The 72,089-nt window shown below is 42.9% G+C and overlaps 1 protein-coding gene across 1 annotated transcript; it reads left to right on the top strand.

Moving 5' to 3' along the window:
- Positions 1-26,110: 26,110 nt before the first annotated feature.
- SMC3 (structural maintenance of chromosomes 3) lies at positions 26,111-71,846 on the top strand. The gene is made up of 29 exons (XM_002718739.6): positions 26,111-26,249; positions 27,134-27,209; positions 33,803-33,841; positions 40,071-40,138; positions 41,549-41,620; positions 42,304-42,383; positions 42,623-42,701; positions 44,454-44,571; positions 47,123-47,298; positions 48,123-48,203; positions 48,415-48,579; positions 48,877-48,998; positions 50,648-50,861; positions 53,613-53,716; positions 53,880-53,979; positions 54,414-54,574; positions 55,905-56,046; positions 58,207-58,357; positions 61,380-61,532; positions 63,537-63,688; positions 64,886-65,044; positions 65,959-66,066; positions 66,552-66,660; positions 67,226-67,473; positions 67,561-67,773; positions 68,019-68,210; positions 68,364-68,541; positions 70,134-70,240; positions 71,438-71,846. Exons 1-29 carry the CDS (start codon positions 26,235-26,237, stop codon positions 71,507-71,509), a joined length of 3,654 nt encoding a protein of 1,217 aa, XP_002718785.1. The 5' UTR covers positions 26,111-26,234; the 3' UTR covers positions 71,510-71,846.
- The last annotated feature ends 243 nt before the right edge of the window (positions 71,847-72,089 follow it).

The following is a 72,089-nucleotide window of genomic DNA, read 5'->3' as shown; positions in this document are numbered from 1 at the left end:
GAGGCTCTGGCTGTGGCCAAACAACCAGTTAGTTGACTCAGCAGGAACCACATGGCTCCAAAAATACAACTGCTTCTGCCCGGTTCCAGCTCGTGCTCCCCTCACCCTTTGTACATAGTCACCTGCTTCTCTCCCACCCCCACCCCAGGGGAGCTACTGGAAATAATTTTTGCCTTTAATGCAATTGTAGTACAAACGATAAACTCAATGCTTAGAAAACTTATATAGAAAAAACATAAAATGTGGAAAAATAAAGAGAATTATTTTCATAATTCCCTAACTCCACTACTCCTAATATAATAAGCAACTGCTGACACCTTGTTCTGTTCCCTTTTTATTTTTATATGCTGTTATTTCGTATATTAACATGAAACACTCGGGCAACAATCAAGCATCTGCATATTCAAATAGAACGGCAGGTTATAAAGGGAAAAGTCAAAACCCACCCCCAACCTTCTATTCCCGCCCTGGAGGCAGCACTGTGAGAGAGCTTTGCTTGTACAAGCATGCTTGTTTCACATGGCTGCGGTCACACTGTATGAATAATTGAGTCTTTCCCCCACTTCGCATGAATGCAGGAGCATTTTCCATTCCATTAAAAATAGTTGGTTAGACGATTTTCATTGGCCGCCTAACATTGTGTCTCTTGGACATACTGCTGTTTATTTGCATTTTTTCCTGTTGTTGGCTGTCGACGCTGGTGAAGAGCAGGAAGGAGTGGAGTCAGGTGAAGGGCTGGGAGGAGGAAGCGAGCTAGGATGTAGCAAGGGCCTTCTGTGTGTCCAACTCATCATGACATTCAGGTACTGCCCCATTCTGCAGGTAAGGAAAACGGGGTTCATAGAAGGTAGCGAGAAATTTGCCAGGTTTGAAGCAAGACTTATGAGCTCCAAAGCTATGGTGTGTCTTTTTTTTTTTTTTGGACAGGTAGAGTGGACAGTGAGAGAGAGAGAGAGACAGAGAGAAAGGTCTTCCTTTGCCGTTGGTTCACCCCAATGGCCGCAGTGGCCAGCGCACAGCACTGATCCGAAGCCAGGAGCCAGGAGCCAGGTGCTTTTCCTGGTCTCCCATGGGGTGCAGGGCCCAAGGACTTGGGCCATCCTCCACTGCACTCCCGGGCCACAGCAGAGAGCTGGACTGGAAGAGGAGCAACCGGGACAGAATCCGGCGCCCTGACCAGGACTAGAACCCAAGGTGCTTGCGGGTGCCGTGGCTCACTAAACTAATCCTCCGCCTTGCGGCGCTGGCACACCGGGTTCTAGTCCTGGTCGGGGCGCTGGAATCTGTCCCGGTTGCCCCTCTTCCAGGCCAGCTCTCTGCTGTGGCCCAGGAGTGCAGTGGAGGATGGCCCAAGTGCTTGGGCCCTGCACCCCATGGGAGACCAGGATAAGTACCTGGCTCCTGCCATCGGATCAGCGCAGTGCGCCGGCCGCAGCACACTGGCCGCGGTGGCCATTGGAGGGTGAACCAATGGCAAAAGGAAGACCTTTCTCTCTGTCTCTCTCTCTCACTGTCTACTCTGCCTGTCAAAAAAAAAAAAAAAAAAAAAAAAGAACCCAAGGTGCTGGCGCCGCAGGTGGAGGATTAGTCTATTGAGCTGCGGCACTGGCCGGTGTGTCATTTTTTAAAGAAAATATTTGTTTGTTTGTTTATTTATTTATTCAAAAGGCAGAGTTACAGAGAGAGAATGAGAGAGAGATATTTCATCTACTGGTTCACTCCTTAAATGGCCTCAATGGCTGGAGCTGAGCTGATTCAAAGCCAGGAGCCAGGAGCTTCTTCCGGGTCTCCCATGAGGGTGCAGGGGCCCAGGCACTTGGGTCATCTTCTGTTGCTTTCCTAGGCACATTAGCAGAGAACTGGATCAAGCTGAGACTTGAACAAGTGCCCATATGGGATGCCAACACTGTAGGCGGTGGCTCTACCTGCTATGCCACAGCACCAACTCCTATGGCTGTGCCATTTTGTCAAGATGTCTTGGACAAGTCCCAGGGTTTGTGGTTGCACTGCTTGGCATGCCAGGGATTCAGGGTGGGAAAGACCTAGTCCTTGTCCTCCAGAAGTCCACGGTCACCTGGGAGTGGACATGTAAACAAGCTATTCCCAGCCAGCTTGGGAGAGGGACGTGCAGTGCGCTGTGGGGGTCTGACCAGCGGCTCCTCTCTGACTCCAAAGGTCCAGGAAGGCTTCCTGGGGGAGGAGACCTGTGCTGAGTCAGTCCTCTGGCACCTGCCGGGAAGTACCAGTAAGGCCTGAAACGCCTCTGCCTCCTCTCCTCCCTGATCAGATCTCGCCCCCTCACTGGAGGCCCGGGGCTGGCTGCTCCCTGACCTGGGCTCCTGCCCCTGGCTTCCTGCCCTTCACACAAAGACTTTCCACGTTCCCACAGCAGGAGGTGGGGTGCTGCCGATTTCTGAGAAGATTGTCTAAAGGACATTTCTGGTGTGTTTTCTAGAAGTTCGGGAAGTGTTCACGCTATTTTGGGGGAAAAGTGGACAGCACAAGAGCAGTGCTGAATCCTTGGGCTGGGCTGGACAGATCTGCACTGGAGTCCTGCTTCCACCCTTTGCGAAGTCACTGGCCGTGGACAAACCACAGAAATGGACCTTGGCTGTCTCAAAGAAGGGAATCCCCGATGCTAACATTAGGGGTTCAGGAGGGGAAAGCTCTGAAAAAGGGCCAGAAAGGAAGGCAGCCCTCATGGCCCAGGAGCAGCCGGAGACACAAAGCTGCCCTTTGACCCGGAAGGCTCCAGCTGGGACCCTTCTACCACTGCAGCCACATTTCCCAGCCAGTGGGGATCATGTCCTCCAGTGCATGAGGGTTCAAGAGCACAGGCCTCACGCAGGTGCATCTGACCAACTCAGCCTTGACAAGGTAGCCACTGCCTTTGCGGGAAGCTGGAAGGGGCAGAATCTGCCCTTGGGCCTCAGTGGCGTCCACGGGGGTGCTCCTTTCCTCCAAGCCCATGGACACACGAGGGAGGTCCCACCCACAGACAGGGGCTGTGGGTCCTGGACAGCCAAAACCTCCTTGTACAGGCCATGTCCTGAAATCCCAGAGCCTTTCTAAAATAACGACAGTAATAATAATGGCCAAGCCCGCAGGGTTTCCGTGACGATTTTAAAAAGGAAGGTAGCCAGGAAAGTGCTTAGCATAGTTCCAGTCTCAGTCCACATTAACCTGTTACTGTTGCTGTTATTAGTTCTATTGTTTTCTGTTGTCTCTCTTGTAAAATAAAACACTTTTTTTCTTGTAAAATAAAATACTGACTGTAAAAGTAACACATGCCATAGCCAGAAAAGTTGAAAAAATACAGAAAAGTAGAAAGAAAAAAATAAATCAGCCACCACCCACAGAAAACCACCATCAGCATTTTGGTGTTTCCTGCCAGTCTCTTTTCTATGTATTGGTTGTGGTTGTATCATTCTTTCTTCCTCTTACTCCCCCCCCCCTTTTTTTTTTTTGAAAGGCAGAATGGACAGTGAGAGAGAGAGAGACAGAGAGAAAGGTCTTCCTTTTTTGCCGTTGGTTCACCCTCCAATGGCCGGCGCACCGCGCTGATCCAAAGCCAGGAGCCAGGTGCTTCTCCTGGTCTCCCATGCGGGTGCAGGGCCCAAGTACCTGGGCCATCCTCCACTGCACTCCCTGGCCACAGCAGAGAGCTGGCCTGGAAGAGGGGCAACTGGGACAGAATCCGGCGCCCCAACCGGGACTAGAACCTGGTGTGCCGGTGCCGCAAGGCAGAGGATTAGCCTAGTGAGCCACGGCGCCGGCCCCCTCTTACTCCCTTTTAATCAACTGTGATCCTCCTGCAGGTCCAGCTGTGTGCCCTCCATTGGAGAGGTGCATTTCCTTGTGCCGTTGATGCCTTTGGTCATCATCCTACAAAACACCCTGTGGGTTTTGGGGTGGGTGGTGGGGAATGTATTTATAAATCATGATCATTTTTTCAAACAATTTTGCTCATTCTGGGTGCTTCTTTGGAATGCCAAGGGGTGTTCAACGGACATCAGTTATGCACTTTATTCCAAGGGTTGCTCTGGAGGCAACCCGAAGTTCTGATGTGAGGGCATGCCCCGCCTGGTGGTCTATCACCCCTTGTGTTTTGTGTGGCATTTTCTCGGCCACCAGGAGTACCAGTGAGCCTCTGTCACACTGTCATCTGACACCACCCCTCTGCCCACTGCTTTCTCACGTTCCCAATGTGCTCACCCACTGATTAGACTAGAGTGGTTTTTCCTGCTGTGAAATTACCTGACATTAGTGTCACCGAGGGGGCCCCAGCTCTGCCTCTGCCTGGCTTGGGACTTGGGGCAATTTTCTGACATTTCCCAGCCTCTTCTGTAAAATGAAGTCATGCTCCAGGGTTTAAGAGGGGTGCATAAATGTGTCTCATTGCTGTGTGCCTTCCTCCCTCCCCCTCTTTCCTCATCCCCGCCCCACCCCCTACCAGCTCCCTGCACCTGCAGGTCCCAGGCTGGGTTCCAGGAAGTGGCTCCGCCTAGGGCTGGTTCAGGGCAGCCGGGGAATCAGATGACCCGGATCTGCGGATCTGCACGGGTGTAACTAAAGCTCCCGGGATACCGAGGATTTGGGCTTCCCGGGCAGGGCCCGGCACTTGCCGTTGGCGGGGCTTTGGAAACAACAGCCCACGAGCGGGGAGCCCCTGGGAACTGTGCTGGCTGCATTCTCGGGGCGGCGATTGTGCGGCGTGGGCAGGGAGGCCCTGAGAGGCGAGCAGGGCAGGTGGGCGGAGGTGCGCCCCGACCTTGCCCGGTGCTAGAAGCACCACAGCTCACGTGCACCCCCTACCTTAGGATGGGGAGCACCCACGTGGTCGTGCATCCATGCTACACCGGGAAAGCCCTGCTCAGGAGCCCCCGCAGGCCTGGGAACAGCAGGGGCATGAAATGGTCCTTCCTTTGCCCTCTACACCTTCCAAAACCACCAGTAGAACTTGACTGATGCATAGGAAGTCGAGGCCCAGGGAAGTGAGTTCTTTGAGAAACAACTCAAGGAGGAGACTGGCTGCACCTTCTGCACTCAGGACATTTTTTTTTTTAATGTGATTCCAGGCACTCAGAAAGGGACCCCTACATTCTCCTCCTACTCCCTGCCCAAAATTCCTGCTCACTTCCCTAACTTGAAGGCTGTGATGCCAATGAGAAGTGAAGCTCCTCCACAGCCGGAAGATGTATTTCTGTCCCCATGATGGAGGGAGGTGGCAAGAGGCTGCCTGGTGCCCCCAAAGCCCCGAGACCTCCAGTCACCTTCCCAGCAGTGCTTGCAGTGGGGGACATGGAGGTTAAGTAGCTTGCCCAAGGGTGCACGGGAGGCGCCCAGGTAGAGTTGAAATCGTGGCTCCTTTGGCTCCTGAGCCCAGCCTGAGGGTGAGAGGTTAGTATTTTTGTGAGCTGGTTTATGAAAAGCATGGAAACAAGTCCTCCCTTCAAGTTCTGTGAGGACTTGGAGTAATGCAATGTTTGTCTTCTCTCATGCAAACGTCCCAACAGTCGCAGGCAAACGACACCCCGGTTTAGAGGGGAAAAACTTGGAGCCCAGAGGTTTGCTTGGTCCTCTCAGCTGTGAGCACTTCAGGGCAGGCAACCAGGGCATGTCCATGTCTCTGAGTTTGAGCCTTACCGTTATCTGTGACTGCGCGTCGAATGTGTACACCAAGGGGCCTGCCCCATAGTCTAATACAGCCTGTGCATTTTACAGATGAGAAAACTGAGGCCTGAATCACTCACTGGGGGCAGAGCCGGGACCTCAGCGCTGTCAACTCCCACTTGAGTGTCTTTTCTACATCATTCGTTCATTTGTTTATCCAACAGTGAGGATGAGCTGATGGACCTCCAGGGAGTGTGCTTGGCTCTGGGAATGCCACCACGTTAGGCCAGGCACTAGAGTGAGGAGAGTGAGGCACTTGCTTTGGGTGCAAAGGACCACTAGGGGGAGTGTGCCGAGAAAACTCAATAATCAAGTAAGATTTGTTGGGCAATATTTTACAGGCTCAAATTAACAAACTATGGCCCATGGGCCTACAGTGTTTTTTTTTTTTTTTCTTCAAAGATTTATCTATTTATTTGAAAGGCAGAGACAGAGAGAAAGAATTCTTCCATCTGCTGGTTCACTCTCCAAATGGCCACAACAGCTGGAGCTGGGCGGATCTGAAGCCAGGAGCCAGGAGCTTCTTCTGAGTCTCCCACACAGGTGCAGGGGCCTAAGGTCTTGATCCATCTTCCACTGCTTTCCCAGGCCATAGCAGAGAGCTGGATCGGAAGTGGAGCAGCCAGGACTTGAAGCAGCACCCATATGGGATGCTGGCACTGCAGGCGGCAGCTTTACCTACCACGCCACAGCACTGCCCCAATGACCATTGTTTTTTGCCACCAACCTTGTACCAGTATCTTTCCTAAGTGATGGATATGCACCATCTTCCTTGTTTTTCACAACAACCCCATTCATGGACACTTGTATGATTTCTATTATATCAATAAGGAAACAGGCTCAGAGAAGTGAAGTGAGGATAACATGTCCAAGGGGCAGCGCTAGCAAGTAGAGTCCTTGATTCAGGACGCAGAGAGATGCTGCCTCCTGGGGCCATTCTCCCTACAGAGAAGCGTTTCCTTCCTGGCCAGTGGCACAAGGCTGTGCCCCTTCCTGGTTTTACTGCCCAGTTTCTGTGGTGACATCAGCTCAGCCTTGAACATGGCCCCCACCCACCCACGCTGCTACCTCTGCACTGTGACTTTCCCAAAGGCTGTGTCACTCTTAGCAGATGACATGGGGGAAAGGCTCTGGTTGAATCACAGTGACCACTTCCTGTTCCGTTCCGAGTCCCTTGCCCCCTGGAGCCCTCACTGTCCTGTGTCCCGCTTTAGTAACAAGTACTGCCATGTTTGTGATCTCTGGGCAGCGAGGGGGCCTGGTCACCCCTTCCTGTATCTGTACCCTCCTAGGCTGAGAGGCCCCACTCCTCTCCATTGCACACCTTGCTCAGAGAGCCTGCTGGGAGACCCTGGCTGTCTCAGGGCCACGTAAGGAGGCAAAAGGACAGTCTCCATCCCTCCAGACTGGTGACGTAAGGCTGACGGGACCAGCGGGCCGATGCTGTAGCCTCCCCATGAAGCAAAGGAGGTAGTCAGTGACCCTGTGGGGGCCTCCTCACTGGGTGTTGTCTGCAAGCACGTGGAGAGCTGGGAGGGCCGTTTGCCTTGGGGAAATCCCAGTTCTTCTCCATGAGCTCAGAAAGGCCTCCCTGGAGGCTGACAAGCTGTGATGACTGACTGTGAGTCCCAGAGTCAAGGCCGTCATCTGGTGGTTGAGGGCTCTGGCAGGAGGCGGCTTCCCTGGGGGAATGCAGACTTGTGATCCAAAACCTTTTTTTTTTTTTTTTAAGATTTATTTATTAGGGCTGGTGCCATGGCTCAATAGGCTAATCCTCTGCCTTGCGGCGCCAGCACCCCGGGTTCTAGTCCCAGTCGGGGCACCGGATTCTGTCCTGGTTGCCCTTCTTCCAGGCCAGCTCTCTGCTGTGGCCCAGGAGTGCAGTGGAGGATGGCCCAAGTGCTTGGGCCCTGCACCCCATGGGAGACCAGGATAAGTACCTGGCTCCTGCCATCGGATCAGCACGGTGCGCCGGCCGCGGTGCGCCGGCTGCAGCGCGCCAGCCACGGCGGCCATTGAAGGGTGAACCAATGGAAAAGGAAGACCTTTCTCTCTGTCTCTCTCTCTCACTGTCCACTCTGCCTGTCAAAAAAAAAAAAAAAAAAAGATTTATTTATTTGCTTGAAAGGCAGAGTTACATGAAGAGAGTCTTTTACCTGCTGATTTAATCCCAAAATGCCTGTGACAGCCAAGGCTGGGCCAGTCCAAAGCCAGGAGCCAGGAGCTTCTTCCAAGTCTCCCACATGGATACAGGGGTCCAAGCACTTGGGCCATCTTCTATTGCTTTCCCAGGTGTATTAGCAGAGAGCTGGATTGGAAGTTGGAGCAGCTGGGACTTGAACCAGCCCTCATAGAGGATGCTGGCTTCACAAGTGGAGGATAAACCTGCTGTACCACACACTGGCCCCTAAAAGTCTTAAAACTCTAAGGATTCTAAGATTCTTGCTCCATTCCCATCCCTATAGGTAATACAAAATAAAATGATCTAAATCCTAAAAACAAGTATGAGGTAGTGCAGTGATGTTTGGATTTTTTTTTCCCACAACGACCACTTCTGTGCTTTTTCAATACACCATCAGTCTTCAAAGTCCTTTTGTCATGTGTTCAGGTGCCTCCACCTTGCTGAACTCAGCAGCTGCCCTAGGCCTGCCTGTTGGCTGACCCTGCAGTGGGAGCCGGGGTGCACGTCACCAAGTCGCACGTGTTGTCTGATATGGGGAAGATCTTTCTAATGGTTTGTGTTGCGCCACCACTGAGGGGGCTGCCCCAGGGAGGGAATGCCTCATCACTGGTGTGCTGTCACTGAGGACAGAAGTCCCTAGAAGGGGACGGGACGGGAGGGGTCTGGAAAGCGTGTAGCTCACCTTCCAGTCCAGTGATGGTGGAGTGGGAATTCCAAGGGCTTTGGAAGGAATGTGTTCTCGAGACCGGCTCAAGGCTGAGGGTTTCCAGCTGTGTGTGTGTGGGGGGTGGCCTTCTGGCACCTATAGGGACTGTGGGGAGAATGATTCCCCTTTCCACTGGGAAAGCAAGCATTGCTTAGCCCTGCATTGGAGGCCTTGGATCAGCCCCACAGCAACAACTGGGAAAGCAGCCACACTGCCACTGGGTGGCGCCAGAGCTGGATGGGTCGAGCCACTCTCCCTCTCTCCCTCCCCCCTCCCCCTCTCCCTCCCTTCCTCTCTAACTGTGGCCCATATGGGATGTGGGCATTGCAGAGGGTGGTTTAACCCACTATACCACAATGTTGGCCAGGCTTGCTTGCTCACTCTCTTCCTTCTTTCCTTCCTTCCTTCTTTCCTTCCTTCCTTCCTTTTTAAAGATTTATTTATTTATTTGAAAGGCAGAGTTAAACAGAGAAGGAGAGGCAGAGAGAAGGAGAAGCAGAGAAAGAGAGAAGTCTTCCATCCGATGGTTCACTCCCCAGTTGGCTACAATGGCCAGAGCTGTGCTGATCCGAAGCCGGGAGCCAGGAGCTTCTTCCAGGTCTCCCACGTAGGTGCAGGGACCCAAGGACTTGGGCCATCTTCCACTGCTTTCCCAGGCCATAGCAGAGAGCTGGATCAGAAGTGGAGCGGCTGGGACTTGAACTGGCACCCATATGGGATGCCAGCACTGCAGGCAGTGGCTTCACCAGCTACGCCACAGCACAGGCCCCCAGACTTTTTCTTATCATCATTCCTGAAACAATACAGTGTAGCAACTATTGACATTTTATTTACATTCAGGTAGGCAGCATACATCATCCAGAGATGATGTCGAGTGTGCAGGAGCGTGTGTGTAGGCCCTAGGCAGACACGACGCCACTTTCCAGAAAGGACTTGGGCGTCTGCAAACACCTCCCACAAGCTTGTTCACAGCTCTTTGCAAGCGTGAGCTCTTTCCTGAGAAGTTTTGCGCAGGTAGTTAACCAACTTCTCTCACTTTCTGTCTGCACACTTGGCTTCCGTTTCTGGAGCTGAGGCTCTCTGACTTGGTCTCCAAAGGCAGGCTGGGGAGGAGGCCATTTAATCAAAGCTAAATGCAGCAAATTTGGTTCCTAGGACAAACAGCAGGAAACGAGGGCGTAGATCAAAGGAAGGGCAGACATTGGGGAAGGATGTGGGGAGGGCGAAGCCCTGGTGTCTTGGCTCATTGGCCTGCGCCGCTCCAGCTGTTTCTGCCGTCACGTCTACATGGGGTTCTCCAAAGGTTTATGGAAATGCATATTACCTGTTAATTCCATTGCCCTGTGAACTGGGTGTACTTCGTGTTCCTCGGGTTTCCATCTTCCCTTTCCAAGGACGCTCGTGTTTACACTGGGCCCACCCAGCTAATCCAGGATCAACTCCTATCACAAAATCCTTCACTGAATCTCGTTAGCAGGGAAGTCACCATAGTTTCTAGAGATTAAATGGGGACATGTTTGGGCATCGTTATTCTTCCCTGCTCGCCTGGGCAAGCTGCCTTGTCCCTCTGGTCTGAGTGTCCTTATTTATAAACTGAGTCTTCTGCAAAAAACACTTCATGGGTCCCTCCAGGTTTTGCTGGTGGAAATATTTCCAGTGAAATCCAGGGGGGCTTAGTATAGGAACTGCATTGAATTCCTCATGGTTTTCTCTCTCCCTTCCTTTAGAACTCTGTTTTTTCCTCTAAACACTGCCAATACTATTTGTGCTAAGCTTTTTCTAACTGAACAATCCCACATAGAGCACCCAGGCTGCCAGCCTGTTGGAAGCCCTGACACTGAATTTTGGTTTATTTTTTATTTTTAAAAAATATGTATTTTATTTAAAAGGCAGAGTTACAGGAAGAGAGGGAGAGATGGAGGCAGAGAAAGATCTTCTATTCTGCTAGTTCACTCCCCAAATGACTGCAACAGCCAGGGCTGGGCCAGGCTGAAGCCAAGAGCCGCCTAGAACTCCATGCAGGTCTCCTGTGTGTGTGGCAGGGGTTCAGGTACTTGGGCCATCTGCTGCTGCTTTCCAATGTGCATTAACAGTGAGCTGGGTTGGAAGCAGAGCAGGCAGGACTTGAACCGGCACTCACGTGGGATGCAGATGTTGCAGGTGGTGGCTTAATTCGCTGTGCCACAATGCTGCTCTGAGATGTTTAGTTCTCTCATCAGTCGCATGAACGGGTACTGTGGTGATGCTTTCTGAGGACAGGTGCAAAGGGGATAGGTGACACGCTCAAGATCAGACAGCCGGGGCTGAGGTCAGATTTGGCTGTCTGGCTCCGCAGTCTGTACTCTCAGCGGCTAGCCCACCCCGCCTCTCTTCATAGTCCTTGGCCCACAGTGTGTGGCCATCACTTAAACCCCTTTTGCTACACTAAGCAACTCCAGGGCAAGCGCATGGCTCATTCTGTGGATTTCAGCTCTGAGAAAAGCCTAGCACACAAACCACCACCACCACCACCACCATTACCACCACCACCACCATTACCACTACCACCATACCACCATTACCACCACCACCGTTACCACCACCATTATCAACACCATTACCACCACCACCACCATTACCACCACCACCACCACCACTACCACCACTATCAACACCATTACCACCACCACCACTACCACCACCACCACCATTACCACCACCATTACCACCACCACCACCGCTACCACCACCACCATACCACCATTACTACCACCACCGTTACCACCACCACCACCACAATTACCACCACCACCACCACCATTACCACCACCATACCACCATTACCACCACCATACCACCATTACCACCACTACCACCACCACCATACCACCATTACCACCACCACTGTTACCACCACCACCACCACCATTACCACCAACAACACCACCATTACCACCACCATTATCAACACCATTACCACCACCACCATTACCACCACCACCACCACCATTACCACCACCATTACCCCACCATTACCACCACCACCACCATTACCACCACCACCACCACCATTACCACCACCATTACCCCACCATTACCACCACCACCACCATTACCACCACCATTATCACCACCACCACCACCATTACCACCACCATTATCACCACCACCACCACCATTATTACCACCACCACCACTACCACCACCACCACCACCACCACCACTACCACCACCACCACTACCACCACCACCACTACCACCACCACTACCACCACCACCACCACCACCACCATACCACCATTACCACCACCACCACCACTACCACCACCACCACCACTACCACCACCACCATACCACCATTACCACCACTACCACCACCATTACCACCACCACCACCACCATTAACACCACCATTATCAACACCATTACCAATACCACCACCCTTACCACCACCACTACCACCACCACCACCACCATTACCACCATCATTATCAACACCATTACCACCACCACCACCCTTACCACCACCACTACCACCACCACCACCACCACCACCATTACCACCACCACCACCACCATTACCACCACCACCATTATCAACACCATTACCACCACCACCACCACCACCACCATTACCACCACCACCACCACCACCATTATCAACACCATTACCACCACCACCACCACCACCAATGCAGGAGCAAAGAACGAGTATGAGCAGCACTGTTCACGCACTTCAGTCTCTTCTCAACCAGAGCCATGGCTGCAGGACCAGTAGTGAACACTGGGGGGACACTTCCAGAGCGCGTGACCCTCGAGCTCCACCAAGCCGTGGGTGCTATGATTATCCTCATTTTGCATACAAGCAAGCTGCAGCAGGAAGAGATCCATTGCTCAAGGTCAGGAACTGGGTTTGAGTTGAGATTTGCCTGACTTCCAAGGTTACATCATGAAGGTCGGCGTAGCCGCCCCGAGGCCTGCATTTTTAAAGTCAGGACCGAGTTTGACTCTGGACAACCAAAGAGAAGGGACAAAGAAAAGAAGGTTTTGTTCAGCAGCTCTTGTATGCCAGGTGCTGGGACCAGATGATCTCATTTAGTCCTCCGAGCCACCTTATCCTGGTTCACATTTGAGAAGACCAACGTTCACATGGATTAAGTGAGCTTCTCAGAGTCCGCTGTAGAGCCGTGAGTCACGACTAAGTCTGCTGAATTGCCCGGTTCACTAGCTTTCCACCATGATCAGGCTGCCGGGCCTCAGTTCTCTCATCATGGAATGAAGGGGTTGGGTAAGTGAGCTCTGAGTTCCAGCCCAAGCTGTGGCTTTTTGTTGTTGTTGTTGTTGGTGGTGTGTGTGTGTGTGTGTTTGACAGGCAGATTGGACAGTGAGAGAGAGAGACAGAGAGAAAGGTCTTCCTTTGCCGTTGGTTCACCCTCCAATGGCCACCGCGGCCGGCGTGCTGTGGCCGGCGCACCGTGCTGATCCGAAGGCAGGCGCCAGGTGCTTCTCCTGGTCTCCCATGGGGTGCAGGGCCCAAGGACTTGGGCCATCCTCCACTGCACTCCCTGGCCACAGCAGAGAGCTGGCCTGGAAGAGGGGCAACCAGACAGAATCCGGCGCCCCGACCAGGACTAGAACCCGGTGTGCCGGCGCCGCAAGGCGGAGGATTAGTCTAGTGAGCCGCGGTGCCAGCCTGTTGTTGTTTTAAGATTTATTTTTTATATATTTAAAAGAGTTACAGAGAGAAGAAGCATATATATAAATATACATATATATATATATATATATATAGAGAGAGAGAGAGAGAGAGCAAGAGAGAGATACATCTTCCATCTGTTGGTTCACTCTACCAATGACTACAACAGCTGTGGTGGGCCAGACTGAATGTAAGGCCACCACAAAACACAGCAAACACCGGAGTAAGGGAAATAGTTTACCGGGGGAAACCTGACAGACCAGAGGGAAGGGCAAAGAGGGAAAAGAGGCAGAAGGAGAGTGTAAGAGAGACAGAGACAGAGGTCAGGAGATGGAGAGAAAGAACAGGAACAGATCCTTTTAAAATTTTGCCAAGGGGGTGGGCAGGGAAGTAGGAGCAGCAAATCCCATTAGGATAGGGGAGGGGCTGACACCGCTGGTTGAGCCATGTGGCCACCTCGCTTCCAGCAATGGTGGCGGGGGCTACAGCCTAGGATGGTGTCAGGACTGTGCCATTTTACTAACACTGAAGCAAGGAGCCTGGAGCTTCCTCTGGGTCTCCCACGTGGGTGTGGGGCCCTGAACACTTGGGCCATCCTCTGCTGCTTTCCCAGGCATATCTGCAGGGAGCTGGATAGGAAGTGGAGCAGCTGTGACTTGAACCAGCGCCCATGTGGGATGTCAGGGACACAGGCTTAACCTGCTACGCCACAGTGCTGGCCCCAACTTGTGGTTTTTTAAAACAACATTCCATTCGGGGCCAGCGCTGTGACACAGCGGGTTAAAACCCTGGCCTGAAATGCCGGCATCCCATATGGGCACCGGTTCTAGTCCCAGCTGCTCCTCTTCCAATCCAGCTCTCTGCTATGACCTGGGAAAGCAGTAGAAGATGGCCCAAGTCCTTGGGCCCCTGCACCTGCATGGGGGACTCAGAAGAAGCTCCTGGCTCCTGGCTTTGGATCAGCGCAGCTCTGGCTGTTGTGGCCATCTGGGGAGTGAACCATCGGATGGAAGACCTCTCTCTCTTTCTCTCTCTCTCTGCCTCTCAGCAACTCTTTCAAATAAATAAAAATGAAATAAAAGAAAAGAAAACAGTATTGAAACATTAAAAAAAATTCACTCTGCTTATTGCATGACATGCTAAGACGGTCAAATACTGTGTTTCATTTCAGTCCTGTGACACTCTCTGAGATGCCACTGTTATTCCCACAGACTAGGACACACGCTTATCGTCCAAGGTCCCACAGCTACTCTGAGGCTTAGCCGGTTTTAACCGAGGCTTGTTGATTCTTAAGCCAGACTCTTGCCCGTTTCCCTCTACAGCCCCCAGCAGGCTCCACAGCCCTGTGAGCGAGGACATCCTGCGTTCCTGCAGAACCAGAACGAGGCCAGGAGATGTCGGATGAGTTCCCCAGTGCGTGGGCCCCTCTTCCTTTAGATTTCAAAGACTCACTCCAGTGAAATTCTGTTGGCATCAAAAGGTGACGCCGAATGGACAGTTGGCCGTGGCACAGAATCCAGCCCCGGCACCTCGAGGGCCTGACTCGTTCCCGCATCTTGTTGTCAAGGCAACCCCGATCCCTCTGTGGTTCCCAGTTATGCTCCCTCTTGCATCCTTGGCTTCCTGCTGTTTCAAGAGAACTCTTCAGAGATGGCAGCTCCAATGGCCTACTTGTCCGTGACTGAGGCAGATGCTGACGACGTCAGAACAGTTCCCAGGACCTTCAGGGCCCCAGCCACAAAGGGCTCTGTTCTCTCAACACCTTGAGGGCAAGATCTGTCTGTCTCCTGCACAGCTGCACCCTGATGCCTTCCGAGGGGCCTGCTGCAGAGGGGTGCACAGTAATTGTCAGATGAATGAATGAATGAACTAATTATGGAAAAGCATTCCCTAAGCCTTTAAGGGGCTGAAGACTTTGGGTAAAATAATAGGCTGAGATTTGCAATGGCAACCCAGGATAAAAGTGCATACATGTGTGGGTGTGTGTGTATGGGAGTGGTGTGTGTGCGCATGAGTGTGTGTGTGTGTGTGTGTGTGTGTGTGTGAGTATATGTGCACAACCCCCAGAGCAAAGGCTCCACAGTCTCATGACATATGCTGGTCTGTGTTCACATGTTGTAAACTGGAGCTGTCAGTGTAGACAGTTCTTCCTACTCTGGGCTTTTGGCCTCAAGAGTATCTCCTTCTCCGTGTCTCTGTCTCTCTCCCTTTAACTGTGGTAAAATAGACATAAAATTTACCATCTTCTTCATTTTAATTTTTTATGGATTTATTTTTTAATCCTCTCTCTTTCTTCCTAGGGCAGAATGACACAGAGAGGGAGAAGCAGAAGGGGGTGGGGGGAGAGTGAAGGCAAGAGAGAGAGAGATTTGCTATCCACTGAAAATTTGCTATCCACTCCACAAATGCCCACAACAGCCAGTTTGGGCCAGGCCTAAGCCAAGATTCCACCAGGGTCTCCCACATGGGTGGCAGGAATGTAGGCAGCTAAGCCATCATCCGCATTAGCAGGAAGCTGGTTCAGAAAAGGAGGCAAGATTTGATCTTGGGTTTTCTAATATGGGATGTGTGCATCCCAAGCAGTGCCTTAACTCTGTACCACATGACTTGCCCCTTAACCTTTTTTTTTTAAATATTTATTTGAAAGGCAGAGAGAGAGAGAGAGAGAGAGAGAATTCCATCCACTGGTTTACTCCCCAAATGTCCCACAACAGCCAGGGCTGGGCCAGGCCAAGGCTAGTAGCCTAGGACTCCATCTTGTCTCCCACATGGATGGCAGAGACCCTTGGGTCTCTTGGACCATCATCTGCTGACTCCCAGGTCTTTAGCATGAAGCTGAATGGGATGCATGGAGTAGCCAGGACTGGACTCAGTATTAAATACTGGGTGTGGGTGTCCTATGCGGCATCTTAACCCACTGAGCCACCAATTCACCTCTTAACCATTCTTCCATGTACAGTTCAACAGTGTTAAGTATAAAGGCATTTTAATTCATGGAAAAATGGAATTAAAGTTTATTTTGGTATAAAAAATTTTAAATCCACGCATAATTCAGATCCTTCATAAGCATGGATTTCAAAACATTTTGTGTCAGAATTGACTTATTCTTTCATTTCACTTTCTACTAATTGTTTGAAGTCCCCTGGTCACTGCGCAATCTCCAGGACTCCTCATCATGCCATGTTGTTTCTTTCACTTTGTGTCTGTCCTACTACCTTGGATTTTAGATACAAATATATAGACAAGGGGCTTTGTCCTCTGCATTGAACCTTGGTGTGGTAGAACAGTTTAGCTTATGACTATTTCCTGCATGCTTCAGTCTCTTGGTTTAAGAGCCATTTGATTTTATGCTGCGTCCCACGTTATAAGTGCTTCTTGACTGCCCTCTAGTGGGAGTGTGAAGAAGTGAGAATGCCCCATTAGACTTCCCTGCTAAATTAAAAGTGGCCCTTTTTTCCCGTTAACTCACTGGATTCCACACAATCCAAAATTCTGATCGTTCCAAAGCTGGCAGCCATCCCACTTTACAGATAAAGTTGACATTAGAATGATGCTTCTGAAAATGACTGGTGAAAGACCAGCTTTAAAAAAATTTTTAATCAGTTGCAAACCTGCCCATTTGGACCACAGAAGTGAATTACCAAATTATATTTAAAACAAAGATATGCAAAATGAAAGCCAAATTTTTATAATCATATTCAACAGACAAAAATTACGATTTAAGAAACCAATTAGGATACACAGAACAGAGAAAAAAGAATCATTGCAAAATCTGTACATGCTGTTCATTGAATGTGCTTATTACGTGATTAATATAAAGAATTGCTGTTGCATTAGAAACTTCTTTTCTAAAATCATAAATAAACAAAAAATCATGAGTAAAGAGACATTGGCCCACTTTGAACAGCACATATGTCAGAATTGTGGGGTTTCAATGGACAGATGTGCATATACATTCAACAGCTTACAATGAAAAACGCTTCACTGGCTGTATTTGTTTGCGAGTTAATCTGCCCTGTCATTAGCTGGTTGCTGAATTGTTCATCCATGAACAATGATACTTGAGCTCTCTTCCTTGCCAAAGATTTATCTATAATTTCCAAGATCTTTGACACACAGTCTTGTGCTAATGTCTTTTTTTAAATCATAGAATCCCAAAGTATTGCCTTATAAGATGCTTACAAATTCTTACAAATTACTAAATAAGTATTGAACATGAGTTTCTATCAGTTTTTTCAAATTCAATATTCTTTCTTTCAAAGTGTTCTTTAGGTTTTGAATATATTTCATTTTACTATGTAAATATTGCCTAAGTTCAGTGGCTTAATAGCTGTCTTAGCTAGTACAAATCTAAACATCACAAGCTATTGTTTTAGTGCCACAGGATCAACTCTGGCTACAAAACTGAACTATGTGAGGAATCATACTTCCAAGCAAAACCAACACAGTCTTTTGGTTTTAATTTCTTTTGAAATCACTTCCATAGCTACCCCATGTCTGCCTACTGCTGCTGCTGTGTATTGGAGGTGGGGTGAGGGGGTAGGAATCTATCCTTTCTTGATTAAAAGAAGTCTGGTGAATTTTCTTTTCATAACTAAACTGTAGTTAAAAGCTTAAAAAATTTGCTTTCCTAATTAAGCTCATATTTCCCCCTGTTTATTTATTTGAAAGGCAGAGTTACAGAGAGACAGGGAGAAACAGAGAGATCTTCCATCCACTGTTTCATGCTGGTTCACTCCCCAGATGGGCCAGGCCAAAGCCAGAAAGCAGGTGCTTCTTCCAGGTCGCCCATGTGGGTGCAGGGACCCAAGTACCTGGGCCATCTTCCACTGCTTTCCTAGGCACATTAGCAGGGAGCTGGATCAGAAGTGGAGCAGCTGGGACTCCAACCAGTGCTGCAATGCTGATCTCTCTACATTTTAAAAAGAGGGTTTTTTGAAATTTTTTTTTTTTACAAAATAAGTTGCTTTTAGTAAGTAAAAGCAAATCAAAGAAAGAAACAAATGCTTTTATTTTCTCAGATATTTATGTGCCTTTGGCCAACTCACTTTAAAATCTCACACATTATGACCTGTTCCTACTGCACACACAGTGCATGGACGGCCTCTGAGCTGGTCTAGGCCTCATTCAATGAGACAAGGTTCTTGCTGGCCACAGATTCCCAGCCTTCATGTCTTCTTCAGGATGAAGTCATGGGGGCGGGTCAGCTAATTGGCACCGTTTGAGAAGCACAGACATCCCCGATCTGCTCTCCTTTCTCAGGCTTCTAATGTTGGAGAAGGAGCTCCAGTCTGAGGTCCTGACCTACAGGTCTCCATATTGCACTGCTATGGGAATGCCGCACCTAGGAACCATGCAGTCAAGTCTGCAGCCGTACCTGCTGGCATGGTCTTGATTAGCCAGGGCCAAGCTGTGGTCCTGGAGAACTGAATCACTGGCTTTTCTTCCAGGGAAGTCCTTGTGGTAACGACGAAACCAGTTTAGGTGATAACATATAATCAGTGAGTTTCCTTTATCAGCAGAACAAAGCAGTTCAGATACTTGATTTCATGACTTTCAACTCTTTAACCCAGTGAACCTTACAGCTGATGGTCACATGGATATCTGGTCCAGGGCAGATGAGATCTGCCTAGTTTCCTTTTCTGGGATGACATATACAGGGTGAAGGCAAAATTCAGTGTCTGAGAAAGAAAAGGCAATGACAGCTGGGTATCAGTTTCGAAGTGTTTAAGCATATCTTTCTTTCTTTTTGCAGAACCATGATTATCACATTTTGTGGTTAAAGACAAAAAAGAATCAGCACATGTTGAAGCCTCTATATAATTCCAACAGACTTGGAATTATATATGCCTTAGGGTGGCCGATAGGCCGGCCTTTCAGGAGTGTGAAATCCGGGTAGGAGAGACAAGACAAAGGCACAAGAAAACATTCAAAGACAACAGAAGACTAAAGGATAACCAAAATGTCTCCATCCATGCCCTCTGTTCAGCGGGCTGTATGTTCATGTTAACATGCATGCTGAGAAACTCCCTCCTTGGGCCAATGCTGTGGTTAATCCTCCATCTGCAGTGCCAGCATCTCATACGGGTGCTGGTTCGAGTCCCAGATGCTCCTCTTCTGATCCAGCTCTCCGCTATGGCCTGGGAAAGCAGTGGAAGATGGCCCAAGTCCTTGGGCCCCTGCACTCATGTGGGAGACCCTGAAGAAACTCCTGGCTTCAAATTGGCTCAGCTCCAGCCATTGTGGCCATTTGGGGAGTGAACCAGCAGATAGAAGACCTTTCTCTCTGACTCTCCCTCTCTCTGTTGGTAACTCTACCTCTCAAACAAATAAATAAAATCTTTAAAAAAATATCAAACTCTCCTCAAATGCTGGTCAATACAAGCCACCTGGTTTTCAGCATCCCTTCTTTCACTAAGGCCAAGGAAGGCTACACAACCAAGTACTGGTACAAGTCCAAGCATGAGGGAGTGAAGACCTTCAGTCAATGGGAGATGGGAATTGGTGGACGAATGCCTTGGTCTCCCTATGCTTTAGTGTCAATTCCAAGTTATGTGGCACACATTTCTTCTGAAGGTTCTCCCTGGGGTTGATTCCCAGAGCCCACACAACTAACCAGTTTGATAGAGCACAAGTTGCTGGCTTTTCTCTATTCCATGTCTCATTCTTTCCACTCCATCTCCTCTGGACCCTGGGAGCACCTTCCACATAAATCATCTGCACTGAGAAACCAGGAATTAGCAAAGCAAACAAAACATGGAGCAGAGGCCTGAATGAAGTGGGGGTGAGTCCAGGGTCTCTGATAGAAGGTGAAGTGGTCGGGTGGAGCCGTTCCTAGACACGAGTATGAATACTGGACAAGGTGCTAGGCAATGGCTTCTCAGTATGACACAAAACCCATGAGCAACCAAAGAAAAAGTAGACAAATTAGAAGACATTAAAATTCAAAATAAAAAAACCACATGGATTTGAAAGGACATTATCAAGAAAATAACATGATACTGCATAGAAATGGGAGAAAATATTGTAACTCATGTATGTCATAAGGTTATAGTATCAGAACATAAAATGAATCTTACAAGTCAACAATAAAAACATAGCCAAATAAAAAAGTGGTAAAATATTTGAATAGTTTCTCCAAAGAAACTATACAAATGGACAGTAAATGCATCAAAGATGCTCAATGTCACCAGTCATCGTGGAAATGGATATCAACACTACAGTGAGATACCATTTTACACTCACTAGGATGGCTAAAATTAAGAAAAAGAAACTACATTCATTAAGTTTTGGCAAGGACCTGGAGAATTGGAACCCTCATACACTGCTCATCTCCATTGTGTGAATATAAAATGGTACAATCCTTTTGTATAATAGCTTGACAATTCCTCAAAAAGTTAAATAAATTGGCATATGACTCAGCAATTCCACACTTAGACATCTACTCAACAAAAGTAGAAATATAAATTCACACAAAAACTTGTACCCAGACATTCACTTTATTCATGGTAGCTAAAAAAGTGGAGACGACCCAAATGGAGATCAACCAACGAATGCATCTACAAAATGTGGTAAATCACTCAGCAAGAAAAAGAACACCAATACAGGATACAATATGAGGGCACCTTGGAAACAGCCTAAGTGGAAGGAGCCAGACACAAACAGCCGTGGATTACATAATTCTATTTGTATGGATGTGAAGGTTGTGGGGACTTGGCATAAGAATATTAACTGTATAGGAAAGCCCTCCAAGGTTTATTTAGACGATTATTTTCCAATGACCAGGTTTTGCATAATGGTTGTAATTTTCCTGGTGTGACAGATTGAGTGCCTAAACTTCCTCAAAGGTTAGAGGGCTTTGTCTTCAGCTTTTAGGAAATGTTTAAGGTCCCCAAGAAGCCTTATCTCTCTTTCTTTTATTCTCAAGGTCCTTATTAAGAAAAATGATGCAAAATATGAAACTCAAAAAAAAAGATTCCATGTCTTTTTAGTATAATTAATGACTTGGTAACAATTGATTAGAGAGCTACAAACTCAGATGGTTTATAGTTCTGTAAAACCTAGAAAAAAAAAGCCAGCGCCGCAGCTCACTAGGCTAATCCTCCGCCTGCGGCGCTGGCACACGGGGTTCTAATCCCGATTGGGGCGCCAGATTCTGTCCCGGTTGCTCCTCTTCCAGTCCAGCTCTCTGCTGTGGCCTGGGAGTGCAGTGGAGGATGGCCCAAGTGCTTGGGCCCTGCACCCCATGGGAGACCAGGAGGAAGCACCTGGCTCCTGGCTTCGGATCAGCGCGGTGTACAGGCCGCAGCGGCCATTGCAGGGTGAACCAATGGAAAAAAAGGAAGACTTTTCTCTCTGTCTCTCTCTCACTGTTTACTCTGCCTGTCAAAAAAAAAAAAAAAAAAAAAAAAAAAAAAACTAGAAAAAAAAGCCTCATGAAATATAATGAATTTTTTAACTGATAGAAAAGATAAACTTAAAGGTCACAGTTTATCACTCTGTAGAATATTTACCAGTTTTGTGTCTAAGTTAGGAATAATATTTCAGTCTTTTTTCAATAACCATATACATTTTGGTTTCTTACATTCTTTTAAACCAGAGTTGTCATCTTACTGATTTCCTTCATTAACAAGTTAAACAAAATGTCAACATATACTCATGTGAGAACTGAAAATTTGAAATTTATGGAAGCATAAATGTTAAATAGAGAAGTAAAACAAAGGCATTCAAGATTTTTTTTTTGACATTTTAAAAATCAATTTTGAATGACTGGATTTTTCCAATGACGACAGTCTTCCTAGTGTTATCCGATTAGAAGATGAAGATCTTGATTCCCCAGGAGGCAGAGGGTTTGGTCTTTTTTTTTTTTTTGAGGGTTTGGTCTTTAGCTGTTGGGAATCATTACAGGTCTCTTCCACTTTTTTCCCTGAGGACCTTCAAGAAGTTTTGCAGCGTCTTGTATGTATCTGTGAAATATTTTGTCTTCTCCAAGCCTCATCTTCCTACAAACGCTATGCATCCATCTTGCTGGATGGCAATTTCCCAGGATTTCTCTTAGATAATTGGGATTTGAAGTCTGAGAAGTCACTAAGAGAAAAGTCTCATTGGGGAACTCCTCTGAGTGACAGCTCCACATCTCGGGGACCATAAGCATTGAATAGGAACTCAGCAATAGGGAGGCATCTCCTTCCTGACCAAGGATTGAGTGGCACCGTGAAAAGTCTGTGTAGCTTAAAGATGAAAATAGACAGGGACACCATGCATAGCAAGACTGGTTCCATTTTAAGAGACACAGGTCTCTTTGATAACCAGGTCTCCAAGTCTGATGATAAAATGCAAAATGTGCTTACCTATGTCCACCAGAGCATAACCAGACAACACCCAAGGGCATGACCAATGCACTTTGTGAACTAAACTAGCAGAGAGGTGGAGCAGTAGACGGGAGATAAGGAAGCCAGTGAGAAGCTATAACATCCAAGGTCATATCCCTCATGCACTTGATCCTTGTTCCTGAATCTCACCTCATTGTCCTTGGAGTCTATTGCTCCAGACACTGTAAACTACCTCCAGTTGCAGCAAGAATGGTAGTGAGAAAAACTCTACGACCTCAGAATTTTTTGAAATACAGTTGGAAGTCTGGGCACAGGAAGTAGCTCCTCTGCTTGGGTACTGTCAGACTGAAAACAAGGTGTTGGCCAGGCTGCAATTTCATCTGAGTCTCAGGGGGCCTCGTCCAAGCTTGTGAGTTTGAGCAGATTCAACTCCTTGTAGTTGCTCCTTGGCCCCCCTAGAAGCCACCTGTCATTCCCCACCAAATGGCTGTCTGCGGAATCATCTGATTAGGTCAGGTTCCCTGGAGAGTACCTCCTTTTTTTGTTTTTTAATCTGATTTTTAAAAATTATTACTTATTTACTTATTACAGAGAGGAAGAGGCAGAGAGGTCTTCCATATGCTGGTTCACTCCCCAAATGGTTGCAATGGCTGGAGCTGAGCTGATCCAAAGACAGGAGCCAGGAGCATCTTCCAGGTCTCCCATGCGGGTGCAGGGGCCCAAGAACTTGGGCCATCTTCCACTGCCTTCCCAGGCCATTAGCAGGGAACTGGATTGGAAGTGGAGCAGCCAGATCTCAAACTGGCACCCATATAGGGTGCTGGCACTGCAAGCTGCAGCTTTATCTGCTACACACAGCGCCGGGCCTCACCTTTTTCATTAACTCAAAGTCAACCAATTAGGGATCTGCATTACATCTGCAAAATCCCTCCACTTTTGCCAAATACTGTGAATAGTTACAGGAGTGGTGCCCATCATCTTCTCAGGTCCCATGCACACCTGTAGGGAAGACCTCATACAGGGTTCTACTGCAGGAGAGAAGTCTGAGGGGCCAGTTTAGAGTCTTCCTTCTGCAGAAGGTGGGAGATAAAGTCTAATGACATAGGAGGGGACAGACTTGCAGGCATTATGAAGGGCAAGTGCAAGCCCGCCCACCCTCCATCCCATCCCAGGCAGGGGATCCCTGGGGTTCTTAAACGTGGCTTTCAGGGGTTGAGGTCAGAGAGGTACAATGGCCTGGAGTGTTGAGGATCTTGTAAGACTTTTATCTCCTAACATGTTCTAAAAATTTTCAAAACACAAGAGTTAAAAGTTTTTTTTTTTTTCAGTTAATTCTGTATACTTAATACGCAATTTTCCCATTATTGTTTTAATATACTTGCTTTATCTCATCTGTCCATTTGTCTATCCATCCATTAATCCATCTAATTTTGGGCACATTTCCAAGTTTCAGACATCAGTACTGTGTAAGTCTCTCTAAATACGTCACCATTCATATCATTAAACTAAAATTTCATGTTTATTCTTTCTTTTATGTAAAATTCCCATACAATGAAGTGCAAAGCTCTTGAGTCAACACTCACTGGATTTTGATAAATGCATAAACCTAGGATCCCAAACTCCTATAAAGATATAGAATAGTATCATCACCCCCTAGGGAATTCCCTTACCTCTCTTTGAAGCAGTCAATTTTCTGATATCTTTCTGCCACACAATATTCAGCTCTTGTGTTTTGAAAAAGTAGATTGTCATTTTAAAAGATTTATTTATTTATTTGAAAAGCAGAGTTAGAGGGAGAGGGAGAGAGAGAGAGAGAGAGAGAGAGAGAGAATGTCTTCCATCTGCTGGTTCACTCCCCAGATGGCCACAACGGCCAGAGCTGTGCTGATCAGAAGCCAGGAGCCTCCTCCAGGTCTCCCAGGCAGGTGCAGGGGCCCAAGGACTTGGGCCATCCTCTACTGCTTTCCCAGGCCATAGCAGAGCTGGATTGGAAGTGGAGGAGCCAGGACTTGAACCAGCGCCCAAATGGTATGCTGACACTGCAGGCGGCAGCTTTACCTGCTATGCCAAAACGCTGGCCCCTGCTCATTTTTTAAAATGTATATTTAAAAGTTTCATTCTTTATTTTTCATTTTATTTGAAAGGCAGAGAAATATCTTCTGTCCCCTGGTTCACTCCCCAGATGGGGCCTGGACTGGCTCAGGCTGTAGCCAGGAGCCCAGAACTCAATCCAGGTCTCTTACTTGGGTGGCAAGGACCCAAGTACTCGGGCCATCACCTATTGTTTCACATGTTTATCAGCAGGGAACTGGATGGGAGGAGCTGGAACTCAAACCAAGAATTCCTATGGGGGTGGGGAGGGGAGTCTTAACCTTTGGCCCAAAGCTCCCGTGTTTTTAATACTAAATATGAAGTGGTTTTATCATCCATACTTCATTGACAAGGCATTGGAGGCTTAAAACTTTGAAATTAATGATACACCCAGAATCTCAAATTGACAGGACAGAGATGCCAATAACCAAGTGAAATGTTCGAAGACGTTATTTTATTATTTTACTTACTTATTTTATTACATAATTTTTAAGCCAAGGGCTGCCAAGGACTTGATCCAGGCTTTAGATAAAGGAGGCTGCAGATAAAGGCCGCAAAGGGAGGACTGGTTAAGAGAGCGCCAACAGGCTATTAAAAATCGTTCAACCTGGGAACAGAGAAGCATCTGCCCCCCGGATGGGCGTTAGGATGGGTAGCGATTTTCTCCTCCCTGCAGGTAACTTCCTGGCTACGGAGATCCAAACAAATAATGCCTTTTCTCCTAGGGCCAACAGGGATCAGATACCCCTAGGTTTGCCACAAGTACGTAAGCTCTCTCAGGCTGTTTAAAACAAACAAAGCCGTGTTTAACCTCATCTAAATCCCGGCTGCAACCGCACAGGGCTGCCTCGGCACGCGGTAGCAGTTCCCGGGTATTCACGACTCGGTTACTCAAACCGGCTTTCCAGCATCTCCAAGTTCCTGGGGAGCGGTCCTGCGCGAAGACCGCTCGCAACCAGGAGGGGGCGTTCCAAGCATGTCGAGTTCCTACGGCGCGAGACACAATAATGGAGCAGCAGGCTGCACGCGGAATTCCAGCCGTCACCAGCGATCCGGGGACGCGCGCAGACGCGCGGGGTCCGCTTTTTTAAAACCAGCCCCAGACCACGTGGCCGCCGGCCGCTCCGCTATTGGTCCTCGGCATCTCCCTCTCGGCTTTGGCGCCGAACCTTTCCCTCTTGTGGGCGCGCCCATTGGCTCCGCGCTCAGAGGGAGCGCGGCCCAATCTCACGGTCCCGTTTTCTCCGATGGAAGTTTCCGACTAAGTTTCCGGAAAGGGCCAGCCACAGCTTCTCAGAATCAAGTGAAACCGAGCCGAGAACGCTGTAGAATGCTGCTTTTTCCCACAAAGAGAGAGCTAACTTGAACCTGTCGCCCCCTACACTCAGTTGGGGCTGCGAGTGTGGTTCCGTCTGAGGGGCGGACTCCGCCTCCCCGGGAGCCGCCATTTTGTTTGGCTGGAGGGGAGCGAGCGGCGCCTTGGGGGAGGGGTCGCGTAGACGCCTCACCTGACACTGCCGCCCCTCTGTTGCAGTCCAAGGGAGCGGTCTTTTCCCCGGCTTGGGACGCGGAACCATGTACATAAAACAGGTGAGGCCTATGCGTCCCTTCCAGCCCTCCCAGGCCTGTGAGGACCCCTGCTTGAGGCGGGGGTGTCGCGGAGCCAGCCGCGGGCTGGACCTAGGGCTTGCGGGGGAGGGGAGGGACCCCAGCTGCGCGAGCGGCGGGGCTGCGCGGGCTGCGGAGAGCAGGGGCGTTCGGATCCGAGTGCGCTCTTCTGCAGCGGGCAGGACCCCTGAGAAGGGCCGAGGGGCCGGAGGGGCGGGCCGGAGGGACCGGGCCTTCACCGGGCGGGCCCGCGCCGGGGGCGGCCGCTGGCGGGAAGGTTGTGTCGTCCACGGACCACTTGCGTGGCAGGTGTGGAAAGGCCCGGCCCGGGAGCGTCGCTGGCACTGGCGGAGGTGTCCGCTGTACCCCGGGGGAGGCCCTTCGGCTCCCCGGATGCCCCGCGAGGGAGAGGGGACGGTCTTGGTGCAGGGAGCGTAACGCGCCCACAGCCAGTTGTTTACTTCTGTCAAATGGTCTTCCCGCGCGGCTTGGGGGCAGCGGTCTGTTGGGTGCGCGAGGTACCCTCCTCTGCGGGGTGGGTACCTTCGTGCGGGCGGGTGCGGGTCCTTGGGAGGGTCCAGGAGGCGGGACCCGTCTCCCTGCTGGGGGTCGCTAGACCTTCGGACGGCGTGGGAGCTCTGCAGCTTATCGGCTGTAGCTCAGAAAACAACTCTGCACCGGCAGCAGTTCCTGGACAAAGGGCTGCTTTTAACAGGTTTTTAATCACCATTTTCCAGCGTGAGTTTTGCTTATGTGAAACTGGAAGTTTTCGAACGTGCATTGGGATGAAAGACATGCAAAAGAAAAATGTTGATGTCGCAGTATTTCTTTTTAGGAGGGTTCTCAAAATGTCTCTTATTTATTAGGTGATTATCCAGGGTTTTCGAAGTTACAGAGATCAAACGATTGTAGATCCCTTCAGCTCAAAACATAATGTTATTGGTAAGTGTTTGCGGCTTACTGGGTCAGATTGATCTATAACAATGTAGAGCCTCTGTCCATCTGTACCTATAGGCTTAAAGGGACAGGAATTGTCTTTGAATATGAACATTTTTTTTCCCTCTGTGAAATAATTTGCGTGTCTTTAACCTGCACCGATGAATTGCTTGCTTTATAAACAAAATGTTTGGATAACTCAATTATAAAACTTACTCATTTGTATGTATCAACAAATTTTAATAGCTTATAAGTTTTTAGTGACTGACACTAAATTTAGCTATTCTGTCCTTGACTTGTCATATCCTAGTTACAGTGTTCGCTAGTGTGTTACTTCAAAGATGAGCATTCTTTGTTTACAAAGGTTGTTCTCAGATTTTTTTTTTAAAGATTTATTTATTTGAAAGAACCTAGAGAGAGGGAGAGACACAAAAAGAGAGATCTTCCATCCATTCACTGGTTCATACAGGACACAAAATGTTTTCTGGCATTCTGCTGTTTTAAAGAAGAGATGAAACCAAGTGCTTCTAGACACCAGAAAGCCTTTCTGTGCTGTTGACATAGTTCTGCTATACAGAGTCCTCATTGCAGGGCTTATTAATTTGTCAGGGCAGCTAGAACATGCCAGACTGTGGCTTAAACAACAGTTTTATTTTCTTACAGTTCCGGATGCTAGAAGTCAGTGATCAGGATGCCAGCACGGTTGGGTTTAGGAGAGGGCTCCCTGCTTGTCTTCCAGAAAACTGCCATTTTGCTCTGTGCTCACAAGTTCCATCCTCAGGATCTCTTCTAACCCTGGTAGTCCCAAAGGCTGCCCATGACTTCTTGGAGTTTAGGATGAGAGCATGTGAACCTCAGGGGGACACAGTGAGTCCGCAGGACAGTGAGATTCCTGTATAAAATCAGTAAAGAAGAATGACCTTTTTTTTTTTTTTTTAATTTATTTATTTGGTCCTGGCATTGTGTTGTAGTGAGTTAAGCCACTGACAATACATATGTTGCATGTGTCACATACGGGTCCTGGTTAGTGTTCTGGCTGCTCCACTTCTGACACAGCTCTCTGCTAATGGCCTAGGAAGAGGGGTGGAAGATGGCCCCAAGTGTTTGGGTCCCTGCCACCCATATGGGAGATGTGGATGAAGCTCCTGGCTCTTGGCTTCTGCCTGACTCACCTCTAGCCTTTGCAACCAGCCATCTGGGGAGTGTGTACCAGCAGATGGGAGGTACCTCTTTCTGTCTCTCCCTCTCAAATAAATAAATAAATACAGCTTAAAATTTTTTATGTATTTGAAAGGCAGAGCTTAGTGAAGGGGACACACACATACACAGAGAAAGGTATCTTCTATGTACTGGTTCAGTTTCCATATGCCCACAGCAGCTGAGGCTGGGCCAGGCTGAAACCAGGAACCTGGAATTCCATCCTCATCTCTCTCGTGAGTGGTAGGAACTGAAGTACTTGAACCATCATCCTCTGCTTCCCAGGTGCATTTTCAGGGAGCTGGGTCAGAAGTGGAGAAGCCGGGTCTGCAGCGGTCACTCCAGTAGGGGATGCTCGCATTGGAATGCCGGCTTTGTTGCTAATGGCAACTTTACCTGCTGTGCTACAATACCCACTCCAGAAAACATATTTGTTCTCTTGTGCTATATAGCTACTGAAGAGTTAGTAGATCAAACTGGTATGCCATAATGGTAGTTTGATTGGACTAGAGTTTTGCTTATATTTTGATTGCAGGTTTTTTTTATTTTCATCAATCAAAAATCTTTAGAAATGGAAAAATAATTACTAGATTTATATTGTGTCTTGTAAGCTAAAAGTAGGTAAATATTTTAAGATTTTAATTACATGATTTAATAAATTATGTAAAATAATGTCTGTTATCTAGAATAATCACAGTGCATCTGCAGGATCTATCAAGTGTCTATTTTAGATGTTGCCAGACAGCTGTTTTACTACCTCGATTGCAGCATTAGAATTAATAGTCATTATAAAGGAAAATTATGTAAATGGATTCTTTAATGAAACTGAAACAAATGAACCTAAAATGACTTTATTGATTAAACATGCTTTAAAAACAGGTAGCTTTCTAGTAATGTAAGAAAGACTGAAAGTAGTATGTACTGAGATAGACTTAAAAAAATCAGGTAAAAGCCTACTATTTGATTGTTTGATTTTGATCGTTTAGAAAAGCAATTGAGAGGCCGGCGCTGTGGCTCACTAGGCTAATCCTCTGCCTGCGGCTCTGGCACCCCGGGTTCTAGTCCCGGTCAGGGTGCTGGATTCTGTCCTGGTTGCTCCTCTTCCAGTCCAGCTCTCTGCTGTGGCCTGGGAGGACAGTGGAGGATGGCCCAAGTGCTTGGGCCCTGCACCTGCAGGGGAGACCAGGAGGAAGCACCTGGCTCCTGGCTTCAGATCAGCGCAGCGCGCTGGTGGTAACAGCCATATGGGGAGTGAACCAACGGAAAAAGGAAGAACTTTCTCTCTATCTCTCTCTCATTGTCTAATTCTGCCTGTCAAAAAAAGAAAAAAGAAAAAAAAGAAAAGCAATTGAGAAATGAAGGCAAATACCTCTTATGCTGATGTTTGCATATTTGATATATGAGGGTACTTTAAAAGTTCATGGGAAATGGAATTAAGAGATGTTCTAGTGTAAACAATTTTTCAAGTCTAGACATAACTTTTTCAAAATATGCATTTTTCCAGGAGCTTTTTGAAGTTCTTTTGTATGCATGAATTTCAAAAATTGCACCAAAAAAACCCTTTTAATTTCATTTCCTATGAACTTTTAAAGATAACCGTCATGTTTACCAAATACAGCTAGCCCTCCATATCTTGTTATTCTGCATCCATGATTGCAGACAGCCACAGATCTAAAGATACTCAGGAGGGATGCATCTGTGCTGAACATGTGTAGACTTTTCCTCATCCTTATTCCCTAAACAATACAGAATAGCAGCTGTGTACATGGCATTTACATTGTATTAGGTATTATAAGTAATCTAGAGATGAATATATATTTATATGTTGGGCTTAGGTTGTATGCAAATACTGTTTGATTTTACATAAAGGCCGTGAACATCTGCAAATTTTGGTTTCCTGGGAGGGAGCTGGAATCAGTCCCCAAGGTACCAAGGGATGTGTTCATTCTTCCCTGGGTTTTTCTTTTCTTTTCTTACTTTTTTTTTTTTGAGAGAGACAGAGGATTCCCATCTGGTGGTTTACTCCCTAAATGTCTGTAATGAGTAGGTTGGTCCAGGGCTGGAGCCAAGAGCTGGGAACTCAATCCTGGTTTCTCACATGGGTGACAGGGACTACTTGATCCATCACTGTGGCCTGCCGGGGTATGCATTAACCAGAGCTGGGAATCAAATCTACACATTCTGATAAGGAATGTGGGTGTTTTAACTCCTAAGCCAAAAGTCCACTCATTCTTTAGCCTTTTAACAACAAAAAAAATGTTAAGTATAGAACATTATAGAAAAGAATAAAATATAAAAGAAGGAAAATTAAAATGCTGTTTTTCTACCCAGAGGTAGCCAACCTACCTTTCTCCTCTCTCCTCCCCGCTCCCCTCCTCTCCCCTCCTCTCTCCTCCTCTCCTCCCCTCCCCTCCCCTCTGCTCTCCTCTCCCCTCTCTCCTCTCCCCTCTCTCCTCTCCTCTCCTCCCCTCTCTCCTCTCCGCTCTCCTCTCCCCTCTCCGCTCTCCTCTCCCCTCTCTCCTCTCCTCCCCTCTCTCCTCTCCTCCCCTCTCTCCTCTCCTCCCCTCTCCTCCCCTCTCCCCTCTCCCCTCTCCTTTTCCATTCTAATACAGAATCTAATATAGGGCCAGTTATTACATTTAGTTGTGTTTATTTAGCCTCCTTTAATCTGGATATTTCCACAGCCTTTCTTTGTCTTTGTTAATGTTTTTGAGAAGTATGTATTATTTAAGTAATGTGTCCTTCTGAGACTTATCACTTCTAGTCACATGCGGTCTACGTACTTCTTACTGGTGCTGTTACTTCTCCTGTCTTTTGTTAGGTTTTAGGACTTTTAGCATTCAAAGAAGATGAGGAGGTGGCCAGTTAAAATACAAAGACTTTTTTAGATGGGCAGAAGCAGGTAAAGAGAGTGGGCTTTTAGCCTGCCCAGAGAGAGGGCAGGGGGCTTGAAGCCAGGCTTGATTCCTGGTGCCGTTACTTTTGATCGCTTAGGCAAGGTGATTCCAATGTTTCCACTTCCAGGTACTTTTTTTCCTTGCAACTAAAATAACATGAGGAGATGCTTTGGAGTCATGCAACCATTGGGCTCCTTAGCTAACATGCCCCCAGATTGAGAATTCCTGCCTTTATTCTGATGATTACAATAGGATGATTTTTCATTTCCAGAGTTCCTTTTACTTTTATCATGTGGCACTTGGTATTCTCCTGTAAGCAAGAACTTTATTTATTTATCTTCCTGTTATTGATTTGGTGTTATTAATTTTTTCCTCCACCATTCTTTTTTTTTTAAGATTTATTTTATTTATTTGAAAGAGTTACAGAGAGAGGTAGAGCCAGAGAGAGAGTGAGATCTTCCATCGGCTGGTGCACTCCCCAAATGACCACAATAGCCAGGGTTGGAGCTGATTGGAAGCCAGGAGCCAGGAGTTTCTTCTGGGTTTCCCTCGTGGGTACAGGGGCCCAAGGACTTGGGCCATCTTACTGCTTTCCCAGGTGCATTAGCAAGGAGCTAGATTGGAAGTGGTGCAACCGGGACTTGAACAGGTGCCCATATGGGATGCTGGCACTGTGGGCCGGGGTTTTAACCCGCTGCACCACAGTACCAGCCCCTCCCCCACCATTCTTAATTCATCTTGTTATTTTGGGACTTAGATTGTCCTAGATTTAGCCAGAAATCCCCCCCCCCTTTAGAAAATCTCTTTCAGACTGGCTGTCTTGTTTGTTTTATTTTTTAAATAAAATTTTAAAAAAGATAAAAAGGCAGAGTGACAGAGATCTTCCATCTACTGATTTACTCCTCAAATGCCCACAACAACAAGGGTGGGGCCAGACTGAAGCCAAGAACCAGGAACTCCGCCTGGGTCTCCCATGGGATGGCAGTGATCCAAGCAAGCACTTGAGCCATCTGTTGCTGCCTCCCAGGGTGCATTAAGAAGCAGAACAGTCAGGGCTCGATCTGGCGCTTAGGTATGGGAAACTGGTGTTGCAAGTGGTAACTTAATCAGTTGCGCCAAAACAGTAGCCCCTAATTTTTTTTTAAGATTTTATTTCTTGGGGCTGGTGCTGTGGCGTAGTGGGTAAAGCTTCCACCTGCAGTACTGGCATCCATATGGGCGCTGGTTCAAGTCCTGGCTGCTCCACTTCCAATCCAGCTCTCTGCTGTGGCCTGGAAAAGCAGTGGAAGATGACCCAAGTCCTTGGGCCCCTGCACCCATGTGGGAGACCCGGAAGAAGCTCCTGACTCCTGGCTTCAGATTGGCACAGCACCAGCCATTGCAGCTAATTGGGGAGTAAACCAGGGGATGGAAGACCTCTCTCTCTGCCTCTCCTTTTCTCTGTAAATCTGATTTTCAAATAAAATAATCTTAAAAAAAGATTTATTTCTGCCGGCGCCGCGGCTCACTAGGCTAATCCTCCGCCTAGCGGCGCCGGCACACCAGGTTCTAGTCCTGGTTGGGCCGCCGGATTCTGTCCCGGTTGCCCCTCTTCCAGGCCAGCTCTCTGCTGTGGCCAGGGAGTGCAGTGGAGGATGGCCCAGGTGCTTGGGCCCTGCACCCCATGGGAGACCAGGAAAAGCACCTGGCTCCTGGCTCCTGCCATCAGATCAGCGCGGTGCGCCGGCTGCAGCGGCGGCCATTGGAGGGTGAACCAACGGCAAAGGAAGACCTTTCTCTCTCTGTCTCTCTCTCACTGTCCACTCTGCCTGTCAAAAAAAAAAAAAAAAACAAAACTATATGGGGCTGTGGCATAGCGGATAAAGCTGCTGCCTGCAGTGCCAGTATCCATATGGGCACAGTCCTGGCTGCTCTACTTCTGATCCAGCTCTCTGCTATGGCTTGGGAAGGCAGTAGAAGATTGCCCGAGTCTTTGGGGCCCCTTCCCCCACATGGGAGACCCAGAAGAAGCCATGGGAGCCCCAGCCTGGAACACTAGTATCTGTTATGGGTGCCGGTTCAAGTCCCAGCTGCTCCTCTCTTCTGATCCAGCTCTCTGCTTTGGCTTGGGAAAGCAGTAGAAGATGGCCCAAGTGCTTGGCCGCTGCACCCACATGGGAGACCCAGAGGAGGCTCCTGGCTTCGGATTGGTGCAGCTCCAGCCATTGTGGCCATTTGGGGAGTGAATTAGCAGATGGAAGACTTTTCTAAAGTCTTTCTCTGCTGCCTTTCAAATAAATAAATAATCTTAAAAAAAAAAAAAAAAAAAAAAAAAAACAAACTTGCATGAACTACAATAATTGCATTCATTTAGTGGTTAAAACTGTTGTGTTCATTGGTTTCTTTTGTTCAGTCAATTTCAAATATTAATAATTTAGAAAATTAGATGTAAAAATCTGAATATTTTTAGTAAATGATTTTACTGGTTTTTATATAAAATAACTTGTTCCTTTTTAATTTTTATAGTGGGAAGAAATGGATCTGGAAAAAGTAACTTTTTTTATGGTAGGTACTGTTTTTGAATTCTAAATATGTTAAAGTCTACATGTATTTAGGTAGTTTATTAAAGTCATTAGTTTTTTGAGATTATATTTGTATGAAATACAAAAAATAATTTATATAGGAGTGCAGTATAATATAGTGAGCTTATAGTGTAAAGATCTGAATTTTGTGATTTACCTAATGATTAAATAGCCATATGAGACTGGGTACAAACTCTTTAAGTTCTCAGATTATTTTTTTCACTTTAAAAATGAGATGTTTGCCTTGTCTACCTTTGTATTTTAAGGATCAAATTAGATAGTATGTGTTAAATAATATGTGTTCAAGTACTTCTTAAACTTGAATACAATATGTGAATATTATAAATGTGTATGTAAAAATGTAAATGCAATAGAGTAGTTGTTAGCATTTTTTTTGGAAAATCTTTCTATTCACCACTTAAAAACATCTTCTAATTCAATCATTTTATAAAGAATGGAGTGGTATAGAAAATTTGACTTGGAGTCTTGTCAGTTTGATGATAGTAAATAGAGCTTTGAAAATTTTTTCTAAGAATAAAACACATTTAAATGTAATAATGACTCTAACAAGTTTTTGGAGAAAATAAACATCTGAACAGAATTAGACTATGCCAGGAGTAGATGGAAAAAATTTTGAACTCCTTAGTTGAGTAGTACTTGAACAGAGGAGTTTATGGTGGATTGGTGATTTCATAGCAAAGGTCTATCCTTTCTGTGCATCCAAATTGGAAGGGTCCTCAATACCCGGTGTCCCCTTCAGTGGTTGTAATTTGCCAGTGGTGAGAATGGTTTGGAGTGGAAATGTGTATTTTAGAGTCTAAAGGGATGAGGGCAGTTTGAATCTAAACCCCTTTTCCAGGTGATTATGAGAGAGAGCCATCCCCACCCCCAGCACACACATTAACTTAATACCTGCGAACACCTCTCACTCTCTTTTTCCCTCCCACTACTGTGATGCCCCTCTGTTCAACCCCTCACCCCAACCCTCACTGGACTCTAACACAGAATATCAGGGGTCTCTTTTGGGTCGATTGGAACCAGGACAGCTGAATAAAGAGTTCTGTTTCTTGGCCAGGGTAGTTCAGTTAGGAATTCTTTGTGGAAGTAGGAATGGCTTCTCCTTAGTAAAGGTAAGTCATGCAAAAGTTGGGAATCTGAAACCTTTCCGTGTATTTCCTTAGTTTACTTCTTTTTAAAATTGTATTTACTTTTTCATTTTATTTGAGAGAGATAGTGAGAGATGTTCCATCTGATGATTCACTGCACCAGGAGTTGGACTGGGCCAAATCCAGGAGCTGGAACTCAATCTAGGTTTTCCACCTGGGTGGCAGGGACCCAAGCACATGGGCTATCATGTGATGCTTCTTGCACATTAGCAGGAAGCTGGACTTGGAAGCAGAGCCAGGACTAAACCCCACTCTGATAGGATATGCCAGTGTCTCAGACAATGTCTTTTTTTTTTTTAAACTTTTATTTAATAAATATAAATTTCAAAAGTACAACTTTTGGATCATAGCGGTTTTTCCCTCCATAACCTGCCTCTCACCTGCAACCATCCCATTTCCTACTCCCTCTCCCATCCCATTCTTCATTAAGATTCATTTTTAATTATCCTTATATACAGAAGATCAATTTAGTATATACTAAGTAAAGATTTCAACAGTTTGCACCCACACAGATACACAAAGTATAAACTGTTTGAAGACTAGTTTTACCGTTAATTCGCATAGTACAACACATTAAGGACAGAGATCCTCGATGGGGAGTAGGTGCACAGTAACTCCCGTTGTTGAAATCAAACAATTGACACTCTTATTTATGATGTTAGTAATCACCAGAGGCTCTTGTCATGAGCTGCCAAGGCTATGGAAGCCTCTTGAGTTCACAAACTCCGACCTTATTTAGATAAGGCCATAATCAAAGTGGAAGTTCTCTCCTCCCTTCAGAGAAAGGTACCTCCTTCTTTGATGGCCTGTTCTTTCTGCTGGGATCTCACTCACAGAGATCTTTCATTTAGGTAATTTTTTTCCCACAGTGTCCATGCCTGAGAAACTCTCATGGGCTTTTGAGCTAGATCTGAATGCTTTAAGGGCTGATTCTGAGGCCAGATGCTGTTTAGGGCATATGCCATTCTGAGTCTGATGTGAATCCTGCTTCCCATGTTCGATTGCTGTCTCCTTTTTGATTCTATCAGCTATTATTAGCAGACATTGGTCTTGTTTATGTGATCCCTTTGATAGTTAATCCTGTCTTATGATCAATTATGCACTTAAACTGACCACTTTGACTAGTATGATGGCATTGGTACATGCCACCTTAATGGGATTGATTTGGAATCCCATGGCATGTTTCTAGCTCTACCATTAGGGGTAAGTCCTAGTGAGCATGTCCTGAACTATACATCTCCTCCCTCTCTTATTCCCACTCTTATATTTAACAGGGATCAATTTTCAGTTAAATTTAAACACCTAAGAATAATTGTGTGTTAATTTATTTTTATTTTTTATTTTTTGACAGGCAGAGAGGACAGTGAGAGAGAGAGAGAGAAAGAGGTCTTCCTTTGCCGTTGGTTCACCCTCCAATGGCCGCCACGGCTGGCGTGCTGCTGCCGGCGCACCGCGCTGATCTGATGGCAGGAGCCAGGTGCTTATCCTGGTCTCCCATGGGGTGCAGGGCCCAAGCACTTGGGCCATCCTCCACTGCACTCCCTGGCCACAGCAGAGAGCTGGCCTGGAAGGGGGCAACCGGGACAGAATCCGGCGCCCCGACCGGGACTAGAACCCGGTGTGCTGGCGCCGCAAGGTGGAGGATTAGCCTATTGAGCCACAGCGCTGGCCATAATTGTGTGTTAATTAAAGAGTTCAGCCAATGGTGTTAAGTAGAACAAAATAATAGTAAAAGGAATAAAATAGTAAGCTGTTCCTCAACAGTCAGGACAAGTGCTGATCAAGTCATTGTTTCTCATAGTGTCAGTTTTACTTCTACAGGTTTTCTTTTAGGTGCTCAGTTAGTTGTCACAGATCAGGGAGAGCATATGATATTTGTCCCTTTGGGGCTGGCTTATTTCACTCAACATGATGTTTTCCAGATTCCTCCATTTTGTTGCAAATGATGGGATTTGATTTTTTTTTTTTTACCACTGTACAGTGTTCTATAGAGTACCTATCCCATAATTTCTTTATCCAGTCTTCTGTTGATGGGCATTTCGGTTGATTCCATGTCTTAACTATTGTGAATTGAGCTGCAATAAACATTGAGGTGCAGACAGCTCTTTTATTTGTCAATTTAATTTCCTTTGGGTAAATTGCAAGGAGTGGGATGGCTGGGTCATGTGGTAGGGCTATATTCAGGTTTCTGAGGAATCTCCAAACTGTCTTCCATAGTGGCTTTACCAGTTTGCATGCCCACCAACAGCAGATTAGTATGCCTTTTTCCCCACATCCTCACCAGCATCTGTTGTTGGTTGATTTCTATATGTAAGCCATTCTAATTGGAGTTAGTTGAAACTTCATTGTGGTTTTGATTTGCATTTCCCTGATGGCTGGTGATCCTGAACATTTTTTCATATGTCTGTTGGCCATTTGAATTTCCTCTTCTGAAGAGTGTTGGGGCCAGTGCTGTGGCGCAGTGGGTTAAAGCCCTGGCCTGAAGTGCCAGTATCCCAAGTGGGCGCTGGTTCTAGTCCTGGCTGCCCCTCTTCTGATCCGACTCTCTGCTGTAGCCTGGGAAAGTAGTAGAGGATGTCTCAAGTCCTTGGACCCCTGCACCAAAATGGGAGACCAGGAAGAAGCTCCTGGCTTTTGGCTTTGGATCGGTGCTGGCCATCTGGGGGGTGAACCAGCGGATAGAAGACCTTTCGCTATGTCTCAACCTCTCTCTGTAACTCTGTCTTTCAAATAGATAAAATAATAAATCTTAAAAAAAAAAAAAAAAGAAAAGAAAAAAAAGTGTCTATTTAGGTCCTTGGCCCATCTGTTAAGTGGGTTGGTGGTTTTGTTGTTGTGGAGTTTCTCGATCTCTTTGTAGATTCTGGTTATTAACCCTTTATCAGCTGCATAATTTGCAAATATTTTTTCCCATTCTGTTGATTGTCTCTTCTCTTTCCTGTTTCTTTTGCAGTACAGAAACTTTTCAATTTGATGTAATCCCAATTGTTAATTCTGGCTTTGACTGCCTATGCCTCTGGAGTCTTTTCCAAGAAGTCTTTGCCTATGCCTATATCTTGCAGGGTTTCTCCAATGTTGTCTAATAACTTGATGGTGTCGGATCGTAGGTTTAGATCTTTAATCCATGTAGAGTGGATTTTTGTGTAAGGTGTAAGGTAGGGGCCTTGCTTCATACTTCTACATGTGGAGCATCTGTCCTTGCTCCAGGAATTGGTTTTAGATCCTTGATCAAATATAAGTTGGCTGTAGATGTTTGGGTTGATTTCTGGTGTTTTTATTCTGTTCCATTGGTCTATCCATCTGTTTCTGTACCAGTACCATGCTGTTTTGATTATAACTGCCCTGTAGTATGTCTTGAAATCTGGTATTGTGATCCTCCGGCTTTGTTTTTGTTGTACAGATTGATTTAGCTATTCAAGGTCTCCTCTGCCTCCATATGAATTTCAGCATAATTTTTTCTGGATCTGAGAAGAATGTCTTTGGTATTTTGATTGGTATTGCATTGAATCCATAAATTGCTTTTGGGAGAATGGGCATTTTGATGATACTGATTCTTCCAATCCAGGAACACGGAACATTTTTCCATTTTTTGGTATCTTCTTCTATTTCTTTCTTTAAGGTTTTGTAATTCTCATCATAGAGATCTTTGACATCCTTGGTTAAGTTTATTCCAAGGTATTTGTATTTGTGGCTATTGTGAATGGGATTGATCTTAGAAGTTCTTTCTCAGCCGTGGCATTGTCGATATGTACAAAGGCTGATGATTTTTGTGCATTGATTTTATATCCTGCTACTTTTCCAAACTCTTCTATGAGTTCCAGTAGTCTCTTAGTAGAGATCTTTGGATGCCCTAAATAAAGAATCATATCATCTGCAAAGAGGGATAGTTTGACTTCTTCCTTCCTAATATGTATTCCCTTTATTTTTTTTTTTTTTGCCTAATGGTTGTGGCTAAAACTTCCAGTACCATATTGAATAGCAGTAGTGAGAGTGGGCATCCCTGTCTGGTACCCAGATCTCAGTGGAAATGCTTTAACTTTTCTCCATTCAATATGATGCTGGCCGTGGGTTTTTCATAAATTGTCAGGCAATGTCTTAGTCCCTGTTCCAAAAACTCACAAGAGTTTTCTATTGAAAAATATCCAATGTAGTGTATTGTCAGAATACATACATATTTTGTTAAAAAAAAAGAATTTATATCATGTCTAGTGGGGAAAAAAATTCAAGTCATGGGCTGCTTAATGACAGGAATACATTCTGAAAAATGCGTCATTAGGTGATTTCATCCCTGTGTGACCATCATAGAGTATGCTTAAACCTAGGTTGTGTTAAGTCAGTGGACAGGGCCTCTTGATGCAGTTTAGAGCATAGTAAACATGGGATATATGAGCTGCTACTGGTAAAACTATTACAAAGTAAATGTTTTTCTATAAGTAGGAATACATTCCACAATAGTGGTAAAAAGTGTCTATACATAAACCGGTAGTGTTTATTATCAAGTATTATTTACTGTATATCATTGTATACGCTGTACTTGCGTAAGACTGGCTATGTACATGTGTGTTTACTGGCAGCACCTCAGACATTTGAAGGATTGTGCTACAACATTACAATGAGTGTGATGTCGCTAGTCAAGAGGAATGTTTCAGCTCCCTTACAGTGTTCCAGGACCACTGTTGTGGGATTATGATTTGTTGTTGACTGAAATGTTATTATGTAACTCATGACTGTATAGTTAAGATCAGTCAGCATGTAATGCTTTGATCGATAGACAGGCCTTAGTTCTGCTTGTCTTCTTTAGTGTTTTCTCTTTATTTTCTTTTCTTAAATGTTTCAATGAGAACTTCTTAGTATTTTTCTTGTATCATTGTTTCCTGTCTGCTTGTTCTGATATGCAGTCAGATTTTACCTTTATGAAACAGATAATTCACTTTATCTGTAGTAATTATTGCCTGACATACTGTAATCCATTAAGGTATGGAATGTTAGGAATAAGTTATAAATTCTTTGTTAGACTGTACTAATCATTTTGTTTTATCTTTCTAGCAATTCAGTTTGTTCTCAGTGATGAGTTTAGTCATCTCCGTCCAGAACAGCGATTGGCTTTGTTGCATGTGAGTGAGACTGCTTTAAGACACTGTTATGTACTTTAAAAAATACATAATCAGTCCTGGATTAAAAATATAATTTAAAATTTAATAAATCAAATAAATATAATAAATAAATTAAATATTAAAATATAATTTAAAATATTTAATGGATTAAAATATAGTTAAAATATAATTTCTTTGAACTTTACATAATCTTTATTAAGTGTGCTAGTAGTCTGCTGTGTAATGTAATCTTCTATATTAATGCCAGACAAAGCCTTAATTTGTATATAATGGTAGAAGGAAATGGTACGATTTGCCTGTAGATATATTTGTCTTCCATATCAATTTCCATAAGGATGTAACCTGGTCGGGTTCTGGAAACAGGTTTGCTGGGAGAAAGAAATGGAGATTAGGAACTTCAGGATGCAGAATCAGAAGTTAATTAGGGGCAAAGAGAAACAGTTGCAAACTAATTTAACAGCTATGTTTATACTTAGTAGCAATATTTTTAAATATAAAAAACCATATTTACAGTAAGGTGAGTTCAAATTTTTCATTAATTATGAATGATAAACTAAAGTGATTTGGGGGTAAAAATTACAAAAGGCCATAATAAAGTGATAACATTGATCTTTTTAGTTTGAGTATTACTTATAATTAATACTAAGATCGGAAAGTGAGATTTCTCAATATATCATGTGTCTTTCAAGGAAGTTCTGATTGTTTAAACCATTGTCTTTTTTCCTTCTTGAGTTTGAATTTGTAGCTCAGTAATCAGTACTGAACCTCTGAATTAGAGTTCTTTTAAGAACTTTTAAGTCTTTCTCAGATTAGCATTAAAAGAATTAATAATCTCTTTAGGTATTGTTCTTTATTGTATTGAACCAGCATATAATATCGGTTTCTAGATTCTGGACATTATCTGAACTTTGTATATACTTATTATGTCATAGATTAATATAATGTGACATGATTTAAATATATTTTTATAACATTTAAAACTATTCAGAATGTCTTAAATGTTTTTAAAAAATTTTTCCAGTAATTATCATATAATTTCTTAGGGCTCCTTTCTAGCATTATTTGACTACAAGAGAACTTCAAGATAAAATAGTAGCAAATAAGTAGAGTTAGAAGATTATGGGGTTTTGTGGCCTAATAAGGTAGTTTGCAGAATAAAACTTAAGTGTATCTAACTTTGACATCTCTTGCATAGTTCTTGTTTTTATATTCCTGATAATAACCTACCTTGTTGAACTTTTGTTATTTTTATTCAAGGTCTGCTATTTTGGTAAGAAGGCTATATACCAGTCTGGTAGAAATGTTTCTCCATTTGAAACAGACTTTTAACCATGCACTGGACTGTAAAATGTTTAAAGAATATGAAACTACCACTTAAATGACAGGTATCCTCTTTTTCTCATGTTTCAGGAGGGTACTGGTCCTCGTGTTATTTCTGCTTTTGTGGAAATTATTTTTGACAATTCAGACAACCGGTTACCAGTAAGTAACTTTTTTTCTTTTTAGTAATAATGTTGAAGATTTTATTGATGTGGCTAATTTGTTTCATACTTTGATTTCTGTTGGCTTTTATAAGTTAGCTCATGCTAGAAGTATTATACAGTTTGAATACTGATTTTTTTAAAAGATTTATTTTATTTATTTGAAAGGCAGAATGACAGAGAGGCAGAGACAGAAAGAGATCTTCCATCCCCTGTTTCATTCCTCAAATGACTGCAACTGTTGGGGCTGGGCCAGGTTGAAGCTTGGAGCCTTAGAACTCCATCCAGGTCTCCTACATGGGTGCCAGAGTCCCAAGTACATAGGCCATCATTTGCAGGGAGCTGAGTCTGAAGTGGAGTGGCCAGGACTGGAACCCATGCTGAAATATGGAATGCCAATGTTGCAGATAGTGACTTAACCCTCTGTGCCATAATGCTGGCCCCTACATAATAATTTTTGTCTTAAAATTATGAATATTTTGGCAAGTAACAAATGGAATAATGCAAGCTTTTGTGAAAAAATGTCTTTGTCCTGAGGAGTGAGTATTCGTTGTATATTTTTTGCTAAAGTAATTGAAATTTTAAAACAGATAGTTGTGGTCAGGAACTTTAAAATAACTTTATTAACTAGGAAGTTTTCTTCTTTACATTTAAGTTATTGTTGGACTTTACATTTTTTCTTAGATTGACAAAGAGGAAGTATCACTTCGAAGAGTTATTGGTGCCAAAAAGGATCAGTATTTCTTAGATAAGAAGATGGTCACGTAAGCATTTTTCTTTACATTTATAATATCTTTGCAAAAATTAATTTATTTGCCTCATATTCAACAAATCAGGATTCAGAGCATAAATATAAGAATTAAAATGTTCTCTGAGGCTTATTCAACAAATGGTTTAATGGTTAGACTATATAGCATAGTAATACTTAACCTGGGAGCTAGTCTGCTCATTCTTTGTTTATTGTTGCATGTTATCAGAAAATAATTTTAGTGTTTTTCAACAGGAAAAATGATGTGATGAATCTCCTTGAAAGTGCTGGTTTTTCCCGAAGCAATCCTTACTATATTGTTAAACAAGGAAAGGTAAAAATATGTCCTTTTTTAAATAAAATTTGTTTTCTGAGTATATTCTTCATTTGAATGATGAATTTGGTTTATTGGTTCTAATGGTTAATCTGAAGTGAAAGTGGACCTTACTATCTTTTGTTTTTATTGATTTATTTTGTATTAAGGTTTATAGTTTCTTTGACAAATGATGATAAATAATACCAAATGGATCCATTGCATGTTGGTGTAGAAATATTTCAGTAGATTGTGTTAAGTAGATAGTAGATTTTTTTTTATCTTAGTGACCTATATTACTTACTGAGATGCAGTATACTAGAAGATATTACTGGTTGGTCTAAATAGCAATGGTCATATTTTAAAATATTGGATATTTATAAAAATTAACATTTGCAAAAGTTACTTTCTTAAATTAATATTCTTTTAGTTTGTCACAGAATCAAGATACTGTGAAGCTTATATTATCGGAATCTACAATAGTACTATGCATGTATATATGTATACTTTTCCCTTTTATAGATTGTTTTTTTAACAGCTAAACTATAAACATTAGCTGATTGTTAATGCTGCTTCCCCTTACATACTTTTCATTTTTTTTTAAGATTTTATTTATTTATTTGAGAGTTACACAGAGAGAGGAGAGGCAGAGAGAGAGAGAGAGAGAGAGGTCTTCCATCCGATGGTTCACCCCCCCAGATGGCCACAATGGCTGGAGCTGTGCCGATCCAAAGCCAGGAGCCAGGAGCTTCTAATGGGTCTCCCACGTGTGTGCATGGGTCCAAGGACTTGGACCATCTTCCACTGCTTTCCCGGGCTATAGCAGAGAGCTGGACAGGAAGTGGAGCAGCCAGGTCTTGAACTGGCGCTGATATGGGATGCCGGCGCTTCAGGCCAGGTCGTTAACCCACTGTGCCACAGCCCTGGCCCCCCCACCCCTTTTACATACTTTTCAACTATATCTAAGATAATTTATTTTTCTTTGAATTTTACCCTGTAGTGTTCTAATAGTTTTGTTTTGTTTTTGGACTAGGGTATTCTTTTGTATATACTTTTCAGCTCAGAGCTGGTTCTCTTTTTATGTGAAACTGTTCTAGTAACTATCACTTTAGTTTTTTTTAATACAGGGAAACATTTTTGACTTGTACTTGTTAAGTCATATGACACTTAAGATTGTACATTCTCCCTATATAAAAACTATACCATTTTTGTTATACTCCTAATATAACTTTTTTTTTTTTTTTAAGATTTATTTATTTATTTGAAAGAGTTAGAGAAGGAGAGGCAGAGAGAGAAGTCTTTCATCCGCTGGTTCACTCCCCAGTAGGCCACAACAGCCAGAGCTGTGCCAATCCGAAGCCAGGAGCCAGAAGCTTCTTCCTGGTCTCCCACGTGTGTTCAGGAGCCCAAACACTTGAACCATCTTCTGCTTTCCCAGGCCATAGCAAGAGAGTTGGATCAGAAGAGGACCAGCTGGGACTCAAACTGGCACCCATATGGGATACTAGTGCTTCATGCTGGGGCTTTAACCTGCTATGCTGCAGTGCTGGCCCCTCCTTCATTTTTAGTATTGTTCATAACACTTAAAATTTGAATTCTATTTGGTACATTTCATTTTAAGTGAAGGAGATATTTTAGTATATGTACTATACAAATTCTGTTAGTCAAATCATAGCTTAATGTACTTAGAGCTCAGGGTGTGGATGTGTATATTGTGGAGTTCTTGGTTTTTTGAAGAACTATGTAATCATTTATTTTTCTAAAAATATTTAGATCAACCAGATGGCAACAGCACCAGATTCACAGAGACTAAAGCTATTAAGAGAAGTAGCTGGTACTAGAGTATATGATGAACGAAAAGAAGAAAGTATCTCTCTAATGAAAGAAACAGGTACAATAAATGTGATTCTGTCTTATTTATTTTTGTTAAAAATTACTTTGTCATTGTGTTATACTAGTGAAAAGTTAAATTTTTCTTAGGAATATGTTGTATGGTAACTTACCTGTGTACTGAATTGAAAAACAAGTCATTTGAGGTGGTTTAAAGCTTGAGGTTTTGAATAATTTACCTCTGTAATGAAAGTTGAAGATTAGTAATACCAATGGTGTTAGATGTTTTTGTAGGAAGGTATACTCCCCCCCCCCCCAAAAAAAAAACTTTGTATTTAAGGAATACAAACTTCATGCATTTCCTAAGTACAACTTTAGGAATAGTGATTTTTCCCACTATACCCATCTTCCCACCCACACTCCCACCATTCCTCCTCCCCCTTCCATTCCCAGTCCCATTCTCCACTAAGATCCCTTCCCCTTCCCTTCCCTTCCCCTTCCCCTTCCCCTTCCCCTTCCCCTTCCCCCTTCCCCCTTCCCCCTTCCCCCTTCCCTTCCCTTCCCTTCCCTTCCCTTCCCTTCCCTCTTTCTTTTCCTTTTCCTCTTCCTCTTTCTCTTCCTCTTCCTCTTCCTCTTCCTCTTTTTTTTCTTTTCTTCTTTTTTTTTCAGATGTATTTATTTCACTTGAAAGTCAGAGTTACACAGAGAGAGGGTCTTCCATCTACTGGCTCACTCCCCAACTGGCTGCAATGGCCAGAGCTGCATTGATCTGAAGCTAGGAGCCAGGAGCTTCTTCTGGGTCTCCCAAGGACCTGGGCCATCCTGCACTGCTTTCCCAGGCCACAACAGAGAGCTGGATCGGAAGTGGAGCAGCCTGGTCTTGAACCAGTGCCCATATGAGACACCAGCACTGCAGGCAGCGGCCCCACCCGTCACTCCATAGCGCTGGCCCCGAAGATCCATTTTCTTGGGCCCTGCACCCGCAAGGGAGACCAGGAGGAAGCACCTGGCTCCTGGCTTCGGATCGGCGCAGCTTGCCGACCGTGGCGGCCATTTGGGGGAGTGAACTAATGGAAGATCTTTCTCTCTGTCTCTCTCTCTCTCTCACTGTCCAACTCTGCCTGTCCAAAAAAAAAAAAAGTCACTAATAATAGAATTAAAAAGGAAGGAAACACCAATATGGGAAGCAGTCCACACAGCAGACTCTTAGAATGACATTCTCTGTAAATAGCCTTCAGAATCAACCCTTAAGGCTTACTGGTCAGGCTGAAAGGCCTGCAAGAGCATTTCAGGCTGAAGGCCAAGACTCTGTGACAAAAAAAATAATCCTACACGGAGGATCTCTGTGAGACCTTAGAGGAAAGAAAGGGTCATCAAAGAAGGATGTACTCTTCTTTGAAAGGAGGAGAGAACATCCACTTTGCTTGTGGCGGTGTCCAAGTACTGATGGAGTCTATAGTCACAAAAGGCTTCCAGGCCAACGCTGCGGCTCACTTGGCTAATCCTCTGCCTGTGGCGCTGGTACTCTGGGTTCTAGTCCCAGTTGGGGTGCCGGATTTTGTTCCGGTTGCTTCTCTTCCAGTGCAGCTCTCTGCTGTGGCCGGGAAGGCAGTGGAGGATGGCCCAAGTGCTTGGACCCTGCACCTGCATGGGAGACCAGGAGGAGACACCTGGCTCCTGGCGTCGGATTGACGCAGCGCGCCGGCCGTTATGGCCATTTGGAGGGGTGAACCAATGGAAAAAGGAAAAAAAAGAGATCTTTCTCTCTGTCTCTCTCTCTCTCTCTTACTGTCTAACTCTGCCTGTCAAAAAAGAAAAGACTTCCATAGCCTTGGCAGCCTATGGCAAGAGCCTCAGATGATCACTGATGTCATAAAAGAGTGTTAATTGTTAAAGGAACAACAGTAGTCACTGTGCACTTGCTTCTCATGTAGGACCTCTGTCCCTAATGAATTGTAATATGAGAAGTGACTGCAAATTTTTTTCCCAAACTGTACTCTATATGTTGTTTGTGTGTGTGGGTGCAAGTTGTTGAAGTCTATGCTTAGCATGGAGTTGGTCCTCTGTATATAAAGTCATACTAAAAGTGAACCATAATGAAGAAGGAGATGGGAGAGTGAGAGGGAAGTGGGATGGGAACGTGGGGGGTGAATATGGGGGAAGGAACCACTATATTCCTAAAGTTGTATCTATAAAAAAAAATGCATTCATTAAATAAAAACTAAAAAAAAGAAAATATATTCCCAATTAAAAAGGTTACAGCTAAATTACTGGCCTTTGAATATTTTAATAAGAACTATAAAATGTAAATACACAAAAGAAGAAAGGGTAAAAGATTTTGACAGCATAAAGTTATGATGAAATAAAGAACAGTGCTTGAAATCTAAAAAATATTAATGTCACTATGTGTACCTTTGTTCTCGGATGCTTTTCATAAAAAGGCATCTTAATTTCCATTTTAGTACATTAAATTTGGTTACCACATATATCAAAGAAATAATGCTTGCAGTTCTTAGAAAGAGTAAATTTAATTTGTGATGCGTTTTGAGAAGTTACATTATTACATTAAAAATTTATTCAATTCCTTCATCCCTCTCCCCATTTTTTTTAAGAGGGCAAACGAGAAAAAATCAATGAGTTGTTAAAATACATTGAAGAGAGATTACATACTTTAGAGGAAGAAAAGGAAGAACTAGCTCAGTATCAGAAGTGGGATAAAATGAGACGAGCCCTGGAATATACCATTTACAATCAGGAACTTAACGAGACTCGTGCTAAACTTGATGAGGTAAAATATTTACCTTTGGCAATTAAAATCAGATTTTATTTTGATGAATATGTTAAACTCATCCTGTATTTATACTTTTCAGTGATTTTATTTTGTTATTATTTTTTAAAGATTTATTTTGTTTATTTGAGAGAGGCAGAGAGAAAGAGAGAGAGGTCTTCCATCCTCTGGTTCACTCCCCAGATGGCCGTAACAGCCAGAGCTGAGCTGATCCAAAGGCAGGAGCCAGGAGCTTCTTCCTGGTCTCTACGTGAGTGCAGGGGCCTAAGGACTTGGGTCATCTTCTGCTGCTTTCCCAGGCCATAGCAGAGAGCTGGATTGGAAGAGGAGCAGCCAGGAGTAGAACCGGTGCCCATATTGGATGCTGGTGCTTCAGACCAGGGCTTTAACCCGCTGCCCCACAGCACCGGCCTTCTTCAGTGATTTTTAAATAGAAGCTCAGTCTAAGGAAAATGACTAAACCTATGTGGTCTTTGATATAGTTGTGTCTGAAATATTATCAAATGGTGGTATCATGCAGAATAGATGAGGAAAAGCCACTTTTAAACCTTTGTGGGTTTTTTCCTTGGCTTTTTGGATGTATTTTGTAATTAGTATTGCGATAATTTTGCACAAAGATTTGTTTTAGGTAATGCTTAAGTTTTCTATTTATGAAGAAACGCATTTAAGAATTTTTAAATTTTAAAAATGAATGGATTACTTCTCAGCTTTTTGGCTAAGATCAAGTGTAAAAATGAATGGATATGTTTATTTTAGCAGATATAAGATATTATGAAATATTAAAAAATACAAAATGAGTTAGAAATTGTTTTTTCTCTTTTAAGCTTTCTGCTAAACGAGAGACTAGTGGAGAAAAATCCAGACAATTAAGGGATGCTCAGCAGGATGCCAGAGATAAAATGGAGGTAAGATTATAAGCAAGGGTAGGTTAGTACCTTGCACAGTGTGTTTGAGCAGTAAACCCTTTGGTGCCTGAATTGTAGATTGGTAACCGTAGAGGGAAGTCTCAGGAATAGTGCCAAAAGTGTAAATGAAAGACAGGATAGAATTAATGTCACAGTCTGCTGTTGTATTTCTGATTTCCTGACTGGTTTTTCTTCAACACTTTTTGAATAGGATATTGAGCGCCAAGTTAGAGAATTGAAAACAAAAATTTCAGCCATGAAAGAAGAAAAAGAACAGCTCAGTGCTGAAAGACAAGAACAAATTAAGCAGAGAACCAAGTTGGAGCTTAAAGCCAAGGATTTACAAGATGAGTTGGCAGGCAATAGTGAACAAAGGGTAAGTGAGGATGCTGAAGTTGAGGGGCATAAATATCCAGTAGGCCTTGCAGAAGACAGTCTGTCCTGTGACAGGATGCATGCCTGAGGTTTTCATAAGAAGTTTGCCGCATTAAAATAATTTTCTTTCAAGTAGCAACTTACTCCCATTACTTTGTTTCTTACATTTAGGGGAAAAATTAGTTTTATGTAGCAGGATCAATTTTCTTGTCATTTTTTCCCACAAGAAAACATTTTATGCCAAACTTAAAAAAATTTTAAGCAGATTACATTTTTACTTCTTTTGTTTTATTTACAGAAACGGTTATTAAAAGAGAGGCAAAAGCTGCTTGAAAAGATAGAAGAAAAACAGAAAGAACTGGCAGAAACAGAACCAAAATTCAACAGTGTAAAAGAAAAAGAAGAGCGAGGAATTGCTAGGTCTGGAAGTTTTCACCAGCACTTTAACTTTCTACATAGTTTCATGTTAACCACCCTATCACAGTAACTAAGAGCAGGAGTTAAGTGCTACCTTTAAAATAGTAGCAGCCAATGTTAGACAGTTACTGTGGGTCACAGTGCTACTGTGTACATACTACTCAAGCCCTAGGAAATAGACATTGTTCCCACTTTAACTATGACAAACTTGCCAAAGGTTATAAAGGTGAATGTTGGGCTTTTTAAAAAGAGGCATCATTTTTTTAAACCCATGTAGCATCTTTATTTATGTTTTCCTAACTTTTTTTTTTATTATTTGACAGATAGAGTTAACAGTGAGAGAGAGAGACAGAGAGAAAGGTCTTCCTTCCGTTGGTTCACCCCCCAAATGGCCGCTACGGCTGGCGTGCTGTGCCAGTCCGAAGCCAGGAGCCAGGTGCTTCCTCCTGGTCTCACCTGCTGGTGCAGGGGCCCAAGCACTTGGGCCATTCTCCACTGCCCTTTCTGGCCACAGCAGAGAGCTGAACTGGAAGAGGAGCAACCGGAACTAGAACCTGGCAGCCATATGGGATGCCGGTGCTGCAGGCAGAGGATTAACCAAGTGAGCCACAGTGCTGGCCATAACTTTATTTTTTTAAGATTGATTTGAAAGAGTTAAACACGGGACGGGGGTGGTCGGTCTTCTATCTCTGTTGGTTCTCTCCCCAATTGGCCGCAACAGCCTGAGATGCACCGATCCGAAGCCAGGAGCCAGGAGCTTCTTCCGGGTCTCCCACTGGGTGCAGGGGCCCAAGGACTTGGTCCATCTTCTACTGCTTTCCCAGGCCGTAGCAGAGAGCTGGATGGGAAGTGGAGCAGTGGGTCTTGAACCGGTGCCCATATGGGATGCCAGTGCTTCAGGCCAGGACGTTAACCCACTGTGCCACAACACCAGCCCGTCATAACTTTATTTTTGCACTCAGTCCTCTTTAAACATTTGGACATTTTAATGTCTATCCCTAGATTGGACTTGTAAGTGTTTTCTTGAAGATTTATTTTATTTATTTGGCAGTTACAGAGAGAGGTTAAAGACAGAGAGAGAGGTCTTCCATCCACTGGTTCACTCCCCAAATGGCTGCAATGGCCAGAGTTGAGCCAATCCAAAGCCGGTGTTGCAGGTGGCAGGTTAACCCACTGTGCCACAATTCTAGCCCCCTAATTAATTTTAAGATTTAAAAAAAAATTATTTGGAAGGCAGAATGATGGAGGGAAGGAAGGAGTGAGAGAGAGAAAAATAACTTCCTTTCACTGGTTTACTTTCCAAATGGTCACAGTGTTGGGCTGGCCAGGGCAAAGCCAAAGAGCCAAGAATGACATCTGGGTCTCCTACATAGGTGGTGGGACCCAAGTACTTGGGCCGTCATCTGCTGCTTCACTAGGATCATTAACAGGGAGCTGGATTGGAAGTGGGGTAGCTAGAACTCAAACCAACACTCAAATATGGAATGCCTTTGCAAGCATACTGCCCCACAGTGTCCACCCCAGTCAGTTCCATTTTAAAAGTAACTTTTTGAAAAGTGAATTTTTGTTTATGTACAGGTGTTGTTATTGATTGTAATTATACTTGGTCATTTCCTATTCTCCTTTACAACTTATCCTTCTACTTTGTATAGATTGGCTCAAGCTACCCAGGAAAGAACGGATCTTTATGCAAAGCAAGGTCGAGGAAGCCAGTTTACATCGAAGGAAGAAAGGGACAAGTGGATTAAAAAAGAGCTCAAGTCTTTAGATCAAGCTATTAATGACAAGAAAAGACAGATTGCTGCTATACATAAAGATTTGGAGGACACTGAGGCAAATAAAGAGAAAAATCTGGAGCAGTATAATGTAAGAACTTTTATATCTGCCTTACGAAAATCTTTCAGAAGTAAACAGTTTTATCTATTTTGTTGTTAAACACACGACTCTTAAGCATATATATATGTACACACACACACACCTGTAAAAGATACGTAGAAAAGGCCAGCAACAATTTAATATATACATAATAGGTTTTTTTTTGTTTTTTTTTTTTTTTCCAATTTTAATTTGTTTGAAAGAGTTACGGAGAGAGAAGGAAAGAGAGAGATCTTCCATCTGCTGGTTCACTCCCCAGATGCCTCACAGCAGCTGGGATTTGAACCCGTATACAATATGGGTTGTTGGTATCCTGACTTAACCTGCTTCTTGATTTCAAGATTTAATATAGACTGACTACTTTATTCCTGGTCCTGAGTATCATGTGATGGTCTCAGAAAGGAAACCATTGATATTCACATACCACTGAAAAAGAATATGGGACTTCAGAAACACTATAAGCTGTAATGTTAGTTACTAACACAATAGTGTTTCAATTGTTTAGACCTATAAAAGATGAAACATCAATTTAGAAAACAGAGACTGCACTCTTTCCCTAGCATGTAATCAGGTATCTTGGGGACTAATTAAGCCACTGCTGCTGAACAGTTGAATTTTATAAAAGGAATTTGTTTACTCTTTAATTAAAGTTTCAAATACCACGAAGTCTTAAATTCCTCCTGTGTGTAATAAAAGGGTTACTCTGATTATCAAATATGTTAAGAGTCATTCTAATTACCCCAGATTTTATGAGCTAATTTAAAATTTGAGAAAGATTTGATTGTGTTTTCATCTGATCAAAGGATAGAAATCATGACTAATTTTATGTTTAATTGAATGTATAAAATGTGTATATATTTTACATAATCTAGACTCTAGTATGTTTTAATCTCTAATTCTATTTAATTTTGTTGACATAAAAAATCCTCATAAATAAATTGATTCATGCCCCCACTCACCATTATGTTACCACTTTTCCTTTCGCAGAGATTTTAACTGAATAAAAGATAGAATAAGATTGACCCAGTGAGTTGACATAAAAATATAAAAAATAATATATATAAGTAGTTATATCGCATTGCTACTTAGGTACTTATGTCATATTAAGGACTCTACTGCTACTTTTTATTACTCTGGAGTATTTTGAGATTTATAATTGGTTATGAATAGAAAAGATACGATTTTCTCATGAAGCACAATTTGAAGTTCCCCACCCAGTGCTTAATTTTGAGATTTATATTATGGCTGCCTAAGAAGACAAGGATTTATTGTTTGTTTTGATAGATGATGATTCTCAGGTCTTAGAACAACCATGCTTAGCAAATAGTGGGCTTTTGTATGAAGTGTCGGCTTCCTTAAACTTGAAAGGCTATGTTGGATTTAAGTTCAACATAATGCACTAAGATACTGAATATAGTTTGTTAGCATTAAGGAAATAACACCTCACCTCTCTGAAATGTTTTATCTGTTAATATTTTCTGGCCCATTGTTCTTTTTTTATGATTTATTATTTATTTGAAAGAGTTACACAGAGAGGGAAGAAGAGGCAGAGAGAGAGAGAGAGATGAGAGGTCTTTCATTCACTGGTGTATTTCCCAGTTGGCTGCAATGGCAGGAGCTGTGCTGATCCAAAGCCAGAAGCCAAGAGCTTCCTCCGGGTCTTCCCATGCAGGTGCAGGGGCCCAAGGACTTGGGCCATCTTGTACTGCTTTCCCAGGCCATAGCAGAGAGCTGGATTGGAAGTGGTGCAGGTGGGACTGGAACTGATGCCCATATGGGATGCCGGCACTGCAAGAGGAGGTTTTACTTGATATGCCACAGCCACAGTGCTGCCCCCCCCCCCATTTTTTTTTTAATAATACACACTTTCTTTTTATTTTTCTTTAAAGATTTATTTATTTTTAGTTGAAAGGCAGAGTTACAGAAAGGCAGAGAGAGGGGGGAAGGTCTTCAATTCACTGGTTCATTCCCCAGATGACCACAATGGCAAGAGCTGCACCGATCTGAAGCTGGGAGCTTATTTCAGGTCTCCCATGCGGGTGCAGGGACCCCAGAACCTGGGCCATCTTCTGCTGCTTTCCCAGGCCATAGCAGGGAGCTGGATTGGAAGTGGAGCAACCAGGACTCGAACTGGTGCCCATATAGGATGCCGGCACTGCAGGCGGAGGCTTTAACTGCTATGCCACAGCACTGCCCCTCCCCCCCAACTGTTCTTGATTGTGTCCTAGTGAATGAGTACAATAGAAGAGGCAGCGTGAAAATGTTCACTGTTTCAGAATTTATGAATGTATTTTTTCCCCTAAAACTATGGAATGTATGTTATAGTAGAAACAATGAAATTTGGATCACTGGTGAAGAAGTTAATTTTGTTTTAGCAGTGTTTTCTAAAGTGATTCATGTTATGGTTTGTGTTTTCAGGTGATATGGTCTTTTCCCTAAAGACAACTTTTAAGCATTGAAATTGAATTTTTCAACAGCTTCAGTGAATATAATTGATATATAAGTTACACGAACTTAAATGTGTCATTTGATGAATTTTTCACACGTATACTCCTGTGAAACCATCATCACAATGAACGTGTTCTTCCCTCAAAAATGTTTCCCATAAATCTTCATGATTATTATTTCCTCCTTCATCTTTTGCGCCTTTCTTCTATCCATTTGCAGCCACTGATCTGCATTCTGTCAATATGGGTTAATTTGATGAAACTAAGTTTTGAATTTGAATTTTTATTTCCTTAGAAACTGGATCAAGATCTTAATGAAGTCAAAGCTCGAGTAGAGGAATTGGACAGAAAATACTATGAAGTAAAAAATAAGAAGGATGAATTGCAGAGTGAAAGAAAGTTAGTATAAACTGAATTATGCTAGTTACTGGCTGTTATATGGTCTTTCATTTACAAAAATGAGCTATTCAAGTTTGATTCCAGTATTCTGTTTTAGGCTCTGTATTGTTAGTGCATCTTCTTGTGTATTTAAAATTAAAGCTGTCTAATTTTTATTGATTAGTTACTTGTGGAGAGAGGAGAATGCAGAACAGCAAGCACTTGCTGCTAAAAGAGAAGATCTTGAAAAGAAGCAACAACTTCTCAGAGCAGCAACAGGAAAGGTGAGAACGTTTTTGTTTATTTTCAGTTGACAGTGAGTCATTGAGTCAAATTGTTATCATACAAGAACTTACTAGCTGCAGGTCATTCATTAGTCCCAGGTAATATATGAGAGAGTAGAGTCCACATCACCAGTCCTGTAAATATGGAATGTGGGGGTTATATAAGCAGCCCTAACAACTTTTTTTTTTAAAGCAGTCTTAACTTCTGCTTATGCAATTAATGACTAATGGTAGCACTTTTGATTAGTAGATGAGCCCATTTTTAGTGCTGGTATCATTGAAAGGAACCCATAATAAAACTTTTTCCGTATGTAGTTGGCATGTTTCACAGAGGTGATGTGTTTGTTGGAGAGGTTGTTTTATTTCTGGTATTTCTTACCAGTGGGCATACCATTGGTAGTATTTTAATATTTTTCACTTATAACAATTTACAGGCCATTTTAAATGGAATCGACAGCATAAACAAAGTATTAGACCACTTCCGTAGAAAGGGAATAAATCAGCATGTTCAAAATGGCTATCATGGCATTGTGATGAATAACTTTGAATGTGAACCAGCTTTCTACACATGTGTGGAAGTCACTGCTGGGAACAGGTGAATTTTTTTGCTTGATACTCAGGGTTTTTGAAGAAAAGAAATAAGAATAACTTAAACAACTCTTTATAGTTTCAGTACAGTACATCTTTCATTGCTTTTTTATGTATCCTTTGTTCCTTGTGTAACTTTTAAAGATTTGTTTATTTATTTGAAAGGCAGAGTTATAGACAGAGGCAGAGAGAGAGAGAGAGAGAGAGAGAGGTCTTCCATCTGTAACAGCCTGAGCTGGGCTGTTCTGAAGCTAGGAGCCTGGAGCATCTTCTGGGTCTCCCATGCAGGTGCAGGGGTCCAAGGACTTGGGCCATCTTTTGCTGCTTCCCCAGGTGTATTAGCTGGGAGCTGGATTGGAAGTGGAACAGCTGGTACTGGAACCAGTGCCCACATGGGATGCTGGCACTGCAGGCAGTGGCTTTACCCACTATGTTGCAATGCCAGCCACTGCCCCCCCACCCTTACATAACTCTCTAAATAAAGAAGCAAATGCTGGCCAGCGCCGCGGCTCAATAGGCTAATCCTCTGCCTGTGGCACCGGCACCCCAGGTTCTAGTCCCGGTCGGGGCGCCAGATTCTGTCCCAGTTACTCCTCTTCCAGTCCAGCTCTCTGCTGTGGCCCGGGAGTGCAGTGGAGGATGGCCCAAGTCCTTGGGCCCTGCACCCGGGTAGGAGACCAGAAGCACCTGGCTCTTGGCTTCAGATCAGCTCGGTGCGCCGGCTGCAGCAGCCATTGGGGGGTAAACCAACGGAAAAAGGAAGACCTTTCTCTCTGGCTCTCTCACTGTCCACTCTGCCTGTCAAAAAAAAAAAAAAAAAAAAAAAGCAAATGCTAAATATTTATTTTCTAATTACAGAAAACAGAACTGGGGTGGTTGTTTGGCATAGTGGTTTCTGTACTGCTTGGGTTGCCTGCATCCCTTATCAGAATGCCTGGATTCAAATCTCTGCTCTGCTTCCTATCCAGCTTTCTGCTAATGTACAGCCTGAAGGTATCAGGTGGTGGCTCAAGTAGTTGGGACCCTGCCACAAAACTGCATGGGAGGCCTGGCTTGAGTTCTGTCTCCTGGGTTCAGCCTGGCCCAGCTCTGGCTGTTGTAGGCATTTGAGAAGTGAACCAGTGAAAGAAAGATCTCTGTGTTTCTCTTCTGTCTGCCTTTCAGTGTGGAGAAGAAACTATAAATTACCTCATTTTGGGTTTTCTCTCTTCTCCCACTAGAATTTTTTAAGTAGGTTTTTTATCTCCATACCATTTGGGTTTCATTGTTTTTTGCTTCAGTGTTTAAAACACTCTGTAGTCTATAGTAAAGATGTGTCTTACTCTGTTTATTTGTAGGTTGTTTTATCACATTGTTGATTCAGATGAAGTCAGCACGAAGATTTTAATGGAGTTTAATAAAATGAATCTTCCTGGAGAGGTTACTTTTCTGCCTCTTAACAAGTTAGATGTTAGAGATACTGCCTATCCGGAAACCAATGTGAGTCAATTTGTGTTAAGATCTACATTTCATTAAGTTGCTGTTTGTCATATAGTCTGTTTAACACGTATTAGTGCCCAGGTGGTATACATTGGAATTTGCTGACTGATGAAACAAACATGCCTTTCTGCCCTTGAAGTTAGTGCTAGGTGGAATTGAAAAGGTAAACAAGGTCACAGCCAATACCTAAAGCAAATTTCAAATCTGTAAAGTGTTAAAATGCATAAGTACAGGATACTTTATAATATAACCAGGGGTGACAAAGTTAAGATTTTAAAATTCCCTGAGGAGCTGTCATTTGAAGTATTTTTCATGTTTTTTGGTAGGCTTTTAAAATTTTTAAATCTTAGATTAACATGAAATAACATGTACTGAATATACTCCTAAAAGAGCTTATAAATTAAAAGTGGTTAGCAAGATTATACACTCTGAAAGCATGTTGCTTTTGGTATTAGCCAGTGCATTTTATATGGATTAAAATATTCTTTGGACACTTTTTTCATTCTTCAGATGCTATTCTTGAAAAATGTAATTGCTTTGAGATATCTGACTTCATAATGGTGGTAGTAATTTCATCTTCTTAAGGCTGAAACCCTGTGCGAATGATCTGCAATTTAAGTGGAACATTGAGAAGCTTACAAGCTATACAGGGTACAGCATTTTTTGCTTTCAAATCTGTAAATTATATTTGAAATGTTGGGAAGGAAAATTGTTTCACAAACATGATAGTGCCATTAATGCAAGTCACATAAGAATGCCTGTAATGTGGTTCCATTTACAAAAACAAAAATGGAAGTGATTAAACCAAAGACACTGCCTGTGGCAGGTAATCTCTGTGATTATGAAAGGGACACACTCATGGCTTCTCTGATGTCCTCAGTGTTCAGTTTATTGTGCTGTGTAGTGGTTGTGTTGATGTTTTTATTAGCTTACAGTTAACATTTAGTGCATATATGTATTTCACAATTTTATAATTATCAGAAATCCTGTTCTGATTGTTAGAAGAGTAGGAACAATGAAAATAAATTTATCTGAAAGAATATTTTCTGAATATCTATTTCAGGTATAATATATAAAATTAAAATATTTTGAAGAAGTACTGTTAGGTTACACTTCACCCTTCTGTGTGAAAGATAATACCCTAAGTGTTTTGCATATTAAAAAATACTTAAGGCCACCATTGTGGCACAGCAGATTAAGCTGCCACCTGCATCCTATTTGAGTGCTATTTGTAGTCCCCACTGCTCAGCTTCCAATCCACCTCCCTGCTGTTGTACCTTGGAAAGCAGCAAAACATGGCTCAAGTCCTTAGACACCTGCCAACCACCTGGGAGATCCAGATGAAGTTCCAGGATCCTAGTTTTGGCCTGGCCAGCCCTGGACATTGCAACCATTTAGGGAGTGAACCAGCAGATGGAAGGTCTCTCCCCTTCTCTGTAACTCTGCCTGTCAAATAAATAAATCATATTCATATACATACACACACACATACATACTTAGGAGAGGCAGAAAGAGACAGACTGTTCCCTTCCACTGGTTCACTCATCAGATGCCCACAATGTCCCAGCCTGAGCCAGGGCCTGGAGCTAGGAGCTAAATCCAGGTCTTCTGCATGGGTGGCAGGAACCTAATTACTCAAGCCATCACCTGCTGCTCTCTGAGGTCTACATCAACAGGAAGCTGGAGTCAGGAGCCAGAGCTGGGAATCGAACTCAGGTAATTCATTATGGGATGTGGTTGTCCTAACTTCTAGGCCAACCATTTGTCCCCTGCGTACATAAACTTACGTAGCTTTCACAACTTTATAAGAAGGGACTATTTTTGGCACAGTTTTGTGATAAAGGAACATTGAAAATTGAGCAACTTTTCTGGAGCACATATGTGTCATGGAACCAGGATCTGGATTTGGGCAGTCTGGCTTCCTAGCCACTATGCTGTTTAGCACTGGACTGTGCTATTGAAAATTTTAGAGTACATGAGCCAAATTTTCAGGATATTTCAGCAGAAAGATTGTCCTAACTTCTTCAGTATGAAAACCAGTAGTTCTGAAATGCAGATGCATTTTTGTTTGTTTTTCGTAAAGATAAGACTCATAATTCTCTGAACAGTTTCTAATTAACTATGTTGTGATTGCCTTTGCTGCAAAATATTCATTTTTAGGATGCTATTCCTATGATCAGTAAACTGAGGTACAATCCCAGATTTGATAAGGCTTTCAAACATGTGTTTGGAAAGACTCTCATTTGTCGGAGCATGGAAGTTTCAACCCAGCTAGCCCGTGCTTTCACTATGGACTGCATAACCTTGGAAGGTTTGTGATACTAATTCTTATATTTGGACAGTTAAATTCTAATGAATCATTTAACACAACATTAAGTTGTGTGGGAATATATCACTTGAGCTGTATACACACCTGATGAGTATATCTTACATAGTAATTCAGAATCATAGTCTTTTAAGAGTATTTGAAAATCCATATCCAGTTACTTCACCAGAATAGTGGATTGGATCCAGAAAAGCTGGATTGGAAGAGGAGCAGCCAGGACACGAACTGGTGCCCATATGGGATGCCGGTGCTGCAGGTGGAGGCTTAGCCAACTACACCACAGCACTGGCCCCCTCAAAATTTTTAAATGCATAAAATAAAATGCTTTAGGTCACAAAGGAAACTGTATTGGTATAGTTACCACAGTGTTTCTTAATTATGGAATAGTGACTTTAATTTAGTCAAAACGAAGATTTAGCAGTGAGTGTAGCAAATTGCCATATTTTTGAAATACTGATACATATAAATAATCTCTTAAGATCTGTGACAGCCGGTGCCGGGGCTCACTAGGCTAATCCTGTGCCTTGTGGCGCCGGCACACCGGGTTCTAGTCCCAGTCGGGGCGCCGGATTCCGTCCCGGTTGCCCCTCTTCCAGGCCAGCTCTCTGCTGTGGCCAGGGAGTGCAGTGGAGGATGGCCCAAGTGCTTGGGCCCTGCACCCCATCCCCATGGGAGACCAGGATAAGTACCTGGCTCCTGTCATTGGATCAGCGCGGTGCACTGGCCGCAGCGCGCCAGCCACGGTGGCTATTGGAGGGTGAACCAAACTCTCTCTCTCACTGTCCACCCTGCCTGTCAAAAAAAAAAAAAAAAAAAAAAAAAAGAAGCCCTGGTATTATAGGTTCACCTGCTCTTATTATTTTTTTTCTTGTTTTTAATTTATTTATTAAAGACGGAAGGTAACCTTCCCTTTAGGCTGTACATATTTACATGTTGTTGACCCATCTGGAGAATAAATTGTAAGCATCAAGACCCTTTATCTTTAAAGCGTAAACATGTATCTCCTTAGGAATAAAGATATTTTCCTGTGTAATCATAATATCATTATTATACCCAAGAAATTGAACATTAATATAATATCTAAAAGTGTCTGCATTCAAATTTTCTCAATAGTGCTAAAATTTTCTTATCCAACATCCAGTCAGTGATGTATGTAGTGTCTTCTGTTTAGACTCTTTAATTATATAATTATATGGGTACTTCAAAAAGTTCATGAGAAAATGAAATTAAAAGAAGTTTTTGTTCAGCCAGCGCTGCGGCTCACTTGGCTAATCCTCCGCCTGCAGCGCCGGCACCTGGATTCTAGTCCCGGTTGGGGAACCGGATTCTGTCCTGGTTGCTCCTCTTGCAGTCCACCTCTCTGCTGTGGCCCAGGAAAGCAGTGGAGGATGGCCCAGGACCTTGGGCCCTGCACCCGCATGGGAGACCAGGACGAAGCATCTGGCTCCTGGCTTTGGATTGGCGCAGCGTGTCGGCCGTAGCGGCCGTTTGGGGGGTGAACCAATGGAAGGAAGACCTTTCTCTTTGTCTCTCTCTCTCACTGTCTAACTGCCTGTCAAAGAGAAAAAAAAAAGTTTTTGTTCTAGAAAATTTTGAAATCCATGCAATTTTTTCATGTAAGTATTTTTCATGAACTTTTGGAGGACCTCATGTATAGGACCATAACACCTCTCTTTCTTTCTTGTGCTCTTCCCATAAAATACCTGGTTTCCTGGATTTGTCTTGTTACTTCAGCATTGCTAGGGTCAGGTTAAATATTCTTAGCATGAGTATTATATAAGTGATGTGTACCTCATCAAATCATGATGTCTGCTACTGTTAGTGATATTATTAGCAGATATCTCAGTATAAATATGATTTCCCCTTCGCTATTAAGTGGTATATGAGATTATCCCTTTAGGCCATGTTAAATCAGGGGCTTGTATTACGCAGCATGTCAAGCTGCCACAGACATGCCATTATCCCATATTGGAGTGCTGGTTCGTGTTCTGGTACAAGGCTTCTGACTCAACTTTCTGCTAACATTCCTAGAAGGCAGCAGAAGATGGCCCAAGTCCTTGGGCCCTTGCATACCCATGTGAGAGACAGGATTCGGTTCCTGGCTGCCAGTGTTAGCTAGACCTTGTTGTTGTGGCCATTTGGGGGAATGAACTAGCAAGTAGAGGATCTCTCCCCCTTTCTCTGTCACTCTGCCTTTCAAATACTTTTTTTTTTAAAGTGTGTCTTTTTGTAACCCAGAGACTCTTTAAAATAGTATTTATTTGAGAGAAAAGAAAGTCCTTACCCTTCGTTCATTCCTCAAATGCCTACAGTGGCCCCAGGCTGGGCCACGGACTTAAGCCAGGAGCCTGAAATTCAATCCAGGTGGCAGGAACCAAGACATCACTGCTTCCTCCCAGGATCTGCATTAGCAGAACTCTGGAGTTGGGGCTGGAATTGAATATCAAAAACCTATGCACTCCAATCTGAGTTCTGCAGATTAACACCTGCCTCCCAGTGCCTGTTTTTTTACCAACAGTTTTAAATGTCCTTTGTTGACCTTTGCCTGGATCGTCAATTACCCTAGGGGTTTCTAAGATGAGTATTCTGTCTTCGCCTCTACATTTATTAATTTTTATTCATCTGTAGAGAATAGCCTTTTCACATTTGTGTCCCTGTGATTCATGGATTCATGTTTATTAAATGTGTTAGTACATTGCCATTACTTTTATACTCAGTATTCCCCAAATACTGCCAGTAGGAATTCAAGCTACTGACTTGTCCTTATTAATCTTAAACACTTGCTTTCTGGCCAATGTTTGGGCTATTCTGAAAGGTACATTTTTCTTAAGACTTAAAATTTCAGCACTGGAAAGGAAAATTTCTTCAGAGCAACTTGAATTCTTTTCCTTTTAAATTTTATGATGTCGTAACTAAGCCTTCAGATGAGTTTTTTTGGTTATATATCAGTTTCTCATTGAATAAAGAAACATATAGAGTTACTGTTTTTCCTACATGTTGTTTATAGGTGACCAAGTCAGTCATCGGGGTGCTCTAACTGGAGGTTATTATGACACAAGAAAGTCTCGACTTGAATTACAGAAAGATGTTAGAAAAGCAGAAGAGGAACTAGGTGAGCTTGAAGCAAAGCTCAATGAAAACCTGCGCAGAAATATTGAAAATATCTTTTTGTTTTGTGCTTGATGGTTGCTGTGGAGAAAGAACATTTTGGTTGCAGTATATAATCTTTTGCTTATTTACAGTGGGGCAAATTTAATATATTTCACTTTGGCCTTTATTTAATAGGATTGCTTATGTTTGTTTATTTAACTTCTAAAGAGTAAGGGGAAAAAACTAAGAATTCTTAATGTTGACCCTTTACTTAACTGTTAAATAGTTAATACCATTACATCTTCTTTAGGGAGAAAAAAGCCTAACAGACTCAGAATTTAAGGTTATCAGAGAACAGAAACTGAGAGGCCTGGTCAATGAATTGTAAAAGGGAAAATTGAATAGTGTTTTAAGGAGGAGGGTAAAAGATTACATCAGTAATGCCACATGTTGCATAGAAGTCAGGTATACTGGAATTAGTGTCCATTACAATTGAAACATGTCCATGTATCCTTAGATGATTCAGTGCAGATTTAGTGTTAACAGAGAAAATGACTGTCAAATAACTGAATAACTGTAGTTAAAATTTGTTTTCTTTCAGGTAAAAATGATGTTACATGAAGATTGACTTGTTCAGCTCACAACTGACACAGTTGTACAGTTGTGAGCAGAAAAAGAAATATTTGAAAGGCAGAGTGACAGAAAAAGATTTCATCTGCTGGATCACTACCCAAATGCTCATCACAGCATCAGGGGCTGAGCCAGGTTGGAGCCAAGAGCTCAAAACTGCATCTGGGTCTCTCTTGTGGGTGGCAGATACCCAACAACTTGAGCCATCTGCTTCCTTCCTAAGCACATTAACAAGAAGCCGGATCTGAAGACTTAGGAGCTGGGACTTGAGCCAGCAGTCCAATGTGGGCTGTAGGTTTTCCAAGCAGTGTCTTAACCTACTGCGCTGTGATGCCTTGCCTCTACATTTTCTTAAAATCACAAGATGTTTTGGTATCAGACAGAAGTACTTGATGTGTGCTTATCATTTTGTCAGACAGTATTACAAATACAAACTCTTGAGCATTGAGAATAAAGTTAATTTTTACTGCTTCAAGGACATTATTAAGTGAAACACAACTTTATAAAACTGTTAAGTTTATGGCTTCTGTGTTATCAGTGCAAGTAATGACAGAGGAAGAAATTATTAGCATCTTAGCTTTGACTTTTACATGGCTCCTCGCATCACTCTGAGAGAGCTCCTGAATTGGCAAAGAACATGAGAAAAGGGATGGGTGTTGTGGTGCAGTGAATTAAGCTGATGCTTAGAATGCCTGTGTCTCATGTTAATAGTGGCTGTTCAAGTCCAGGCTCATCTGTTTCTGATCCTAACACCCTGCTGATGTGCTTGAGAGGGAGGCAGATGATGTTCCAAGTGGTTGGGTCCCTGCCACTTAGATGGGAAACCCAGATAGTACTGGTACCTACTCAGGCCTGAACTGACTCTGGTTATTGTAGCTATTTAGGGAGTGAATCAGCAGATGGAAGATCTCATTTTTACTTGCTCTTTCTATCTGTCATTCTGCCTTTCAAATAATTTTTTAGTATGAAGAAATATAAGAAAAAGGAAGACTGCATTTGATAATTCAGCTAAACTGAATTATTCTTTCACGTTGGGCAAAGCCTACATAACTCCTTGAAGTAGTGATTTTATCATACTACATTACATATTAAATATTTGTTGGGTGAAAAGGTATTTTAAAATATGTGATACTGTTAGGTTTCACTGAGCTTCCTTTAGGAATTTTCAAGAACGTGTGTGTGTGTGTAGTTGCAAATGAAATAGTATATATGTTATTTTAAGATTTTGAGAGTGAAGTGACAGGCTAAAATGTTTTATAGTTGATACATTTAATAATTAGCATTTTTATGGTCTATGAATTTGAGGAAATAACCATTATCTAGGGTTAAAGAAAAGGGGGAGGGATAAATGTTTATATGGTATTGTGTTTTTAAGAACTAATGAGAATTTAGAACTTATTGATGTATTTATAATCTGGAGAGAATTTTCCTTAGCCTTGTATATGGATTAATAATGAAATTGATCAGTTGATGAACCAAATGCAGCAGATAGAGACCCAGCAAAGGAAATTTAAAGCATCCAGAGATAGCATATTATCAGAAATGAAGATGCTGAAAGAGAAGAGGCAGCAGTCAGAGAAAACTTTTATGCCCAAGGTTCGTAAGTATGCCTTTTGTTAGAGATTTGGGTGGGTCATATAGTATATAGGTTATCCTTGAATTGAATTTTTTTCATTTTTGAGTTGACCCATTTGTCTGAATCTCTTCATCTATTCTGTACTAACAACATTGGGCACCCAGAGTCTTCTATTAGAGGCTGCATTTAAATTTTCCATCTTCATTGGATAGATAGGGAGTTTGAGCTGTAGCGTAATAGTACTATCTGATTGTCAGTATTTAATTTGTCAGTAATCACTTTTGCCCAGAAGTACTAAGGAGTTATTTGAATTCATTTGATTATATTTTGTCGAAAATATTAAAATGAATAGAAAGCAAACTCTTACTACAGGTGATACTTTATATTATTATCTCTTAAACTTAAAGCAGTTTTCACCAAAACTATTTATACACCAATAATAAAGAGTTAAATAAATAAGTGCCACAATAGTACCATCCCAATATTAACTGGCAACTTTTTGTTATGAATATGGATAAAAAGTTTTATGTAATGTAGCCATGGAACATGATCTGTTTTATGGTGCTTCTCCCACTACCATCCTGTAGTTTTGGCATCCTATTTTCCTTCTTTTTTTTCTTCTTCTTTTTTTTTTTTTATTTGAGAGGTAGAGTTACTGACAGGGAGAAAGATCTTTCATTTGTTGGTTCACTCCCCAAATGGTCATAACAGCCGGAGCTGAGCTGATTAGAAGTCAGGAGCCAGGAGCCTCCTCCGGGCTTTCCCTGCTGTTACAGGGGCTCAAACAGTTGGGCCATCTTCCCACTGTTGTCGCTGGCCATTAGCAGAGAGCTGAATTGGAAGAGGAGCAGCCGGGACTAGAACCAGTGCTAATACGGGATGCCGACACTGCAGCCGGAGGAATTAACCCACTGCGTCACAGCATCGGCCCCCATATTTTGCTTGTTACATAGTCTTAATTTCAATTTAGTGGGTGAGATAATCTTCAACATATAATGAATTGTTGCTTCCCAGTAAGCCCATCATAAATTGAAAATAAGGTGAGAAAAATATGGACTTAATACTAACTTAATGAACACCATAGCAACACTTAATATTGAGTTAATTTGATGTGATTACCTTAATATCAAATACATGCAGGTTGTTAGCTTATCAGTATTATAGTGCTATGGTAGTAGAGTGACTAATACTCTTATTAATTGGATTGTCTCATACAGCAACGTAGCTTACAAAGTTTGGAGGCAAGTTTGCATGCAATGGAGTCCACCAGAGAATCATTGAAAGCAGAACTGGGGACTGATTTGCTTTCTCAGCTTAGTCTGGAAGATCAGAAGAGAGTAGATGCGCTGAATGATGAAATTCGTCAACTTCAGCAGGCAAGTATACTTCACAGAAAAAAATTCAGTCCTAATTTGTTATGAAAAATGTCTTTCTTGCTAAATAGAAGAATGTGAAAGGAATATTGAAAAAATATATAAAAATGAGACTTAGACTCCTCATACCTGTAACAGTAAATAAGGCTTTAAGAATTTTTTTCTGCACTGCCTGTATATGTTAGGATTATATAAGAAATCTTCATTTTCTTCCATCTTAATGTACATTTATCATTAAGATTGAACTTGTTAGGTAAAACCACACATAAGTATGTTGATCTCATCATTTTCTACTTATTTAATAGTTTTGATTAAGCATTTTAATAGCATTTTATTTTTTTTAAAGATGTATTTATTTGAAAGAATTACAGAGAGAGAGGTCTTCCATCCATTGGTTCACTCCCCAAATGGCTGCAACGGCTGGAGCTGAGCCAATCAGGAGTCAGGAGCTTCCTGTGGTCTCTTATCTGGGCGCAGGGGCCCAGGGACTTGGACCATTCTTCGCTGCTTTTCCAGGCACATTTGCAGGGACCCGGATCTGCAGTGGAGCAGCCAGTACTTGAACTGGAACCTATATGGGATGCTTGTGCTGCAGACCAGGGCTTTAATGTGCTTCGCCACAGCTCCAGCTCCATAACATTTGATTTTTCTAGATATGAACAACATTGAGTCCAAAAATAGAGGAAGAAGGAAAAGAAAACCATTTTATGTGCATACTTCACAAAAAGAATCAGGCACAAAAATTTGAAAATCTGGATAAGAGAAAATGTGGGGCTTTTTTGGGAGGGAATACAATATAAAACCCCATTTCAGTACTTTTGAGGACAAGTAATAGAAAAGACAATAGACTAACTGTGTTTCTGTGTGTGAAATGTGCATGCTTATTTAGACAACTAATTTCCCTTTCTAAATTCTAGGAAAATAGGCAGTTGCTAAATGAAAGAATTAAATTAGAAGGTATTATTACTCGAGTAGAGACTTACCTCAATGAGAATCTGAGAAAACGCTTGGACCAAGTAGAACAGGTACGTTGTTCCTTTTTAGGGGTTCCTTGATGATCGTAACCCATTTGAAAGTGGTTATATGAGAGACTGAAAGCATAGGCTTTGGGGACAGAAACATAACTGACTGACCTAAGGGACCTAGATTGGAGTTCTAGCACTGCCACCTAGTGTGCAGTTTTGGGCGATTCTCACTTATTATTTCTAAGCCAGTGTTTCTTATGTAAATAAAGTCTGCATTAGTGTTAGTACCTGTTTTGCATGGTCACTATCATGGCACATTCTAAGTGCTCAGTAAATGCTAATTAATAATATTTTCTCAGTAGTACTCAGATGCTGAGAAATTTTCTAGTATTAATCTCCCTACTCCATTGTATTCATGTATTTTTGATTTTGTTAGATTCAAATATAACAGCTGTAGAAACTGTTAGCAGACATACCATTTTGAAGTTAACAAAATTTGTTTCACTTGATTTAATGCTAATGTTCATAGGTCCTTTTGTGTTTAGGAACTTAATGAACTGAGAGAGACAGAAGGGGGTACTGTCCTTACAGCCACAACATCAGAACTTGAAGCCATCAATAAAAGAGTAAAAGATACCATGGCACGATCAGAAGGTGAATTTTTATGTAGTAAAAATGTTTTTGATTATTTACAGTTAGCCTTATTTGTTTTGTGAGATTGCTTTACTACAAAATGAAATACCTTAAGAGGCAAAAAGCATGTGCTAATAAGTTTTTGTGTCTTGTGTTATTTATAAACAATTTATGGTGAGTGGTGTTTAGGTTGATTATAAATAGTAACAAATAGTTACTTGTTTTATTGAGGTGTTTGTGACATTTTTATTAGAAACTATAAAGTAAAATATTATGGGAAAAAGATAAAAAGTGCTTTCATTAAGGTTCTTGTCACTTAGTTGCTGAGAAGAAAATCAATTTCTTAGTTTTTTATATAAACAAGTATTAAAATAATAAAAACTATATTGGAGTGACTGATTTACAAGCCCAATTTTGTCCTAAGTAGTTTATGTATTTTCACAGCAAAATTTAAACAAACACTGGAAAAAAACCTAACACCTATATAGTTTGGTAAACTTGGCCATTAAAATAAAATCTTTGCTCAAATAACATTTGGGCTTTAAAATAGATTTTATAGCCTAATTTTGTTTTTTCCCCACCTTAGATTTGGACAATTCCATTGATAAAACAGAAGCTGGAATTAAGGAGCTTCAGAAGAGTATGGAACGCTGGAAAAATATGGAAAAAGAACACATGGATGCTATAAATCATGACACTAAAGAACTGGAAAAGATGACAAATCGACAGGGCATGCTACTGAAGAAGAAAGAAGAGTGTATGAAGAAAATTCGAGAACTAGGATCATTACCCCAGGAAGCATTTGAAAAGTACCAGACACTGAGCCTCAAACAGGTAAATCTTACTGGCTTTAAATTTGAAGTCTCATTGCAAATCTCCCTGTATGTGAATTTATTTATACTTTTTTTTTTCTCCTTATAGTTGTTTCGAAAACTTGAGCAGTGCAACACAGAATTAAAGAAGTACAGCCATGTTAACAAAAAAGCTTTGGATCAGTTTGTAAACTTTTCTGAGCAGAAAGAAAAGTTAATAAAGCGACAAGAAGAGTTGGATAGGGGGTACAAATCAATCATGGAACTGATGAATGTACTTGAACTTCGAAAATACGAAGCTATTCAGTTAACTTTCAAGCAGGTGTGTTTCTGCTTACAGTTAAAATGCACAGGCACACAGAGCCAAGACTCAGCTGTTACTCAATTTGTAAAGCTTCCCACCCACTGACACAGAGAATAGACCCAACACAGGCTCTTGAAAGGATCCAATATTTCATTTCTGTTTTTAAGATTAAAAAACACTTCTGATTGCTTTAAAATAATTGTTTTAAGCAAAATTTATATTTCAGCTGACAGGGGTTTTTTTTGTTTTGTTTTGTTTTTAAGGTATCCAAGAACTTTAGTGAAGTATTCCAGAAGTTAGTGCCTGGAGGCAAAGCTACTCTGGTGATGAAGAAAGGAGACGTGGAAGGCAGTCAGTCTCAGGATGAAGGAGAAGGGAGTGGTGAAAGTGAGAGGGGTTCTGGGTCACAAAGCAGTGTCCCATCAGTTGATCAGTTCACTGGTGTTGGAATCAGGGTAAAGTACCTTTACTTTCTGTTTTCTTTAGAATATCACCGTGGCAGAATTCGGTGGATCTTTTGCAAATTAAATTGGCACACTGTAGGCGACTTAAGAGATAATAGTGATTTTTTTTCTCTAAGATACAAATGCATAACACGTTTTTTTTAGGTGTCATTTACAGGAAAACAAGGTGAAATGAGAGAAATGCAGCAGCTTTCAGGTGGACAGAAATCCCTGGTAGCCCTTGCTCTGATTTTTGCCATCCAGAAATGTGACCCAGCTCCTTTTTACTTGTTTGATGAGATCGACCAGGCTCTGGATGCTCAGCACAGAAAGGCTGTGTCAGGTACAATGTGGGTTTTGTAGTTAGTCCTGAAAAGATGATAGTTCACCTGTTGTCTGGGAATATAGTGAGTAAATAATTTCTCTTTTAGTAGTATTTAATAGTATTTGTTAAATAGTTTAACAAAGTTTAGTTTTGTATGAGAAATAGGTGTAATTCTGTTTTTTTGTTTTTGTTTTTGTTTTAAGATTTATTTATTTATTTGAAAGAGTTACACAGAGAGAGGAGAGGCAGAGAGAGAGAGAGAGAGAGGTCTTCCATTTGATGATTCACTCCCCAGTTGGTCCCAACGGCCAGAGCTGTGCTGATCTGGAGCCAGGAACTTCTTCCGGGTCTCCCACGTAGGTGCAGGCGCCCAAGGGCTTGGGCCATTTTCTACTGCTTTCGCAGGCCATAGCAGAGAGCTGGGTTGGAAGTGGAGCAATGGGTCTCGAACCGGTGCCCATATGGGATGTTAACCTGCTGCGCCACAGCGCTGGCCCCAACGTAATTCTTTAAATCAGTGAAAACTGGGGCCAGCGCTGTGGTGTAGTGGGTAGGGCCACCGCCTGCAGTGAAGGCATCCCATATGGGTACCAGTTTGAGTCTCGGCTGCTCCACTTCTGATCCAGCTCTCTGCTATAGCCTAGGAAAGCAGTAGAGGATGGCCCAAGTCCTTGGGCCCCTGCACCTGTGTTGGAGACCCAGAGGAAGCTCCTGGCTCCTGGCTTCAGATCGGTGCAGCTCTGGCCATTGCAGCCAATTGGGGAGTGAACCATTGGATGGAAGACCCCTCCCTCCCTCCCTCCCTCCCTCCCTCCCTCTCCTTCCCTTTCTGTGTAACTCTTTCAAATAAATAAATAAATATTAAAAAAAGATCTTTTAAATCAGTAAAAACCCTGATCCAGTTAAATTTATGTACAAAAGTCACTTTTTCAAAAATTTAATTTTTGTTTATTTCTTGAGAGAGGACTCTGGTGGGTTCCCATATGCCCACAATGACCAGGGCTGGGTCTGGGCCAGAACCAGGAATGGGAATGCAGTCCAGGTCTCCTACATGGGTGGCAAGAACCCAGTTAGCTCAGCCATCACCACTGCTTCCCAGGTGGGAAGCTGGAGTTAGAAGCCAGAGCTGGGAATCAAACCTAGGCACTCTGATGTGAGACCCAGGGCGTAAGTGCTAGGCTAAATGCCCACTACCCACCCAAGAGTCTCTGTTTTCCTTGATGTTAGAATAGTACAAAAATAGTGTTGATTCTGTATAGAATCAGTTAGTTCCAAAAGTCTTTGATTAAGTGGGTAGCATAGGGAAGATTCTTTTTTCTTCATTGTGTGAGGAGACTTAACATTGCTCTGGTATCTCCAATGCTGTTAAAAGTTTCTTTTTCTTTATATTAAATAAAACTTTATATTCTATAACTTTAAGATGGTGGAGTTAAAAGATTTCTATATAATTTAAGAAAGCAGGTTGGTGGTTTTTATACATGAGTATTTGAAAAATAAATCACAAGCTATTTAAAACAGTTTTGAATTCTAGGTAAAAATAAAAATAGATGCTTTTTAAATGTTTAGACTTGTCTCCAAAAAGGAACTTACTAAATTATTCCTTTTCACAGATATGATTATGGAACTTGCTGTACATGCTCAGTTTATTACAACTACTTTTAGGCCTGAACTGCTTGAATCAGCTGACAAATTCTATGGTGTAAAGTTCAGAAATAAGGTAACTTTATTTTACATGGAATTTAAGTTTGTATATATTACGATTGTTGAATTTTGGCTTTATGTTATTTAAACACTGAAAGAGGACTTAGAAAGTCATTGGTTATCTGAATCTTTATTTATGAAGAAAAAACCTACTTCATATACCTGTGAATTTACCTATTTTTTTGTAGTATTCCTTGCATTGATTTTTATTTTCAATGATATTAAGAGATTGTAGCTTTCTGATCTAGCCAGTATTTCTTTAATGAATAGTTTAACAATTGAATACATTTGTTTTTAATTTGATTAGACTTGGTGTCTTCCAGCACAGGTTCTTTGATGAAATAGCAAAGTAATATAAACTGAACAAAAAGGTGTAAGTATTTAACTATTTCTTCAGAGCATTAAAATGCAAAACAGTTTTTAAATTAAAAAAAAATTTTTTTAAGGATTTATTTATTTATTTGAAAGGCAGAGTTACAGAGAACCAGAGGCAGAGAAGAAGTCTTCCACCCACTGGTTCACTTCCCAAATCACCGCAACAGCCAGAGCTGGGCTGATCCAAAGCCAGGAGCCAGGAGCCTCCTCTGGGTCTCCCATGTGGATGCAGGGGCTCAAGCCCTTGGGCCATCTTCCACTGCTTTCCCAGGCCAAAGCAGAGAGCTGAATCGGAAGTGGAGCAGCTGGGACTCAAACTGGTGCCCATATGTGATGCCAGCACTTCAGGCAGTGGCTTTACCCACTGTGCCCTAGCGCTGGCCTCTAAAAAGAATGTTTTTAATTTGAGAGAGACAAAGCCCCCATCTGCTGGTTCAGCTCCCAAATGCCTGCATTGGTGGGATCTAGGAGCTGGGAACTCAATCCAGGTCTTCCACGTGGGTGGCAGAAATCCAGTCACCATTGCTTTCCATGGTTTGCGCTGCAAGGAGGCTTGAGTCAGAAGCCAGAGAGGGTATCATGCCCAGGTATTCTACTATAGGACACAGATTTCTTAACTACTAGGCCAAATGCCCGCCTTCAGTGTTTTTTAAACACATACCTTGATCAGTCACCATTGATCAAGGGTTTTTTCCTCTCAGTATTTCAGAATCATTTGACTTGATGTGTTAAATTTATAGATGTTAAGATTTATATTGTAAATACTAACCCTGTACAGTGTAACTGATATGTTTATTTAAAATTGAACAGATTTTTTTTTCAACTTTCATTCTTTCAGGTTAGTCATATTGATGTGATCACAGCAGAGATGGCCAAAGACTTTGTAGAAGATGATACCACGCATGGTTAATTGGAAAATATTGTCTCCCTTTTGAAAGTTGTGTATAGTAATATGATTCTTCTACCAAGGAACTGTAAATTTAAACTAAATATTTGGTCATTATTAATAATTTTCAGGCTTAGAGCATACATAGTCCTTTTATATTTCTGTCTGTGTATTTTATAAGATACTCTGTAATGTTACATTTCTACTTATAGTTTAAGAATTTTATTTGCCACACACCTTTTTGTAAAGTGTCCTGCTCCTATTTTAAATCTTTTGAAACATGCTAAATATTCTTTCCTAATTAAATTGTCAACTATACTGCCTCTTTTTTATAGCTTCAAATAAATGATTTTATGACTAATTTAGTGTTTTATGTGACTTTTCATTAATTGTTATACTGACTAGAAACAGGTTTTTTGTTTTTGTTTTTGTTTTTTTTTTTTTTTAAAGGATTTTCTTTATTTGAGAGGTAGAGTTACAGAGGAAAGGAGGGACAGAGAGAGGTCTTCCATCCGTTGGTTCACTCCCCAAAATGGCTGCAATGACTGGAGCTGGGCCAATCGAAGCCAGGAGCCAAGAGCTTCTTCTGGGTTTCCTCACGGCT

The sequence above is a fragment of the Oryctolagus cuniculus genome, chromosome 15 (assembly GCF_051225735.1).
Source record: "Oryctolagus cuniculus isolate XC-2025 breed Fujian yellow rabbit chromosome 15, ASM5122573v1, whole genome shotgun sequence".
Classification (NCBI taxonomy): Eukaryota; Metazoa; Chordata; class Mammalia; order Lagomorpha; family Leporidae; genus Oryctolagus; species Oryctolagus cuniculus.
This window is presented reverse-complemented; position numbering and strand designations above follow the sequence as displayed.

Excerpts from the sequence above, each read along its gene's own strand:
- SMC3 (XM_002718739.6), top strand. Across the intron at positions 33,842-40,070 it reads AAAAAGTAACTTTTTTTATG|CAATTCAGTTTGTTCTCAGT; the intron begins GTAGGTACTGTT and ends TTATCTTTCTAG. Across the intron at positions 68,211-68,363 it reads TCACTGGTGTTGGAATCAGG|GTGTCATTTACAGGAAAACA; the intron begins GTAAAGTACCTT and ends CGTTTTTTTTAG.